The 72,089-nt window shown below is 39.1% G+C and overlaps 4 protein-coding genes and 1 long non-coding RNA gene across 9 annotated transcripts; 1 reads left to right on the forward strand and 4 right to left on the reverse strand.

Moving 5' to 3' along the window:
- Positions 1-6,850: 6,850 nt before the first annotated feature.
- On the reverse strand, positions 6,851-7,351 carry LOC131224813 (uncharacterized). The gene is made up of 2 exons (XR_009161187.1): positions 7,209-7,351; positions 6,851-7,048 (listed from the first exon to the last, which is right to left on the reverse strand). It is a non-coding gene; the product is annotated as an uncharacterized LOC131224813 (long non-coding RNA).
- Positions 7,352-17,219: 9,868 nt separating this feature from the next.
- Positions 17,220-20,368, forward strand: LOC131224666 (receptor-like protein EIX2). The gene has a single exon (XM_058219946.1). The coding sequence runs from the start codon at positions 17,280-17,282 to the stop codon at positions 20,304-20,306; it is 3,027 nt and encodes a 1,008-aa protein (XP_058075929.1). The 5' UTR covers positions 17,220-17,279; the 3' UTR covers positions 20,307-20,368.
- Positions 20,369-21,477: 1,109 nt separating this feature from the next.
- Positions 21,478-23,214, reverse strand: LOC131225652 (heavy metal-associated isoprenylated plant protein 31-like). Of its 2 annotated transcripts, none has more exons than XM_058221218.1 (3): positions 23,115-23,214; positions 22,943-23,021; positions 21,478-21,911 (listed from the first exon to the last, which is right to left on the reverse strand). In XM_058221218.1, the coding sequence occupies exons 1-3, from the start codon at positions 23,118-23,120 to the stop codon at positions 21,592-21,594; spliced, it is 405 nt and encodes a 134-aa protein (XP_058077201.1). In that variant the 5' UTR covers positions 23,121-23,214; the 3' UTR covers positions 21,478-21,591. The 2 variants fall into 2 exon arrangements, with proteins under 2 accessions (XP_058077201.1, XP_058077200.1); XM_058221217.1 differs by having other exon boundaries at positions 21,478-21,917.
- Positions 23,215-25,781: 2,567 nt separating this feature from the next.
- LOC131224667 (uncharacterized) lies at positions 25,782-30,463 on the reverse strand. 4 transcript variants are annotated; one of them, XM_058219948.1, is made up of 5 exons: positions 30,041-30,463; positions 29,888-29,971; positions 28,832-28,886; positions 28,013-28,691; positions 25,782-26,439 (listed from the first exon to the last, which is right to left on the reverse strand). In XM_058219948.1, the coding sequence occupies exons 1-4, from the start codon at positions 30,100-30,102 to the stop codon at positions 28,599-28,601; spliced, it is 294 nt and encodes a 97-aa protein (XP_058075931.1). In that variant the 5' UTR covers positions 30,103-30,463; the 3' UTR covers positions 25,782-26,439; positions 28,013-28,598. The 4 variants fall into 4 exon arrangements, 2 of the variants coding, with proteins under 2 accessions (XP_058075931.1, XP_058075930.1); XR_009161113.1 differs by having other exon boundaries at positions 25,782-26,285; positions 26,375-26,439; positions 28,832-30,452; XR_009161114.1 differs by lacking the exons at positions 28,013-28,691; positions 28,832-28,886; positions 29,888-29,971; positions 30,041-30,463 and adding exons at positions 26,675-26,876; positions 26,974-27,023 and having other exon boundaries at positions 25,782-26,285; positions 26,375-26,439.
- A 755-nt stretch (positions 30,464-31,218) lies between these two features.
- On the reverse strand, positions 31,219-31,959 carry LOC131225042 (DNA-directed RNA polymerase V subunit 1-like). The gene is made up of 2 exons (XM_058220467.1): positions 31,853-31,959; positions 31,219-31,738 (listed from the first exon to the last, which is right to left on the reverse strand). The coding sequence occupies exons 1-2, from the start codon at positions 31,957-31,959 to the stop codon at positions 31,219-31,221; spliced, it is 627 nt and encodes a 208-aa protein (XP_058076450.1).
- Between the last annotated feature and the right edge of the window lie 40,130 nt (positions 31,960-72,089).

The following is a 72,089-nucleotide window of genomic DNA, read 5'->3' on the forward strand; positions in this document are numbered from 1 at the left end:
TTGCACCCGATGTCGTTCCGCCATACGCTTGCCTGGACTCGTGCGGTCTAGTCTACTGTCTGGCCAACCACGATTGTTAACCCTGTTTGCTCACATTTGTATGGAACCTGGGACTCCCCACAACCATTGTAGCCCAACGACAACCCACTTGAAATCGGTCCACAGCCTCGTGAGCCGGGCATGGTGGAATGGGACACTGTGTCCGAGTTGTCGGCCTACGCTGGGGTACCGCGCCTCCCCGTAGTGACCGCGAGCGATTCCTTTCTCTTGGCACTCCTCATGTGCTTGAAGTCGGGGATGAGGAACCCGACGGGATCACGGACCGCGGGGCCTCGGCCTCCTGCATTGGGGGGTCTTGGTCTCGCAACCAGTTTAGGGCATTAATAGATGGGGTGTACCAGATTTCCCAATCTGCTGGATGAATGAACCTAACTAATAACTCGGCTAACACGACCGCATCGCATCGCATTAGTTAGGTTGGCGACTCGGCAGTCGAGGTCTCACTGAGGGAGTGTTGACACTGGCGATCGTTAGATGGCGTCGCACGAGGGAGTGTTGGGCGAGGGCCTACATCATATCATCCTGCATGCATGCGCATTAACAAGACTAGACAGATGCTAATGATTGATCGCTTTTCATTAAATTCTCATTACAATTGATGCTTGTTATAACTTATGGCTAATAGCACCCACTGAGTTGATCACTCACTCCCACTTTGGGACGGTGTTTTAAAACACCAACCAGACCCTTTTATAGATGCAGGTGACTCGGGACTGGAGGAGCCTGGAGAGCCGAGCCTAGACGAGGAGGTCGAGCTATCATACTTTCAGCTGATGGAGGGTTCGCCGCCTGCTTGAGGGGCGGGATTGGATGGCTGAGCAATGGGCTTAGTCTCATTCTTTTGGACGTTATATTCTTTTGTTGTTTTGTCTGGGCAACGCCTTGGTGCGACCCATTTATTTTTGGACTTATATATATATACACCGGCCTCTTTCATCTCAGCAGACTTGTGCGATCATGTTCCATGTTCAGAGTATTCCCGACTACGCAACCTAAACAGCTCAAATGCATGATAATGAAAAATCGGTAATAGTGACTCTCAGGAACTCGGGAGTTGAGCGGATACGCGACCCCCGAATTCCAGGGCGTTACAATGCATTACCATATATACATTTTTGTTGCAATTCACTTCTTGAACATCTCCTGGCAAATATTACTGCATTTCTCTTTGGATAGCACTTTGTAAAGAGGTCAGTTCCTCTGCATTTCTCTTGTCATCTAAACAATGATACTGTAGGTAGTGGTAAAGAGGCTGGTTCCTCTACAAGTCCTTGTGAAATAAGCTTATTCTACAAGTAATTCACATGGTGTAAAACATTAATATTCACCTACCTATGTGCAAATGATATTACAACCTGATTATCACGTACTTATTTATTTGTTTTTTCACCTGCTTATACACTATTGCTTATGTGGGTCCCACTGTCTTGATTTATATTGTTTGATCGATCTGACCACGGTTAGATGAACTCGAAACTTCACCCTTTATGGGTATCTTTGATTTGGTGTACTTTATGGAGCAAATCTACAGGGCAGTCTGGCTAACATAGTTTACATGACCTGGTTGTCGGATTGGCCATATGAACGATGTACATTTTGAAGCATTCTTTTGAGACTTCAAATTTCTGTGTTGACATATTGGATGGTAATCTGTGATGTTTCAAACCTTCCGAATGCTCCGGATTAAGGATTTGAACTCTTTATTATCGACTTCGGATCTACGCCATTACATATAATGGTTGTAAGGAACCTATGCCACTATTTGTGAATTCTTAACCATGCTTAAATGGTCAATATTTTTTAACTTAAGCTGGATTTAAAACCTGACAAATACAGTCAAAACATTATCTTAAACTAGTCTAGTTGGTTGTAGGTTGCCTCTCTCTCTCTCTCTCTCTCTCTCTCATTTGTGCCATTGCACTTACGCATGTGATGTCCATCCTATTGGGTTTTGGACCGCGGAATCACACAAAGATGGATCTAGGATAGCAATCCAAGATCACCAAGCAAACACAAGAGAACACATAGATTTAAAGTGGAAAATCCTTTCAGCAAAAAACCACGGCACAAAGCGACAGATCTTCACTATGAAAACAGGAATTACAAAGAGGAATAACTTACCAGACTTAGCAGTCCTCAAATCTCTCCCTTGCTCCACCCTCTTAGAAACCCTAGAACCTTTTAGAAAGCCTTAGAATCCCTTAGAATACCTCCCAATCCCGTTTACACCCATATATATAGTTTTAAAAAGAATCCCAAACAAATAGAATCTGATTAGATTTAAGACATCAAATACAACACATCCATGATGTGTCACTATTGTGTAGTCCAAATCTATCTTGAATCTGCCTCATTTTTTAGGCTTATATCCTAAAATGATACCAAAAAATGGATGTATGGTGCGGATAAGATCCATACATCACGGTGGCCACTCAAAGCTCCTGCCTGTTCCTAGCCGCAGACTGACGGGAGTAGGGCCAATCCGCACCCTCCTCGAATAAGTTGATGGATTAGAAAATTTCAGCTGATTCTTTCCCAGCCCTACACGTGTTAAGTTAATTGTGGCCTACTTGATACCCGGACTGACCTAATTTCTTGAGTTAGAAGAATCTATAGTCGTACCCGTTTGATGAACGGCGTGGATATTTGATCTGTCTGCCAGGCTGGCATATGGGTTGGTGTGGGCATTATCTGACTTGTACACTTAGCAAAGCTGTCTTATATTTTTTCAATAATTCTTTTCCCTTTTTTTTAATCTTTTCCCTGCTGCACTCAAAGACTTCAAATTTGTATTTTAGTTCTTAAGTTTTATTTTTTATTTCTTTAGAGTAGAAATATGACTTAGTATTCAAGGAATAAAGAAGCATTCCTTTTTCCTTTGGTTTGATATTTTATGGCAAGGAGTCTTTGTTCATTCAACTAAGGAGCCATCTGGATGGGTGAAAATAAGAAATTAATCAGGAAAAGAAAATCAACTTTTGCAAATGTAGTGGTTTTTGTCATTTCCAAAAGACGAGGACTTGAGAAATCATTTTTAATTTCCTGATGTCATTATGGAACATCTAACACGAAGGGTTACCACGCATCCATCAGCTGGTCTTGGTATTTTTGGGCAATGTGAAATGTTAGATTCCTGCTGTCCAACGATCATTAGTCACCATAGATAGATGTTTTATATCCCCACGGAGGATTTATAACATTTTCCCTGAACACAAAGCCTTCAAATTCGTATGTTAGTTCTTAGCTATTATTATTTATTTAGAGGGGAAAGATGACTTAGGACTGGAGTAATAAAGAAGCATTGCTTCTTCTTTGGTTTGATATTCTTATGGCACCAAGTCTTTGTTCACTTGCCACAATTTCTTTCCTTTTTCCTCTTCACCTTTCACTCCTTTTATTTTATTAGTTTCCAAGCTCCTCCTTAGGACCAAGTTGAGTCACCTAAGGAGCCATTTGGATGGGTGAAAATAAAGCATTAATTAGGAAAAGAAAATCAACTTCTGGTAGTGGTATTTGTCATTTCCAAAAGACGAGGACTTGAGAAATCAATCTTAATTTCCTAATGTTATTTTGGAACATCTAACATGAAAGGTCTACAAAATCACTCATGTGACCGTAAAAGTCACATGAGTGAACGGGCCAGCGGATGACCTGGCCCGGCTAGGCAACAAGACCCAGAGCAACAGGGTGTTCCACGCCACGAAGGACCTTCCCCATGAGATCTGTGGCTCGGTGGTGTTAGACAAAGTTGGTTTGGGTGTCATTAGGATGGTGGATCATGTATAGTTTTTTCCTTTACGATAGGTTGCCCCGAGGGTTTTATCTTGGCGCCCTTGGGACTTCCCGAAGTACAGTCCCTGTAATTACCTCATATGAAATGAAGATTTCTATTTCCTAAAAAAAAAAGTGACCATAAAAGTCATTCTAATTGGATGCTCATGACCATTAGACATTGGACACCTACAAAAATGGTTAGACCAATCGTATACCAATACCATGCATCCATAAGTTGGTCCTGGTATTTTTTGGCCGGCCATGTGAAATGTTAGATCCCTACCATCCAACGATCATTAGTCACCATAGATAGACATTTTATATCCTCACAGATGATTTATAACCTTTTCCCTGAACTCAAAGGCTTCAAATTCGTATGTTAGTTCTTAGGTATTATTATTATTTATTTATTTAGAGGGGAAAGATGACTTACGACTCAAGTAATAAAGAAGCATTATTTCTTCTTTGGTTTGATATTCTTATGGCACCAAGTCTTTGTTCACCTGACACAATTTCTTTCATTTTTCCTCTTCACCTTTCACACTTTTTATTTTATTAGTTTCCAAGCTCCTCCTTAGGACCAAGTTGAGTCACCTAAGGAGCCATTTGGATAGGTGAAAATAAAAAATTAATCAGGAAAAGAAAATCAACTTCTGAAAACATAGTGGTTTTTGTCGACGAGGACTTAAGAAATCAATTTTACTTTCCTAATGTTATTTTGGAACGTCTAACATGAAAGGTTTACAAAATCACTCATGTGACCGTAAAAGTCATTCTAATTGGATGCTCATGACCATTAGACATTGGACACCTAAAAAAATGGTTAGATCAATCATATACCAATACCATGCATCCATAAGTTGGTCTTGGTATTTTTGGGCCATGTGAAATGTTAGATCCCTGCCTTCCAACGATCATTGGTCACCATAGATAGACGATCTATACCCCCATAGACGATTTATAACCTTTTCCCTGAACTCAAAAGCTTCAAATTCGTATATTAGTTATTAGGTGTGTGTGTGTGTGTGTGTGTGTGTGTGTGTGTGTGTGTGTTCCCTTTATTTAGAGGGCAAAGATGACTTAGTACTCAACTAATAAAGAAGCACTATTTCTTCTTTGTTTTGATATTCTTATGGCAATGAGCCTTTGTTCACCTGTCACATTTTCTTTCATTTTTCCTCTTCTAATCTTATTAATTTCTAAGCTCCTCCTTGGGACCAAGTTGAGTCACCTAAGGAGCCATTTGGATGGATGAAAATAAAAAATTAATCAGGAATTGAAAATCAATTTCACAAATGTGTAGTGGTTTTTTGTCATTTCCAAAAGCCGAGGACTTGAGAAATCAATTTTAATTTCTTTATGTCATTGTGAAACATCTAACATGAAGGGTTTACAAAATCACTCACATGACTGTAAAAATCATCCTGATTGGATGCTAATGACCATTGGAGGTTGGACGGCTATATATAAAAAAAAAATGGTTAAACCAATCATATACCATTACCATGCATTCATATGCTGGTTTTGGTATTTTTGGGCCATGTGAGATGTTAGATCGCTGCCTTCCAATGATCATTAGTCACCATAGATAGACGATTTATTCCCCTACAAATGATTTATAACCTTTTCCCTGAACTCAAAGGCTTCAAATCTGTAAGTTAGTTATTAGGTTTTATTTTTTTATTTATTTAGAGGGGAAAGATGACTTAGTACTTAAGTAATAAAGAAGCATTATTTCTTCTTTGGTTTGATATTCTTATGGCAAAGAGTCTTTGTTCACCTGTCACAATTTCTTTAATTTTAACCCTTCTCCTTTCACACTTTTTATCTTATTAGTTTCCAGGCACCTCCTTGGGACCAAGTAGAGTCACCTAAGGAGCCATTTGGATGGGTAAAAATTAAAAAGTAATTAGGCAAAAGAAAATCGACTTCAGCAAATGTAGTGTGGTTTTGTCATTTCTTAAAGAAGAGGACTTGGGAAATCAATTTTAATTTCCTTATGTCATTGTGGAACATCTAACATGAAGGGTCTACAAAATCACTCACGTTGCTGTAAAAATCATCCTGATTGGATGCTAATGACCATTAGACATTGGACACCTAAAAAAAAGTAGTTAGACTAATCCCATACCGTTACCATGCATCCATAAGCTAGTCTTGGTATTTTTGGGCCATGTGAAATGATAGATCCCTGTCTTCCAATGATCAGTAGTCATCATATATAGATGATCTATACACACATAGACGATCTATATATAGATGATCTATACACACATAGACGATCGATAACCTTTAACCCTGAACTCAGAGGGTTTAAAATTGTATGTAACATCTTAGGTTTTATTTTTATTTTATTTATGTAGGGGGGAAAGATGAGTTAGTACCCAAGTAATAAAGAATCCTAAATGATTTCTTCTCTGGTTTGATATTCTTATATATGGCAACGCGTCTTTGATCACCTGTCACTATTTCTTTCATTTTTCCTATTCACCTTTCACACATCTTATCTTATTAGCTGAAATAACAAAATCTCTTCTAAAAACTAAAATTTTCAAAAATAAAAACGACAATCAAACCTTACAAGAGCATTCTTAGTATTATTATACGAAACTTCTAAAATGAAAGATAATTCTAAAACTACAAGAATAAGGATATACAATGGAAATAAACCTTACCAAAAGAAGTAAAAAAATTTCAAACCTCAATTTTGACATAGAAGACGTTCACTTTCTCACAAAACATACATTTTTGATTGGCATAGTGGGCGATTGATCCAGGATGCACCATTACATAAAGATCGAAAGGTCATGTGTTATGGTCCATACTTTGAACGATAATTTTTCCATATTCGGAATGAATCTTTTCAAACCAGACACGTGTAGGGCCAATTACATCATTCCTATGTACGACTAGGCTCAACTCTAACGGACTACTTCAGCTTTTTTTTTTTTCTTTTTTCTTTTTTTTTTTTTTGCTTTTTTTCCTTTTTTCTTTTTTTTTTTTAAAAATAAAATAAAATCCAGTTATGCAAATAATGCATCCGCAGCCTTCTCTACATCAATTTGAAAGGGGAATTGTTTGATATTTTGGCTACTGGCACATGATGCACAAGCACATACAAATGGTGTATGTGGCACACATCAACTCAAATTAAAATCATGGAACAGTTCCTCTAACTTCCAACTAAAACTCAAATTAGTTGAACAATCTTAACCTTTGATTTGTTGGGGGTTTACTCTTGCTCGGGTGGTAGACTCTCAGGAGTTTCAACTCCCGGTCAAGGGTTCAAGTACCCATAAGTGGTGAAATTCCACCAGCGTGAGTGTGTGGGGTGTGTGTGCGTGTGTAAAAAATAAAAAATAATTAAAAAAAACCTTTGATTTGTGGGCATTTATTTTTAAAAATAAGACATTGGACAAAATTTCATTTTTTAACCGTCCAGCAAATGTCCACAACCTAATAATTAGGTAAATAAACAGGAATTTGTTTATTCATTATACATCTAACTGGCACCTGAAATTTGAACTATTTAATTTGAATTACGTTGTGTATGCAATTTCTAAGTAAAATATAACTGCCGGCGCATCATTCATTACATTTTGACCGAGTATCACATTAGTTAACTCTATTTGAAAACCATACCAATCTTCTCCTTTCAAATACTCCAACCCATCTCAATCACCCGTTTTTTTTTCTTTTCTCTATCCGTCTCTCCTCACAACTGCAATCTCTTTTGACATTTCTTGCTTGGAAGCATTGCCATTGTTCCTTTACTTAAACTATATGCTCCAACTGTATTAATATTTCAACTAGAGAGAGAGACATTAATACTTTGCCGGAGTTTGATGGATTAATAGAAATTGCATGCAAGTTATTGGAAATAAACTGTCCAAATTATACTTCCCAGCTTAGATGCATCGTGAACTAAAAATTACACTCATTTGATCACCTGGCTATTGGATTGGTGAACATTTATTGCAGATTTAAAAATCAAATTTATTTAAAAGTCCTGTTTTTACAATCTAACATACAAGAATCAGAGGCTAGGATTGTTCAACCAGTATAATCTTGGGACTGCGAATTATCAACTGCATGTTTCACAATTTAGTCAGTTTAAATTTTGGTTAACGTGCACCCTTTCTATAATATCGGATTACATGCGCATCAAGTGTCATATACCGCCTGAGTATCATATAACTACTCTTTAGAAAAAGGTATCAACTCGTAAACGAAACACATGGCAGGGTTTTACAGCTGCCCATGCCGGCCAAATCTGTCCTGAATGTGGTGCACTGATAATTAATAGTAGCCATTTGAATTTTTTTCCTTGGATACACAATACATGTGAGCCCCACGACAGGTGTTTAACAGACCTGTGAGATTGGATGGCAAAGAAACATCACGGTGGCCAAGGAAGGTTTCAATGGTGGCTTTTCCACCCCCGCTGTTTCCTATGGTGTGGCGCACCTTAGATTTAAACCTTCCTCATTTTTGAGCTCACGTCCTAACAAAAGCTAGGGAAGCTGAATTGAAGGAGTGGATTTCACTTGGGCATCATGGTGGCCAGACGGAGCTTTTGGTTACCAACGGTCCCTGTAACAGGGCTAAGAAACTTGCGAGCCTTATATTAGCCTGGTCTGTCATGAGCTGGAGCGCACTCGCACATTGATTTCAGAACGTCGGTCAAATTTTCAACCGTCCATTTCTTTTGCATATGTGTGCCCTACCTGAATTGTCCTCTCCCAAACAGTGTAGACAAAACACTAAAAGCCAACTCCTGTAGTTGCTATTGTTTACACTTGTCTTAACACTGCGCACATCAATCAACAAAAAGCCTGCCATGTGTTGGGATACTACTACAAAAGATGAGAAAAAACATACTTTGCACTAGGGGAGACTGTCATCACCTACCTGTTATCCTACCAAAAGATTTGGATAATGGGAGTCTTATACATAACTGGACGGATAAAAAAGGTAATCTTTTCTCACATGTCACGTGACCAATGAACATAAGGTGTTGATTGATGCAGTTTTAAATCTGTAAGTTAACAGGTTTGTTAATGATAGGTTCGATGCCATTGAAGGCTGCTTGATGTCATTGTAAAAATTTGAAATTTATCATGTTAGTTGTTAGACACTTTAGGTTTTTTATTCGATGTTATCAAAGGTTGTTCGATGACATCGAATGTCTGCTCATTGACATCGGTAAAATCTGAAAAATTCACGTTTAGTTGTTGTAATGTTTTGGTCTTTAGTTCAATGACATCGAAGGGGGTTCGATGACATCGACAGTCTGTCAATACAATCAAAGTCCCTTCGAATATGCCATCGAACTATCGGGCAGAGTTGCATATCTGCGGGATTTGTTTTCGATTCTCGATTGTGATTCTCCTATAGGCTATAAATATTGGTATAATCAGTATCTAAGAGCTTTTTAATTCGTTCTTAGAGTTTTTAGGGGCTTGTAAGGGGAGATTTGTGGTTTGTTCGAATCAGATATTCTTTCTATATCTTGTAATTTCTTCTGTTATAGTGTTATCTGTCGCTTTGTGTCATGGTTTGTTCCTGAAAGAGTTTTTTCATGTTAAATTTGGAATTTTTATGATTAGGCTTGATTGTGTGATTGAAATGCTTTCCTTGATTCATCTCAGCGTGCTTTCGCAATCATCCAACAAGTGATATCAAAGCTAAACATCACGGTGTAGATTGAATCTGAAAGCATAGTATTAATGACTTCTAATCTTAAGTTAAATATTCAAAAATATTCTGAGAAAAATACTTTTGAACTTTGAAAGGTTAAGATGACTGGTCTCCTATTTAAAAAAGGATTGGATGATGAACTCCTTGAGAGTTATGATAAAAATAGAAATTATTTCTAATAAATATGAAATAAATTAATTGATGAATAAAAAGAAAAAAAAAGAAAAAGAAATTACAATCCTTTAAATAATGAGCTCCAACCTATGATGAACTTTTAGACTAAAACTCTCTAAAAACGTGGCTTACTATAAATAGTAAACTTACCATTTATAGATGGTCATGATTCCTACTAAACTTCATGGTTTTAAGCTAAAAATAATAATTAAGTGTCCAATTTGGCCTAACCATCTTGTTCTCTTAATTTTTCTAAGCCCTTTTCATGTTGGACAAACTCTTAAAACTAAAAGGATCAAAAGTTCTGAGAATACTAAAACTTATTGTTTATAGTAAAAATGAAAATAAAATAGACTTTTGACCATTGATATGATAGAATCTTGCAAATCCAGGCAACCAGGTGTAGTGGGCTGGTTGGCTAAAGTAGCTTCCCCTACCCCAAAATCATATATCATACGTCAAAAAACTCATTTAGGTTTACGAGATAAGACTGTTGTAAGGTTCTGACTGTCCTGATCACTTTCGCCGCCAATCAGGCCTTCTCTAGTCCATCTTTGCCATGAAAGTGTCCGCGACCCGCTCCACATCGCATATGGAGCTCTTCTGTAAAGTGAATGCAGATGCGCCTCTGCAAATAGCAATCCTTATGGTAGTGCTCACCATTAAGTGATTACTCAGTGATTAAGCCACTGAAATTATCTGTCCCACTGCAAGTGGCCCATGCACAAAAAATCACTAAGAACTTTTCCAGCCCCTTCAATACGTAGACAATTAAGGAAAAAAAATGCATATATTTCACACATGTCAATAAGTAGTCAAATTAAACTGTCCAAATTAGGGTATCCAATGTAGACGTACTCTTAACAAAAATTAAGCTTATTTGATTAAAAAAAAAATGATCAATAATTAAAAATAAAAAAGAATTTATCAATGTTATTAACTTCCACAAACAAGACTCCAGGAATCAGAGGTTAGGATGGTTCAACCAATATAATCTTGGGATTGTAACTTTGCTACAGTAGGCTGCATAATCCTGTTATTTTATTTGATTTAATGTATGCGCCACATTTACAATTTTTTAGTGCTTATGTATCAAGCTCAACCGCAGCCTGAGTTTCATGTAATTTCTCTTCTTCTAGACCGTACGTGGACAGCTGAGCCACACACATTTCGAAGCTTATAAAAAATGACCAATGATGCATCAGACTAATCAGGTACAGGAAAGGAACACCATTTGTGATACCCTACTGACTAGGGAAAATCTTTGACAGGAATTTCCTGCTACTGGGACGCTTGGTAGGGCCCACTGTGATTTCTGCGAGAGATCCATCATGTCCATCCATTTTTTTTTCAAATCATGTTAGGACATGGCAAAAAATGAGGTAGATCCAAGACTCAAGTGGGCCACATGACAGAAAACAATGAAGATTGAATTTCCACCATTAAAATATTCATGGTGCCACATAATTTTTAGACCAGGCTAATGTTTTCTGTGTTTTCAGTTCATCCTAGTAAGAATGACCTTATGAACAGTATGGATGCAACATAAACATCACAGTGGACCACAGTTGGGTTTCAATGGTAGGCATTTTCTTTTCCATTTCTTTACGTGTGCAGCCCACTTAAGTTGTGAACCTCCCTCATTTCAATGGTAGGCATCTGGAAAAATGAATTAGCAGGATGGATTTCTCACAAGCATAATATTTGGATCCCTTCATTGTGTGAATATGGTATTTCTGATTTCCATTCATCTAAAAGGTTCCGTGAGTTTAAACTGTTTGATTTTCTAAATACCCTAGTCAATCATAACAATTTCACCTGTTTGAAAATATGAGGGTATTCCTGCTTTCAAAAACGGTTCAAAATGATTGGCATAAATTTGTGGACCCCACCGTCATGTATATGACATATCCAAATCGTCCGCCCAATGTTGGATGGCAAATAAAAATTAGAGTATGAACCAGCAAGTTTTCAAAGGGTGACCGTACAATCCCCACTCTTTCAGCTTTGAATCTCCCCATTTTTTAGCTTATAAATGAGCTGGCAAAATGCATGTACGGTGGGGAGAAATCACAAACATCAAGGTGGGCCCACAAAGCTTTAACGCCAGCTAGTCCGCAAGCAGTGGAAACGGATTGGCTACTCCCCCAATGGCTGGTGGTCCATGTTATGTGGGCCTCACCATGATGTATGTGTTTCATCCATGCGGTCCATCTATTTTTACAGATCATTATACTATATGAAACCAAAAATGAGGTATATCCCAATCTCAAGTGGACCACATTGCAGGAAACAGTATTGAATGAGCATCGACCATTAAAAACATTTTGGGGGCCATAAAAGTTTTGGATCAAGCTGATTTTTTTTTTTTCCCTTCATCTGAGCCTGTATGACCTAATCAAAAGATTGGATGTCAAATAAACAGTACATTAGGCCTTAGGAGAATTTTAATGGTAGATACCCAATCGCTATTGTTTTTATGTGGTGTGGTCTACCTGATATTTATATCTCTCTCATTTTTGGTATCAAGCCCTAAAATGATCTAAAAATGGATGAACGGAATGGATGAAACAAATACATCATGATGGGGCCCATAGAGCACCGACCATCAGCCACGGGGCTGTTGTCAGGGGGAGTAGCCAATCTGTTTCCGCAAGCAGTGTGGAGACGGTGGGCCGTACCATGAAGATTAAAAAATAAAAAAATCAATCCCATCCACTAATTAGGAAGACATACCATTTAGATCAACGGTTTGGATCAAGAAGCATGGCCCCAGTTGTACAGACAAAGGCCAAAGCTATAAGTCCTCGTTTTGACTTAGAATTATCATAGACTTGACTTAGAATTATAAGTTGATTCATGTTGTACTCGGGCTTCAATGCAATACAAGGACTTGTCTGAAGAATGGGATAGGCAATAAAAGAGATGCGAATTGAGACTTTTATTCTCCAATGGCTATACTTTTCCACTTTTCATGGATGATAAATGAGTGGTTAGCATTTTGCTATTATTACTATAAAAGGACTTCTCCAAAGAATGGGATATGCAATAAAAAAGATGTTAAATAAGACTTTTCTTATCCAGTGACTATACCTCTTATGGATGTTAAAGAAGTGGTTATCATTTCGTAAGCTATTAGAATACAAGGACTTCTCTAAAGACCGAGACGGGCAATAAAATAGATGTTAAATGAGATTCTTTTTATTTGTTGACTATACTTTTTTACTTTATATTACCTGCAATAGATGCAAAATAAGTGATTCATATTTCTTGAGCTATTACAATTTAAAGACTTCTTTTAAAAATAAGATAGCCAATGAAAGAAATATGAAGTTTATATTTTCTTATCCAGTAATTATACTTCTATACTTTACTTTTAGTGGACCTTAAATGAATAATTATCATTTCTTAAGCTATGATTTTATTAGTGGCATATATATGATTGAGAATACACCAACAGTTTTTAAATGGTGTAGAACAAACAATAGAGTTCTAATCAAGTCACTTTTAAACATAAATTTCAAAAAATGGAAAGCTAGTGGGATGACAGCTCAGCCGTGTTGAGCAATTGCAATTTGAAGATAAGAAAAATGACCGTGTCAGAAATGATCGGATACATAAAGGTACCACAATTTATGGTATGGTGCCATCTCTCTGGTTGACAGCCACTTGAGCAAGACATCAATCTATCAAGAAAATCACATAAAATAAAAATCAGGCCCATCCATTCATTAGTGAGACATGCAGTTGGAATCAATTGGACTTGGTAGGATTGTTCAACCTTCACATTAGATTTATGGCTAGGATCTTCTAATGTGGGATATTTGGGGACATGGTCCATCCACAATCACAAATGTAGGTTGAATGGCTCGGAAATGCCCACCTCTAATTCTTGAATTGGAGGGAAATTTTATGCTAATGGTGCACATATATAATATAACATGTCCGGTAGATAGCATAAGAGGATGGTAATAATGATAATAGTAGTTGCTCAAGTGCGCTTTGAATGTGCAGCTGCCTCACTGGTGGAAAATGAGGCACATGAGTGTGGGATTGGAGCCGCTCAACTAGCAATCCAGCGACATAGATGCGAAGCCTATGAGATCATCAGATCAGATAGGCTATAACAGTAAAAATTAACTAAATGATTAAAAGATTGGAAATTTTGTATAATTCTGTCATGTGCATCTGACCTACTGATCATATTTGCCAGATTTTATGTGAAATAGCAATGATTGCCTGATGCCCAGGTCCTATCTTAAACAAGTGTACTAAATATACAACGTGTCAGTTGTGTGGGAATCAGAGCATTAATCAAGCATGTCACACTGTGAATATTGATTACCACAAAATTCAGCCCCCTCATTCGGTGGGCCAGTAGGAACATAATAAGAATTAGTTAGAATAGGATAGCCAACCGCTCACATTGATAGTCATATTGATGCAGAGAAGGACGTGATGAGGTTGACCACCGTCTGCCTCAGTGAATCACTACTCCAAATCCATGTAGTTCTCGACTCCTCATAGAGTTTCCTTGAATTCATGAGGGATAAAAATAGAAATTATTTCTAATAAGTTTAAAATAAATTAATTGATGAAAATATGAAATTTCAATCCTTTAAATAATGAGCTTGAACTTATGATGAACTTTTAGACTCAAACTCCCTAAAAACGTGGCTCACTATAAATTGTAAACTTACCATTTATAGAAAGGGCTGAAAGTCGGGGGGTTCAACCCGACCGACCCGTGACCGACCCGACATTGGGTTGGGCTCGGGCAAGATGTATCGGGTTTGGTCTTGAGCTTGGGCTATATAAACACCAACCCGATAAAGGTTGGGTCGGGCTTGGGTTGAGGTCTCGGGTTGCTCGACCCAACCCAACCCGAACCCGATCAATTTGTAAGTTATAAATTGTAATTGAGTGTGGATCATCTGTGTTGAAGGCATAGGAAATTCCAGTGCCATCGGGTGTCATTGGTCCACGCCATTTCCAATGATTCAAGCTAACAAGATATGCCAAATTTCTCTCTCTCAAATAGATTGCGTACTACATAACACAACCTTTAAAGGAGCAGTCCTAAATTTTAGCTTCTTTGTTTAGAAAAAATAAAGTTCTTTACCATATATATATAGTTAATAAAATCATAGGTACAAAAAATAAGAAGTGTATTGAAATATAATAGACTAATGTAATAATTAAATTATTAGCATGTATCCACCCGACCAATCCGCCCAACCCGACCGAGCCCGCTTGGGTTGGGCTTGGGTTGAGAATTTCCAACCTGAGGTTGGGTTAGGGTTGAGGTATAGGAACCTTGGATTGGGCTAGGGTTGAGCACCAACCCGACCCAACCCCTCCGACTTTCAGCCCTATTTATAGACAGTCATGATTCTTACTAGACTTCATGGTTTTCAGCAAAAAATAAAAATAGAAGTGTCCAATATAGAGTAACCATCTTGTTCTCTTAATTTTCTAAGCCCTTTTCATGTTGAGCAAACTCTTAAATCTCAAAGGATAAAAAGTTATGATCAAACTAAAACTTACTATTTATAGCATAAAGACGAAAATAAAATGGACTTTTCACGGCCAATTTGATGGAATCTTGCAAATCCGGCATAGGCAACCAGGTGTAGTGGGTTGGTTGGCTAAAGTAGCTTCTCCTGCCCGAGAATCATATATGATATGCCAAAAAACTCATTTAGGTTTGTCAGATACGACTGCTTTAAGGTTCTGACGGTCCTAATCACTTTTGCCTCTGACTAGGCCTTCTCTAGTCCATCTTCATCATGAAAGTGTCCACGACCTGCTCTACATTGCATGTGGAGCTCTTCTGTTAGGTGAATGCAGATGTGCCTCTGCAAATAGCAATCCTTATGGTGGTGCTCACCATTAAGTGATTACTCAATGATTAAGCCACTGAAATTATCTGTCCCACTGCAAGTGGCCCATGCACAAAAAAATCTCTAAGAACTTTTCCAGCCCCTTCAATACGTAAACAATTAAGGAAAGAAAATGCATACATTGCACACCTGGCATACAAGTAGTCAAATTAAGCTGTCCAAATTAGGGTATCCAATGTAGATGTACTCTTAACAAAAATTAAGCTTATTTGATTAAAAAAAAAATAAAAAAATTATCAATCTTATTAATTTTCACAAACGAACCTTCAGAATCAAAGGTTAGGATGGTTCAACCAATCTAATCTTGGGATTGTAACTTTGCTACAGTCGGCTGCATAATCTTGTTATTTTATTTGATTTAATATATGTCACATGTACAATTTTTGAGTGCAACCGCAGCCTGAGTTTCATGTAATTTCTCTTCTTCTAGACCGTTGAGACGGTGGGCCGTACCGTGATGATCACCTGGAAAAAAAAATCAACTCCATCCACTAATTAGGCAGACGTACCATTTTTATTTTATATATATATATATATATATATATATATATATATATATAGGGAAAAGGTACTATGCGCTCAACCTCGCGATTAGCTCCCCTAAGGTGGGCTATGCGCTCGACCTCACGTAATTTCTCTTCTTCTAGGCCGTTGAGACGGTGGGCCGTACCATGAAGAACACCCTGGAAAAAAAAAATCAATCCCATCCACTAATTAGGCAGAGGTACCATTTTTATTATATATATATATATATATATATATATATATATATATATATATATATATATATGGAAAAGGTAATATGCGCTCGACCTCACTATTAGCTCCCATGAGGTCGAGGTGTGTGGGCCCCACCGTGATGTGTTTCGACCATCAACACCGTGAATTTGATGGGTACCCTCTAAATTATAGCATATCCCAAAAATCAGCCGTATACGGAACTCAGGTGGGCCATACCATCTAAAATCATGTAAAACACCGTTAAAACATATAAAAGCACTTGGTGGGGCCCACATGAGTTTTGAATTCTTTTGAAACTTGGTCCGAACCCTCATGAAAGTGGGACACACATAATGGATGGGCTAGATTTTCAAACCACATCTCTGTGGGCCCAGAAAACTGATTATGAGTGTTTTAATGGTGCACGGCCCCTCTCCACTTCTGTATGTGGTGTGGCCCACAAAAGTCACGGATTGACTCGATTTTTGAGACCTATGCCCACGATGGAATGGTGCATCTGACTGATGGGTTAGATGTTTGAAACGCATCACTGTGGGGCCCACACAGCTCGACCTCATGGGACGAAGCGCATAGTACCTTTTCCCGTATATATATATATATATATATATATATATTAAAGGTGGAGACTCACCACCAAATATTATTAATCCCACAGGGCAAGAAGGCATGGCCCCAGTTGTACAGACAAAGGCGTAAGGAGACTCTGTATGTCCTCGTTTTAAGGACCAGACTGGCACTTCCCTCCAGAGACTTGCCTTGTCAAGAGCGGAAACGGATTGGTTAGGATTGCTTGATCAGTGTTAAGAGAAAATGGTGGTGAACTAGCAGGATTGATGGGTGCCGTCTTCAGATCTTATAAATTAAGGAGAGCGGAAGAAGAAATCAGTAAAGAATCAATTTTCCTTTTCTAAAGCAGAGAGAGAAGGAATGGAGAGTTGTTATTCTCAGCAGAGAAGATTTCTTATTTCTGTCTTTCTTTTAAATGTATTAATATATTGGGGAGGATATTGGAAGGTGAGTGGTTGCTTGGATTCCGAGAGAAAAGCTCTCACCACCATCCGGAAGGCTCTCAACGATCCCTCCAATCTTCTCTCTTCTTGGGATGATGCCTCTGACTGCTGCAATTGGAGAGGTATTACCTGCCACAACATTACTGGGTTTCTTCTTAAACTCGACCTCCACACAGTTTATAACCACAATTATTGGGCTGATGGAGGCCTGTTAGATCCAGCATTCAGTCTAAGTGGCAGAATTGATCCAGCTCTGATTCAACTGAAGCATCTTCAGTTCTTGGACTTGAGCTGGAATGCTTTTAATGGCGCACCAATTCCAGATTTCTTGGGTGGAATGAAGGAGTTGAGGCATTTGGACTTGTCATGGGCAGGATTCAGCGGGAGTATCCCTCATCAGCTTGGAAACCTCTCTAAACTCATTTCCCTGAAGCTTTCTTCATCTTCTTTGAGTGCCAAAAACCTTCGGTGGTTGACAACCCTACCTTCTCTCAAGTACCTCGACTTAACTTATGTGAACCTTTCCATGGCCAGCCATGATTGGGTGCACGTAATGAACATGTCTCCTTCCCTTGTTGAGCTGAGCTTACAAGATTGTGGTCTTTCATATATTTCTGCAACTCTTCCTTCTGTCAACTTCACATCTCTCCGTGTCCTTGATCTCAGTGATAACAACTTCAACTCTACCATTCCAAACTGGATAGCTAATATTAGTTGCCTTGTGTCCTTGGATCTCTCAGGTAACAACTTTCAGGGTGAGGTTCCTTATCAATTTTCACAACTACCTAACTTGGAAGAGTTGGGGTTGGGATCAACTGATGATAACCTGAGGGTTGATTGGTCAGAGTTCCTTGAAGGCAGCTGGAGGAAGCTGAAGAAACTTGATCTATCTTTCAGTCAGCTGCATGGAGGAATCCCGGACTCTATTTGGAATATGACATCACTTGAGTCTCTCTCTTTGTCATTCGGGGAGAATATAACAGGTAGCATTCCAAGAGCCATAACTAAGCTTATCAAGTTAGAGAGCCTGTCATTGTATAGATACCAAATGCATACGGCCATCCCTGATTTCTTATATGAGCTCAAAAATCTTAAACAACTTTCTCTCTCCCATTGCATGCTGACAGGCCCAATCCCTGCAGCTCGTCTTGGAGGATTGTCTTCCTTAGAAGAACTAGATCTCTCAAGGAATCAGTTGAATGGGACAATCCCAAGAACTTTAGGACAACTTTCTAACTTGTCTTTGCTTGACCTCTCTTACAACTTCTTGACAGGAAACGTGTCTGAAAGTCTTTTTGAAAAACTCAAAAAATTGAAGATCTTGATTTTGGTTTCCAATGCTTTGGTTTTTGATCCACACGCTGATTGGACCCCTCCATTTCAGCTTTCTGGCATTAACCTAGGATCATGTCATTTAGGTCCTCGATTTCCTCTCTGGCTACGAACACAAAAATATGTAGAAGACTTGTGTCTCTCTAACACAACCATCTCTGGCATCATCCCCACCTGGTTTTGGGATTTAACACCCCAACTTCTTTTACTAAACCTTTCAAATAACCAGATTTTTGGCCAATTGCCCAACCCTTTAAAAATGCATCCTCAGGCCTCCATTGATTTGAGTTTGAATCATTTCAATGGTCCCATACCCTGCATATTGAATGGAGCCAGAGTACTTGATCTCTCCAACAATCAATTTTCTGGGCCAATCCCACCCAATTTTACATCCACAATGCAACATTTAGATTTCTTTTCTGCCAAAGGTAACCAAATCAGTGGCATGATTCCCTCATCCATTGAAGGAATGAATTCCTTGACTGTCCTTGACCTTTCCCGAAACAATATTGGTGGTAACATTCCATTGAGTTTGGGTAATTGCATAGCCCTTGAGGCAGTTGATTTGAGCAACAACAGGTTATCAGGAGAAATACCCAAGTCCTTGGGTCAGTTGCGTCAACTCCGAACAATGCACTTGAGCAACAATAGCCTATCAGGAAAAATTCTTTTGTCCTTGAAAAAATGTGCTAGTTTGGAGACTCTGGACCTTGGATACAACAATTTCTCAGGTCGTATTCCCACTTGGATTAGCAAAAGCTTTCCAACTTTAAGAATTCTGCGCTTACGATCCAATATGTTTACTGGCAACATCCCACCACAACTATTAAACCTAACTTCTCTTCAGCTCCTTGATGTGGCACAAAATTGTTTATCTGGTTTAATTCCCTCAAGTCTTGAAAATCTCGTGGCCATGAAGAATGAGCAGAAGATAAACCATGTTCTTTCCTATGGAGGGGCGGGATCATCATATTACAAGGAAAACTTGCTTGTATCAGTGAAGGGGCAAATGCTTGAATACACAAGAACAATTTCACTGGTTACATGCATAGACCTTTCAAGAAATAACTTATCTGGAGAGATCCCTGAAGAACTCACAGGACTTTTGGGATTGCGTGTTTTAAACTTATCTGGAAATCATTTGATCGGAAAGATCCTAAACAAGATTGGTAAATTGGCATTGCTAGAGTCTCTTGATTTCTCTGAAAATCAGCTTTCAGGTAAAATTCCTCTAAGCATGTCAAATTTAACTTTTCTAAGTTACTTGAACTTGTCATTTAACAACTTATGGGGGGAAATTCCATCTGGAAATCAGCTCCAGACTTTCCAAGATCCTTCTATTTATATGGGCAACAACGGACTTTGTGGACCTCCTCTTCTAGATAAGTGTGTTGGCGATGAGACTCCTCCAAGTCCTAGTGGCATTGAAACAGATGAAGAAGAGAATGAGATGCGTTGGTTATACTCGGGGCTGACACCAGGATTTGCAGTTGGGTTTTGGACCTTATGTGGCATTTTAGTGCTCAATAGGTCTTGGAGGATTGTCTATTACCGCTTCTTTGATGAGATGAAAGATAGACTCTTTAGTAATTGTTATAGGATGTTATATTGAAGAAGTTTGATAGAAATCCAGGTAATGTGTAATGAATAATTGTTGTAATGTTGGATGCTTCATGGTGGTGGTTTTTTTTAAAAATAAAAATAAAAATTTTGAGTACTTTTAATGAGAGTTGTAATAGAAAGCTTTAGTGATGAATTTGGGGAGAGAATCGGTCAGTATAGCCCCCTCTAATGCATATAATAATTATCAATAAAATCACAATTGGTGTGCTCCCACATTTCTTTTTAAAAAAATTAAAAATAATAAATATTCCTACTTCGTATAAGCCAGTTGCTCTCCTCATGGCACGCCAATAAGAGAAACTGATGCGGATTGCCTGCGAAAGCCTTACTTTATATAGGCTAATGACATATTTCAATGGCTACCATGCAAATCTTAACCAGATCAAATGATTCTGGTCACACGATCAATCAACTAGAAAATGGACGGTAGGATGCCTCGTGCAAAAATAGGTCCATTCTACAATTTGGGCCATCTATTTTTTGGGATCCATTAGTGGAACAAAAGAAGTATTTCTATCAAATGATCCAAACCATCCAATCAAATGGCCCATGGCCCCGGAAATGGAAGGCTATAGAAAATGAAGGGAAACTTTTGGATGGATCTGATCATCTGATCTGTGTAATTTTTACAAGGTAGCTCACGCAAGCGTTTGAGTTAATGGTTGGTCAGGAGCATGGATAACTACAAGTGCTCTTAGTTGTGTTCGGACCCTCGGATAATTTGATTGCTCGATCTGTACCATTCATCAGGCCCATCACAAATTTTACGGGCTACCATAGAAAATTCACACTGTTCAGGCAATTCTAAGCATCCATCAACAGCTTACAAAATGGACAGCTACGATTGTTTACATAAGAATAGGTCTGATTGGATGGCTTGTGTTTCTAAACGATCACTATTATCAGTCAATCCTAACCATTGCACCAATGGCCTACAAACAGATGGATATAAATTGAAAAAAGGGTAAGTATGGATTGAATCATTCAACAAATGTGATTTTTTGCATTGTAGACCCTGAAATGAATACTGGACTAATGGACGGCATAGATTGATCGATCAGTCAGACTATCAAAGTCTCCCAATAGAACAAGGAGCACTGCAGCGTGAGTGTGTGGGGTGTGTGCGCGTGTGTAATAAATAAATAAAAAACAAGGAGCGCTGTAACTTATAATGATCTAAACCACTGGATCATTTCTCAATAACAAAACAATACAACCTTATCCGTTGAACATTTAATAAAAAACAAATAAAAAATAAATAAAAAACCACGTGATCACATGATGGTGGATGCATGTGGATTTTCATCGCTGAAAAGGGATGCCACAGCTTCATCAGATGCCACAGCCACTGAGTATGTTGCGGGAGTACGGAAGAAAGTGTGTACACTCGCCAGATCGTTGCTGGACAGTTCGTAGTAGTGGTTCGCTATATGGGCCGGGTATTTATAAAATGATGAGTAATGGGAGTAAGCTGGAAATGGCCATGGTTCGGCAGCTTTCCCAGTCCGACAGACGGTCTTGATTACCTTCTTCTCCTCCACTGCATGCCCTCTTACGGTAAACTTCTGTGTTTCCATTTCTATGTCTATTTCATCTACTCCTGCGGAGCATGGAAAGAATTAAATAAATTAACAAACTAGTTATTCATCTATGATTATTATGGGGTGGCACATGTGCCAATGTAGCATACATGTATTAAATATAGAACCATTGGTTTCATTCCTTTAAAAGGTCTATTTCTTTGTACATGTGTGGCCCACTTGATCAGCGGATGGATAGAAAATATTCAAGTGGGAAATAAGAATTTTATCAATTTCTGATCAGGCCGAGAAGAGTCTTGGGCAGGCTCGGGGAACTAATTCTGCCAGGCTTAAACCGGGCCTGTATGGTAGGCCCATGCAAGTTCAGGCCAGGATCTGGCTCTGGGTCTTAACTTTTGGGTCGACCAGGCCTAGCTTGGCCTGAAACAAGCCTCGTCCATTGCCACCTGTACTTGGGTAACATAAATTTTTGTAGGCCTGGGTCCATTCTCAAAGAAGGCCCATACCCTACTTCGAGGTCTTTTGTAGGCCCGATCTGGACCCATATCCGGCTTGGACCCCTGACCCAATGTGAGAAGCTAGAGAAGTAATTTGCATTTAGGAAGCTAGCAACTGAATCTGCTAACAGATGACAAGGCTTTGAATATTGAGTTTGTCTATGGTGCGTTTGGTTGCTCCAAATATCACGAAATTTCATGCTTTTTGCACCAAATTAGACTGACTAATCATGAAATATCATGGTATTTGGTGCAAACAAAAACGCCCTTAGCTAACACAAGAAGCATGCTTCGGATTAGAAAATGTGCATTACTGGATGGGGCCCATATAGCAGCATGGCTCAACAATCCAAACCATCCATCTGGTGGGCCCCATTCCGAATGAGTATGTTCTAATAACAACGTCCATTTATGTTAGACGATCAAGATGGACAGCTTGGAATTGCAAATCATATCATGTTGAAGCTAATCCAAACAAGCTGTGACCTGTGACTCTTAGGCCGTGTTTGGCTGTGCAATATCATGAATTTTTTTTATATTTAGTGCAACCCAACAAAGCCTTAATAAGAGATTGATCATGTATATACCTTCGAGCTTGAAGAGAGCTTTCCGAATCTTTGTGGCACAGCCCTCGCAGTCGAGGTTCGGGACCCTCACCTGTATCACCTGCAACCGGGCCGCAGCAGCGATCAGATGTTAGCATGTGATTAGTCACTAATTACAATATAATCACTACCAAAAACAAAAATGCATACTTACAGACATTCTTTTGTAGTTTAATATGATAGAACAAAATGTATGTGTGGAGGAGGATTCTTACGTAGAAATAGAAGTGTGTTTGGAAGCCTATTTATAGAGAAAGGCATTTGAAGGTTGGATCTCCAATGAAATGAACGGCTACAAGTATCCTATAAGGAAATTGTGGGGAGCCTTTTTGGAGCGTTGGATTTTGAAATTTTGGGAGAGAAGCGGGCCAAGGCGTGCAATGGTAAAAAGAAAGGAGACTTTTCAGCCCTACAAAAGCAATGAGAAAGCTGGTTTGGAAGGCTGGGAGATGTTGGTGCACTCCCGGACACATGTGCCAGTTTTACCCAAGCTGGTCACTAGGTGGGGCCCACCAAAATGAGTGGACCATTTTTTTCTTTTTTCTTTTTTGGAGGGTTTGGGGGACACATAGTGAGTGGCTTGGATCCCACAGATGGTAAGTGCGCTTGCCAAGCCCACCCTCCTGCGTGAGTGGAGAGCCATACAGTGATGATGGTTCACCACCATTTTAGATGGTGATTCAACCGATGCAGACATGGTTACATTATTGTAATCTAGACCGTCCAAACTATGATCCCCATTGTGGGTTGTGCATATGTTAAATAAATAAATAAATAAATCACACAGATCGAGTAATGCTAGCCATCTGATTTCACCCGTTGAATTTGGAAATCTGCCCATTCTAATTCTAACCATTCATCCCCCACTCGGGTGGTTAGGACTGGACGGCAGTGCGTTCCATCCACCAGGTGGATCACGGATTGGACGATCCTGATTACCATGCTTTTAGTTTATAGTTGATGAGTCACTTCCATTTTAAAAGTGGTGGTAAACTATCACCGTGAAAGGAAGGTCTGGGTGATGAAGCTTGGTGGGTCCCTTTGATCATGACCATTCACGTCATGCTTTTCATGAACATGGCCCATGACATTATTAACTTCCCACATATATCCGGTTAAGTGGAAATTACGCCATCTCCCAAACTCATAAGAACCTTGCTAAGGCCTAAGGCTAGTCGGTGCCACACGTGTACACGTGTGCAAAATGTAGGCCGTTCATCAGGTGGGTACCAAGCCCAAAAATCAGGACACGCGGTCACTGGGTAGCCGCAATCTACGCCCAATGTAGACGTTGGCCCACCCGATAATCTGACCATCCTTTATCTTATCCATCGCATACTCATGGGTTGGCCAAGATCATGAATAGTGAATGTCAATTTGCTGACATGGCACGTGGAAGCTCCATTCTGTTCATATGATCTAGGCTCCTCAGCTGATGGCCTATAGGCCTTGTGAGTGGGCCATGCATGAATTTGTAGGCCGAATAATCAATCTGGGTGGATCATATGATGTCCTGAGCTATACCAATCTACGGCTGTTTTCTGTGTGGTTGGCTAGTAGTTGATGTGGTGCAGGTTGTGAAAGAATTCACCGACGGTGAAGAAGTAGAGATTTTGGGCCAGAATGGCTAATTTAGAATTAAAATATAGCTAAAACACGGACTGCAACTTCCGATGATCATATCTATTCAACCAGTTATTGATATACATGTAGCTGTATGACAGGTCTTATGACATTTCAATGAGGGAGTTGGTTAGTCCCAGCGGATTTCTCGAAAAGGAAAGTTGTTTCCCAGTCAAAGGTCCATTTTACTTCCAAACTTATTATTATTAATAAGTTTTTTATTTGTTAATTTTCTTTTGTGTTAATGATTTTGATGCAAAATGACGCAATTAAAATCATCACTGACCACTTAATGTAATCACCACCCAAGCAACACATTACTAAAATCAAGCGCCTGTTCGATCATAATGGCACACCGAATACGTGACAATAGTGTGTAATAAATAAAAGGAACATGATAGAAAAAATTTTAAAACATAACCACACATACATGGTTCGCCACTTGAGATACCTTCACGGACAATTTGGCAAAAAAACAATCCACTATATTGAGGAGACATTTCAAAAAAACAAGAAACGAAGTAACTTCTTCAAGAATATAACAAAATCCCCTAAATTCAAAGGTCAAAAAGATAAACTCCCCACCATTGCAATGCTATTAATAAATCTTCAAGAATACAACAAAATCCTGTAAATTCAAGCCTTCAAAAAGAAAACTCGTCTTTTGAAACCCTCTTTGTAAGAAGAAATCCTCTATTCAAAATTCATAACTCTCGTTTAACCTTAATACAACTTACTTGGAAAGCACTATATTGACAAGCGAAATACGCGAAATATCCCTCCAACGGTCCACCAAAAGTTCCATCAAATATATATCTTCAATGCAACCAAACCAATCTGAACTGTTTTACTAATTGAGTCATTTTCCATTGATACAACACCACCCCCATGTGATTTCATACATATTAATGAGAACACATGAAGGGGCAAAGGCTACGGATAAAAACCGTAGCCAAAAAGCCTATGGCTATGGTTATCGTTCGTAGCACGACCATAGCCATAGTTCAAAGAGCTATCGCTACGGATTCTATCCGTAGCCATAGAAGCAATGGATATGGATTAAAACTGTACTCATAGCTTCTGTATCCTAAGTACTTATAGCTACGAATTATATCTGTAACTAAAAGTTGAGCAAGAACCGTAGCAATAGGCTTAATTTAACAACATCTATGGTTTTCAGATACAAGGCTACGGGTAATAGCCGTAGCTATTAAAACTATATGTATGGATTAAATTTGTAGCGATATTGTCTGTGGTTTTAAATTTATATACAGCTACGGATTGTATCTGTAGCGAAAAGTAGAATGCGAACCGTAGCAAAAGGCTAAAATTAGCAAGAGCTACGGTTTTCAACAAAGGGCTACGGTTAATAGCTGTAGCTAATGCCTATTGTTAATAAAAAATTTAATTAGTAATGACAGGTCTTACCATTGTAGTACACCCTGATAACTCATATAAGCTGATATAGATAAATACTTCATGGTTAAATCATTCATTCATTCAATTAAACACAATTATTTATTCATTCAATCAAACACAATCATTCATTCATTCAATCAAACACAATCATTCATTTCTAACTTCAGCCCTAATCTCAACACAATCATTCATTCTTTCAGCTCGAGCACCTCATCATTCATTCTTTTAGCTCGAGCACCTCATCATCTTCTTCTTCACTATCAACGATAGTCGGCATTTTCTACTGAAAGACCGAAACCAAAAAGGCAATGAGGAGTCCACAAAAACAAGGAGATACTTGGGAAATAAGAAGTTCAGGATTTGCAAGCACACCTTTCTAGTAGGAGCCTTCTTCGGAGCTCCCCTGCCTTTGGGTTTTGCCCCATCGGAAACATGTCCTATGGAGAGAAAAAGATAACATGCATTGAGATGAATGAAATCTTCAAGATGGGAAAAAAATGGTAACTGACAATCCACCCATTTTGGGTTTCAATTTCTGTGCTGCCGATTGGCGTGTACGTCCAAACATGTCGATCGGGTTTCAATTTCTGTGCTGCCAATTGGCGTGTATGTCCAAACACTAGCTTACTGACAAAGATGATTTTTTATTCATCAGAAAAGAATGATGCCTACCAGTTTTAGCTGTAGTACTAACTGATGCTACAGATTCAACAATAGTATCTGCTTCATTGGCTTTCTTGGTGTTGTTCTTTCTTTGGTTCTTTCCAACTTGTCTAGAAGCCTTAGTGAGAGGCTTGCCTGCCCTACCCTCCATTTGTCCTGTCACCTCCTCCAGCTAGGCTTCTTCCTTCTCAAGATTATCCAACATTACTTGCTACTTTCATTACTTTCTACATGAAAGTAGCAAGTCAATACTACCATCTTCTCAATTACCAAAAAGAAAAAAATGAGGGACCTAGATCAAAGCTCACCTTTCTCTTTACATAGAACTCAAGTCTTAAATGAAAGAATTCTTCAAGAACTACAAGAAAAGAAGGCACGGTGATGAGAAATCATATATAGATTTAAGAAATTCATAGCAAGTACATAGAATAAGCAAACTTACTTTGTTTGGGACTGTCATATTTCTTGATGACATCCTCGCGTCGAATGAGCATATCAATGATCTTCCCGAGACTAAACATGATGAGCATATCAATGATCTTACCGAGACTGAACATGATGAGCATATAAATGATCTTAGCGAGACTGAACATGGCCATCCCAAGACCTGCACTCGACAAAATCGTGACAGAATTCTCCATGATTTGAGGCTTCTTAACACCCCATCTACAGTAACAAAGATGTCAGAAGAAAATCAGATTCAAGAAAATCAGATTCGCATGGAAAGAGCAACACATCTAAAATTCAAATCTCTGTCGGAAAAAAAGAAAAATATAATTCCAAACACCCACTTCTAGTTTATGAAGAAAGACTAAAGATCACATCAAAATTAGTATAGTGGTGGTAGATGAATCATGAAAACAATGAGACACTGGACCCTCTTAAATTCCCAACTTCAGCCCTGATCTCAACTGAAGGGATCAAATGTTATTTTATTTTTGATCATTTTCATAAGCTCCCAAGTCCTGACTTTTAAGTTTTTTAAGCTCCCAAATCCCAACTTTTTAGGTTTTTTAAGTTCCCTCAGTCCACAACTTCAAAAAACAAGCAAATGTTTCACATGTTAAGACTGATCCAAATATATCCAAAAAAGCAGCAGGAAATCATCAAGACACAAACAAGAATCTTTCATCCATCAGGAGTTCAACAGCTTCATAGGGATCACACAACTAAAAAACAATAGAAGAATCACTCTTCTAAAGCTCAATCGCTGAGTTGAAATCCTAGAGCTTTTAGTGATCTTAACACATCTCTCAAATGTAGTTACAGTTCAGTAGAGAGATAAATCCCAGACAAAGGGGGAAATTTTACAATCAGCAGATGATGATAATTACAAGGAAATCTTACTGTTACTATCCTGGTGTAGGTTTTGTCCATTTTTGGGTCCTGTATAAATGCAAGCTTATTGCCTCTTGAGCTCTCTGGAATGCACTGTCTCATACCGGTCAATGATTTGAACAACCCGAAAGTGAAAACTACATATTTACAAGCAAGACATTGACTCATTTGCTTTACAGTGGACATGAATAACTTTCAAGCTTGTCATGGATCCCAAAAATATCACCCATTTTGACTTGGGCCATCCATAGAAAGCATATTGAAAAGATCAGTGGCATAATCACCCTTTGGAGGTGGGATATTGGGTGTAGGTTGCACTTTCTGTGTTGAATCAGCCTGCATTGGGACCGGCTCTACTTTTGAATTAGAAGAAACCTGTTTTGTCAGCTCAAGTCAGGCATCCTAACAAGTTAGTGAAATCCCATTTTACCATGAACAATTCAGGAAAACACAAAGCTTTATTTGATGCACAAGAAATCTCGTATTGCTAAGTGAAAGACATCCAATAAGACCAAGGTGTTTAGACCACAAACAAACAGATGTTACGTAGAAGATGGGTGCTAAGGTGATTCGCAGCACGTGTGATGGATCCAGGCTATTCATCAACTAGAGCCCACCAAAAGATTTCTGTCATAATTTGGAGGCAGTTCTGCTTCCCAATAGCTATTTGACTTCTCATTTCCCAATGCTGCATACAACCAAAAGAGTAAGACCAATATTAAAATCAAAATAAAGAAGGCTACGAAGTTGTCCTCATTGGTAGGCAGATTTGCGGCAATTAAAAAGCTCATAAGAAATGTAAGCCTGAGAAGTGTTCTGGATGCTTACTTTGAATAAATGCAACTTGTTCTGGAAGCCATGTGTCAAGTGTAGCAGATCGTACCTGCAGCACATAGCCAATACTTTCAGTCGGAGCAGAAGGCAAACAATAGCCGGGAAGATTATCTGAAGTCTGTGTCACATAATTAAAACACCATGTCTACTGCAATATTGAATCTGACTGTTGTAGAACACCTTGGCAAGTGTCCAGCCAGCAAAAGCAAACACCTTATGTCTACTGCAACAAGTTACGTTTGACTGATCCAAACCACCACCCCCGCTGCAATCTGTCAGATTTTTCGAGGAAATGGCATATTTTCATTTTCAGACCTAGCAGGGATACAAAGCTAACCAGTAAATAACCTTTCATGTGAGTCCATAACCTTTCATGCAACGAAACTGGGCTTAATCTACAGTAAACCTGCCATTAGAAGCTTATAAACAGGTTGAATGGCAAATAAACATCATAGTTGGCTTTAAGAAGATTTCAACAATGAGTATATTGTCCCATTGCTTTCTATGGTGCAGTCCACTTGAACTTTGGATTTGCCTCATTTTTGCACCCATGCCTTAAAATGTTTGGAAAAATGGATGGACAGTGTGGATATATCACATACATCACGGTGGGCCCAACAAAACTTGGGGACTCAACACCCCACCCACACACCAAGGAATCCTTTTACACTTGTTCGATGTCCTGTATAGTAGAATACGGAAGCGGCTTGGCTGGTGTACCACACACTATGGCCAGCTATATAGCTGGTGTGTCGTACATCGGTGATATACACCAGCTATCACCGATGTGTTTGGCACATCGGTGATATACATTTCCCAATTGTTTTCTTTTTACTGTTAGCCATCTTGCTAGTCTCCAAGCACTCTACACATGCTTGATATACATTAACCAATGTGATGTGGTCTCCCTCTAGGCTCGAAAAAACGCTTCCTCCCAGCTCTTGCTTGATCTCAAGGGAAAGTCATTATCACCAATTAAAAACTATCTACTTGTAGTAAACTCAAAAGCTATAACAGTTTGAGAAAATGGAAGAAAAGGACACGACTCACCATACGTGAGCAAATCTGCTAGCCCGAATGTACCTCTGAGAATTGTAAGGCCATACGCCAACATATGCGAGCAAATCTGCCAACCTGCAAGCAAAAATAAACTCAAAAATTATAACAGCTTCAAAAAATGGAAAAAAAAATGATAAAACTCACCTTGAAGCCCTTCTCCCTCCTCCTTCACCCGGGCTTAGGACCGGCAATGCAAGGAGTTGCATTGGCAGAATTAAAAAAGGGCTTAAGCTTCATTTGGTTTGAGATAAATTTACATTCATAAATACCAATGTGATGACCAAATGGAGCCTAAGACTATAAATATATTCAAATATATAGTGCAAAATTCATGCAGACTATAAATATCGATGAACTACAGAGTACCAAAAAAAAAAGAAGCCAAACATCATACAGAGTAACTAGAAAAAACATGCAGACTGGCAATATGTTGAACCATAGAGTACCAAATTAGTTCAGGATTATAAAAGGAACAAGCCAAATATCATGACATTTCTTGATTGTGCTTCCATTTTATAGCTGAGACTATTACATGAGAGTAAAATGTTCGCCTATTAGTTTTACCTCCAATTCCTGATTGTTGGTTTTTTTTTTTTGGCTATTTATTTTATCATCTTATATATCCTTATTTATTAAATTCAGCAGGGACCCACTTCAGTATATGTGTGTCATGGTAGGGCATGGAATTGAGTTCTCAAAAGTTTTAAACTTTTAATTTATTTTCCTCTTTGCAGGTTCTGATGAACCTAACAAATGAGAATCCTGATGGCTGTCAGCAAATTGCTGATTCCGGAGGACTGGACACAATGGTTGCCTTAATCATTGGTCACTTCCCATTGTTTGGCGCGTGCCTATCTACAAATAATCAATTGAAAGAGAGCAACTCATTCTCTAAAATTCAAAGCAATGATCCTGATAATCAGAATGGCAAACATCTCGCAGATCAAGAACTTCGGTCCGTTCATTAAAACTTGTTTTCAGTACTTAATACTGAAATAGGCCTTTTAAAGTGATTTTTCCTAATTCAGATGATTTGATAAATTAAATTTAAAAAAAAGAAAAAACTGTTTAAACATATGGAAGCCAATTGCTTAGCCATATGGCCAAACCGCTCCCAAATTGGGAGATGCATTCATCAGAGGGATGAGAAATATATACAGTAGTTAAAAGGGGCAAACGAGAGGTTAACCAGATTTGGGGAAGGGCAGATGGCAAAAAATATATACATATGACCAATGCGCAGTAAAAAACCCACTACACAAACGCATTGTTCTATCTTCCCAAGGGGGTTGGTGTGTTTACTGCTGGTTCATGCCCATTTGCTACTGGTTCATGCCCTCTGAGTGGCACTTTTTGAAATACTTTTGGTTGAAGGCTTCAGCACCATCAGGGTACTTCTGCTTGACATAGTTCTCCAGGCATTTGAGGTAAGAGAAATCCGCTCTAAAACCATTTGTGGAGACAACAAAAAAGCACCTGGTACCTTGGTATTTGTCGTGCTTACCAACCGTGACATAGTCAATCTTTTCACCCATTTTTGTTGCTTTGTCAGAATGGTGTTGAAAAACATTATTGAGTACCCAGGACTGATCTTCATCCGATAGCCGATCACCATCATTGTAGCTAGAATTATGCAGAATTCGTTTTGTCGACAGTGAAATTGGTTCAACATCATTAAGAATTTTCTCTTCCTCACATGTGAATAGATCCAAGCGTCTGCTAGTGGCAGTGAGAATCCCATTAGCATTCCGACCATCAGGCCCCACAGGTGTAGGTGACTGGGTAGAACGGCTTCTCTGGTTTCTTCGATCACCCGCACTCAAAGAACCCCATCCAGGAGCTCTGGTCGGTCAATTTGACCAATCGTGTGCTCTATTTTCTTTCCAACTGCTGTCATCTGAAGACTTCTCAATAGGGGAAGAACTCTAAATAGGAGATCTTGTTGGTTGATTCAACTTATCTTGTCCTCTGTCTTCATTCCAACCACCAATGTCTAAAGATCTCTCCGTATGGGTACCCTTTGGGCTCTGACTACCGCAGACAGAATTAGATTGACCATGCATCTTGTCCTTATCCCAAACATGTGGTTTGGCAGATGAATCATTTGGTTGGTTCCAACAATTTACATCTTGGGATTTAGCATCTTCAACCCTCTCATTTCCTGCATCATTTGATTTCTAACCTCCCCAGGGAGTAGATTGATCAAATTGAATGGGTTGCTTCTTTTGCACTTCCGTTCTATTCCAAGAATTAAATCCAGGACACTCCTCTGCTGTTGGTCTTTTAGATTCACATGCCTGTGTTTTCTTTTTATTACTATTCCAGCCACCCCATGCATTAAACTGATCTAACTGTGTCTGGTGCTTTTTCGCATCTCCCATACTATTACTGTCCCAGCACCGTGAGCATTAGGCTGATCTGCTTGCGTCTGGTGCATCTTTTCCACATCTCCCACACTATTACCGCCCCAGCCACCCCAGGCGTTAGACTGATCTGATTGCGTATGGTGCTTCTTTTTCGCATCTCCGATACTAGGTTATCACTGAAATTGTCTTTCAGGGTAAGCTTGATTTCAAGAAGTTTTTCTTGAACTCTATTTTTGGTGGGTTGAATATTATATATCTCACCACGTTCAGCTAGTGCGTAATGAACGCATTGGTGCTGAAGCCAAGGAAAGTCTATGGATAGACTTGGTTGTGGACTGGAAAGTAAGGAAATAATGTTATTCCCAATAGTAATGGTACTATTAGAAATTACCATTGTATGTCTACTTTGGTCAGTACAGAAATTGTTGCCGATAATAACATCATGCTTCATGACATTATGTTGCCAAAAATCATAAAAGTATTCCTTGTTTCCAAGGTGAAACTTTACATTTTGGGCGAACATAGATGTTTGACTTCAAGCATCGGCAAGTTCCTGTACAAATAGGAGAAACTAATGAAGTCGATTACAAGCTAAACACTCGAGATGGTCTCACCATAAGACTATTAAGGCCAAATAGCTTGAGAGCTGGACCTTCAAGAAGATTCTAGCAAGATCTTTTTGATGAAGATTTAAGTAATCCAAATCGAGAAGAAGAATGAAGCAATCTCATCAATTGAGAATGCAAGAATTACAGTTACCCCTTAAATGAAGATTTAAGGATAACAAAATCCAAACTTGAAAAAGATTGGGAAACATGTGACCATATAACTCAACTGTTAACATAGCAATTGCATATGTCACTAGTGTGCTAGAATATCCATTAGATTATGGATATGAAATACCTAGCATTGAAGATTCAATTGAATCAATTGAAGCTGAACTACCAGTTCCCAGTCAAAAAACTGAAGAACAAATGGTTGAAGCAATAACATATCATGGTCGACACCCTCCAAGAAACAGTTATAACAAAAGGAGACAACCATCCAAAGTGTTTGATAGCTATAGCAATAGTTATTGAAAAGAAAAACTTTGGGAAAGAAGAATGAAATCTCATCAAGATCATGAGCCCAATATAGGCAATATTGATCAAGAGATAAGACTAGATTCAGTTCAGACTAAACCATTCAATGACAAAGGAGTCTATCTTACATGCAACAAGCTAGCCACTGCAGTAGCAGAAATTTCTGCTTGGGAAAATGCAATGGACATAACAATTGGTTCGAATTACAATGAATGGGATAGTGATAGAAAACTATCTTATCTTGAAAGCAGCGTATTAGGGAATGCCAAAGTAGCCTGGCGAGTGTTTAAATTATCAACAAAATATGATCGTTTTGTTGCAGCATTTAAAGCGGCCAATGGTGGAGGATCCCTATTTGGAGCCTTTCTCAAGCAAGAGATTTGTGGTATCACAGATCAAGAAAGAGAAAAGGATAAAAACAAGCAAAAAGCATGGCAAATGCTACAAAAGCTTGAAATCTGTTCAATGTCGCAATTCAAAGAATATGCAGAGACATTTAGCAGATTATTCTGGATCTATGGAGATACTAAAAACCGGGAAATCCTGAGGTTGTTCTTCACTAAGCTCCGTGGAGCATGGGGTTAGTTCTGGTGGGCAATTATCCACATTATTTCCTCTTGAAAAAAATCAGCGAATCTGTCACTGGAATTCCTAAAGCTCCCTAAAGCTCCACTATGGCATGGGAATACGAAAGGGTTGTTAAACATTTCTAGAGAAGATTTTCTTGCCTACGTTAGAAAAGGAAAAAAAGACAAGAAAATCATATCGATGGGAAAAATTAAGGATTAAAGTGTAAAAGGGATAGATGAGTGTGACTGAGGGTTGATTGTGACCATATCCAAGCCTCAGAAAGTCCAAAAGTATTTGTGAAGAAATCGCTAGAGTTATTCAAGTGCTTGGCAACATTTTATCAGATACCACCAGGTTTTTCAAAAGTTGAGTCTTACCAAGTTGAGTTGAATTCTACTTGCAGAGTAGTTGAATGAGTGTAGACTTGTGATCAACATTCATTGGAAATTTCACTGTAGAAGTTCTAACAGTTTGGAGAAGAAACTTCAAAGAGTAAGAGAGCTCAATAATAATTCATAGATACAGATTTGTGAAGAAATCAAGTACAGTCCTAAACATCACCTTGTTCCTTCAAAAGCTGATTTCCTGGCATTTTCGTTTCTTTGACTGAATTGTGTAACTTTAACGATCGAAATCGAATTAAGCGTGAACATTATTTGTTGAATGGTCTCTTGCTAGCCATGTCTCAAAAATAATAAGAAAACCTTTAAATTAATTAGAAACATATTTAAATTGTTTGGGGAATTTTATAAAAAACTAAGAAAATATGATAATGTATTAATTTAAAGTTTCACTATCATTTTAGATGTTTTTCTTGAGTTTCACAGTCGTTTCGCTCATGTTTAACTTACTCTTGACAAACGTTTCACAAGAGGTTTGCTTATGTTGCCGATAAAGGAAAAAAAAAACGAAAAGAAAAAGAAGTCTGAAATGAGTTTCTCTTATGTTTTACAAATGCATCACAAGTGTTTCAAAGAAATTTTGAAGTGCAAAATTATTACTTTTTCAAAATTGCCTTTCACAAACGTTCCCCAAGGGAATGCATTTCAATTCTGACAGAACATTTGAAATGCAAATCTGCCTTTTCTGAAATGCATTTCAGATGGCCCTAGGGTGTTTCCAGCTACCATGGTCAAGATGAACTATTTCACATATGTAGGTTACAACTACCATCAAGAAACATGTTTTCCTGAATGGTGTGGATCTGTTACCGAAGAAATCAATCAAATACCTATCCACATTTCACACAGCCAATTGATATTTAGTGCATTTCAAGGTCACACATTAACTAGACTTTATCATAAAACTACCCCAGGTGCCATTTTTTAAATTCTATATATTTCTTTATTTTTCCTTCTATTTTGAGAAACATGGTGGTGACTCAGCTAAGTCACCCCAACTCCAGTACAACTCATCTCAAGACCAAATGAGTTGGTGCAAGTCTTAAAACCATGCAGACAATGGCTAACCGGCATAAGTCTGAGCCCAACCTCTCACTTATGGACCCATGAACACAGAGCCCCCGCTAAAGCCAATAGGTACAGATCTCTCACTCTCTACAAGCACATCTTCAGATTTCAACAATATAATGTACGGATCTATGGCATGTATACAAGTTCCACTAGAATCAAGCTAGGAAACCTAACTGTACGAATAGATGAACAGATCTAGAAACATACATGCTTCAACAACCTAGTTCCGATTCTACAGGTAGAGAAAGGATCTAATTGAGTCCAAAAGCATGAAAACCATATCAGACATCAATCAATCACCAAAAACATGCAGAATTACATAATCTGGGTTAAAAAAGAGAACAAAAACCATCCAGCATCCAAGATTGAGAGAGACAGGGGTGAGATCTGCTACCAATAGTGGGGATGGTGGTGACGATCTCTCCAAGCTTAAGCTTGTAAAGGATGGTTGTTTTACTGGCGGCATCAAGACCGACCATCAAAATCCTCATCTCCTTCTTTGCGAACAGACAGCTGAACAGCTTCGTAAACGTGAGCCCCATTTTCACCTACAATCCAAAGCTGAAAAAAGCAAAATATAGAGATGATCAGACCAAACAAAAGGAAAGAAAGAGATGGAAGACAATATCAGATCTGATTAGATCACTATAAATGAGAAGCAAACGAGAGAGAGAGAGAGAGAGAGAGAGAGAGAGAGAGAGAGAGAGAGAGGCGCGGGAGATCAAGAGAGAGGGATGTGGGAGGGAAGCGGGAGATCGAGAGAGAGAAAAAAGGGGCATGGGAGATCGAGAGAGAGAGGGAATGGGGTTTTTTTATGAGGAGTGGAGGGAAATGAAACATTTCGTGGGAGGGGGAAAAGAAAAAGGCAGCGCGGATTTCGCATTTTTACATGCTACGGTCATGCTACGATTTTAGACCGTAGCTAAAAACCCTATGGACCGTAGCTATTATACCATCCTTTGTAGCCCCCTCTGCGTTCGCACATTTGACGGTCCTAGACGGGCGGTCTTGTCAAGGGCTTTGTGGGGTCCATTGTGATGCATTTGATATATCCACTCCGGCCATTAATTTTGTAATTTTTTTATAAGGAATGACCCCAACATCTAGGCACATTGAAGGTTCAATTGAACCACACCATCAATCAATGGTAGGTATTAATCTCCACTGTTTCCTACCGTGTGGTCCACTTGAGCATTCGATCTACTTCATTTTTTAGACTCTTGCCCTGAAATTCTCTTTCAAAATAGATAGACATATTAGATGGAGCACACACATTTTAATGGGCCCCGTAGAGTCCCTTATGGGCCTATCACAGGCTAATTGAATGTTTAGAAGTGATCCCTTTTAGCTACGGTTTACGGATCTTTTAGCTACGGTTTTAACCCGTAGCAAATTAGCTACAATCTATGTCCATAGCTAAAAACTAGTATAGTCCGTAGCCTTTGATCATTTTTTTGGTAGTGACATGTGATGAGTGGTTCCACTATCAAGTATCTAATTTTGATAAAAAGCTAAGTTAGAGCCTATCATCAGCGCATCATCTTTAATCGACATCGATGTTAACACCTCTACTTGATTGGTTTCATTCTTGGATTTGGAAAGTTACCTGTCATTGCTCGAATCGAAATTGTTCAAATTTTTATTTTTCATTTTTCCAATAATCTTTCTTTAAGTGACCAGTCTTACTGCATACCTAGCAAGCAAATTTGTCACTCCTTGATGTTGATCAGCCCCAAGACTTGCTTCTTAAATAATTCTTTAGTTTACTACCATGGTTGTTCGACCTTCCTCTTGTCATGAGAGCTTCCACTTTCAAACCACTTAAACTTTCCGAAGATACCTTTTTTCAAAGTTCATCTACAAGTAATGCACTACAAGTCGTATCCCAACCAAGTAAATCTTCCTTGGTATAACTTAATGATGTAACCAAATTGTCAGAAGACTCCGATAACATACATAACAATGTCACCGCTTGTCTTCATCTTCCATTCTCACATCTATGCTTTCAAGCTGATAAATAATATTGTTAAATGTATTTAGATGGTTCGAAATTTTTGTACCATCCTTTATCCTTATGGCATATAATTTCTCTTCAAGAAAATCTAGTTCGTGGGGGACTTTGTTTGATACAAGGTTTCTAGCTTCTCCCATAGACTTGTTGTGATCTTCTCACCAATTATGTTAAATAAAATATGATTTGCTAAACATAAACAGAAAGTAGATAATGCCTTGACATCCATCTCATCCCAATCATCATCGGTCATATATTCTGATTTCTTTGCCTTATTGAAGCAATGCCTTGTGTTGCCCTTGTTAAATCAACAAATCTTAAACTTTTAATTTCTCAAGTTCAAAATTCTTTTGCCCATCAAAATTTTCAACCTCATATCTACTATTGCTATCTCTTCCAATGTACTATACAAACCCAAAAGCTTTGATACCACTTGAAGCATTTAAAACCACCGTCAACCATTTGATGCAACTAGAATCATCGCCCTAACACGCTATCAAAACCAAGCACCCATTTTATTCTAATGGCACACAAAATGTATGACAATTATCGGCAATAAATAGAAAAAATAATAGAGAAAAATTCAAAATCACAACCACACAAGAACATAAGATATATGTAGTCCACCACTTGAGTTATATCCACAAGCAATCCGGCAATGAAAAATTCACTATATCAATGAGAGATTAAAATGAAACATTAAACGGAGTACCTTCTTTTAAAATATAACAAAAATCCTTTGATTTCAAGCTTAAAAAGACAAATCATTCACCTAAACACAAGCTATATCTTTCAATATCATTAACTTGGCAACCTATTATTTATTGTATTGCATAAAATATAATTGGAAAGATATCAACGAGCTCTACACTATAACTAATTATTCATGGCCCTTGAATGGCTTTGTAGAATTCAATTATTTCATGAATCAAACTTAAGTTTGAAGTCAAAACTTACTATGTTTATTACGTTATTCCTCTCTCTCTCTCTCTCTCTCTCTCTCTCTCTCTCTCTCTTTAAGATTCCGATTGTAGTTCAAGTTTTTGTTTTGGTCATCAAAAAATCGTTTAAGAGCATGGATACTTTTAAATAATTTAATAAATTTTATTATTTTAAAAAAGTTTTCTAGTTCTTGTCAAATTCAAAGTCTAAAGTCTCTTTTGCTCGTAAAAGGCTATTAATAACAGCATAAACAATACTTTTCATCAATAATATCAATTTTATTTTTTATTTTTAAAACTTTTTATCTCTTTGTGAATTCAATAATCATCCTAGGAAGGAAGCAATGATTTGATCTCTTCTTTTTCATCCACGCACCGGCCGCTACATCAGATTTAAGAGCCCATTTTTGTCCTGGAGTACTTGTTTAGGTTAGCTATGTGTAGGTTACAAATTCGAGTTGTTTTCAGCATCTTTTGTAAGTTTTACGGAAAGTTGTATAATTTGAATACTCTAATCTTTATATAAGCGTCTCTATTTGATGAATGATGAATGGGTGGATAAGGAAATAGGGATATTATAAATTTGCTGTGGACCGGTCTGGTACAGGTTGGGCTGGACCTTGGCCTACTGTGATACGCCCATGATGGGCCTGTGCTGGTCTTAGACCTTGGGTCTTAAGTCTCAGCCAGGCCCCAGGTCTACCCTGGCCTGGTCCAAATTTGGTCCATTGGCACCCCTAAACAAGTATCAGCCTGGGCCAGGCCATTTACATAGGTCTAGTAAAATATTCAGATCGGATAAACAAATAGGCTGGGGCAGTTAACATGTTTAACGGCTTTGCTACTGCGAATTGTGGCCCAACAGAAGCAAAGAACAATGCCCGACGGGCCTAGCTTGTCTTGATTTTGAAACTAATGGGCCGGGCTTAGGATTTCATCTTGGCCAGCCCATCAACTACCTATGCTTACATTCTTGACTTGGGATGCTTGTGACGACGCTTTATTGGGCTGAAAATTAGGCTTGTAAGGTATCAAGGGGTGTCACATCACGTGGACCATTCAGATTATATGCCCATGACACACGTGCAAAGGTGCGTAACATTCCTATAGGGAGGAAGGCAGATCAAAGGAGGAAAATGTTTCCTTTTGCCATGGCCCACCAAAGTTTTGTATCATGCTGAAAGTTGGGTGTGTGAGGTTTTAAGGAGTGACTCATCATGTGGACGGTTCGGATTCCGTGCCCATGACATATGTGCAAAGGTGCTCATGGGTGCTCAGGTAAAAAGGTGGGTAGGTAAGCATTCCTATATATATATATATATAGAGAGAGAGAGAGAGAGAGAGAGAGAGAGAGAGAGAGAGAGAGAGAGAGAGAGGGGGGGCCACCAATGCAATTAGCAAAGGCCCAATGAGAGAGGGAAAGGCACACCATTATAAAGAAACAGCGCCCACCGATGCAATGAGAGAGAGAAGGCACACCAATGCAGCTAAAAAAGGCCAAAAGAGGGAGGGAGAGAAGACCCTTCAATGCAATTAACATAGTCCCAATGAGTGATATAGAAGGCCCTCCAATGCAATGAGAGAGAGAGAGAGGCCCACCAATTCAATTAAAGACAGTGCCTACGAATAGGGAGAGAAGTGGGAATGTTGGGAAGGAACGACACATAGCCATTGGATGATCCTACTTTCTTTTGTTTTTACCCTCTTCTATCATATCAGCACCCAATCACCCATAAACATATCCATCTCCCTAAATGATAGGGAACAATAATGCACCATCAAGAGAGAGGAATTATCGGGCCCTGATTTTAAGTGTCCTGATCAGGTGGGGGCCATAGCTCAATGGTCCAGATCATTGACTTGATGGGCCCAAGATGGATAGACTGGCCTGCATATCTTTAGTACTGGAAGATCCTACCCATTAATTATTTCACCTCTTTCCTAACATTGTAGATTGCTCATGACCTTCCAATCTATGGATGGATACTGCCCCAAAAAATCTCAGATCCAAAAATTCCAACCCTTGGATTTATAGAAAACACCACAATGGTCTCATGGGATGGATGGCATCATACAATCCAGACAACTTTCAAGGCATTATGCATTCCCTGTGGGTCCCAACATATCAATGGTCTGAATCATCAACACATGGTCCCTGTTATTAGAAAAGTCTTCATCGCCTTCGACTGGTCGTAGGGATTGCTCGACCGGTCGTGGGAGTTGCATGACCGGTCGTGGCCCGCTCGACTCAAAGTCTAGCGAGCTTAGTTTTTTGGTGTCCGGGATGCTCGACTGGTCGAGGGGATGTCACGACTGGTCAAGGGGGTCCCTCGACCAGTCGTGGCCATCCCTCGACTAGTCGTGGTTACACAAATTCGTTTCCGAATTTGATGCGGACTGCGGATTCTATGTCGCCTTTCGCAAGGGTGCGAAAGGGAAGTTTCCTAAACTATAAATAAGGGTCCCTAGGGCTATTCTAAATGATTCAAAAAAGCTTCCTAAAGGGTTTTAGGGTTATCAAAGGGTGTAGTAAGAGTGAGATTCGAGGTTGTTCGAATCGGGTAAGTCCTTTCTCTTGTAATTTCTATTTCATAGTGGATTTCTATCGCTTTATGCCACGGTTTTTTCCCGCAAGGGTTTTCCACTTTAAAAACAATGTGTTCTTCTGTGATTGTTTGTTACTATTGAATTGCTATCCTAGATCTAGATCTGTGTAATTCCACAACACAAATCCCCAACAAGTGGTATCAGAGCAATCTTGGGGCACAGATCTGAATCTGCAGGATTAGTAATAATGAGAAACGGGAAGTTTGATATTGAGAAGTATTAGGGCAAAAATAATTTTGAGTTATGGACGGTTAAGATGCTTAGCCTGTTAACCAAGCAAGGCGAGATTAAGGCTCTTGAGGAGCAGAAATCTACCATCAAAGATGATGAATGGGAAAACCTTGATAGTAATGCTTTAGCCTCTATCTGTTTATGTCTCATGGATGAGGTTCTCTATAATGTTTTGAGGGAGAAAACTACAGCTAGTTTGTGGGCGAAGTTAGAGAATATATATGTAAAGAAGTCCTCTGAAAATCGCCTACACTTGAAGCTACAGTGTTATACCTTCAAGATGGCAGAGGGTGGAGATCTAGAAGCCCATATCAGCAACTTTAATAAATTGATGTGCAAATTGCTGGATATGGAGGAAGTGGTCAAAGATGAGGAACAGGCATGTATATTGTTGAATTCTCTTCTTGCATTATATGAGTCTTTCAGGGACACGATGTGCACTGCAAATAAAACCCTAAGTATTGACACCGTTATCTCAGCCCTTCAATGGAAGGCTATGAGAAAGTTAAACGATGACATGGGGGCATCTTCTGATGCACTGATTACGAGGGGCACAGATTCTGAGAGGTACAGGATCCTCAAGGCCTAGATCAAAATCCAAGGGCAAGGGAAAAGGAAAATTAAAGTGTTGGAATTGTGGGTTGTCTAGACACATGAAGAAGTATTGTAGAAATCTTAAAACGAAGAAAGAAAATTCAGCGGCTTCTTCCAAGGAGGCCAATGTGGTCACATCTAATGAAAAATTAAGTGGTGGTGATGTTCTGTCTATTTCCATGATTGGTCACTTACACGACAATCATAAAGAAGAGTGGATACTTGACACAGGAGCGTCTTATCACATGACTCCTCATAGGAGTTGGTTTACCAGTTACAAGGAATGTGATGGTGGACAGGTTTTTATGGGCAATGGCAAAGCCTGTAATGTTGTGGCTATTGGCACGGTGAGCATCAAAATATTTGATGGGATGGAGCGTACCTTGACTGACATCAGGCACGTTCCTGATATGAAGAAAAGTCTAATTTCTCTCGGTGCACTCGAGGCTATATGGTGCAAGTTCACCGGTATTGATGGTGCCCTTAAAGTTTCAAAAGGGGCTCTCATGGTTATGAGAGAATAAAGGCACGGAAACCTTTACAAGCTGATTGGGAGCACTTCAGCAGGTGGAGTAGCAACGGCTATTACAAACTCCACGTCTCTACGTATGTGGCATGCTCGTCTGGGCCACATGAGTGAGCGAGGCACGAAGGTACTTTCTGATCGATGTTTGATTCCAGTTTTTAAAAATTCTGACTTAGATATATGTAAGCATTGTATATATGGTAAACAATCTAGACTGTCTTTTAAATCTAGAAAACATGTTTGTAAGGGAGTGCTTGATTATGTGTACTCTGACGTATGGGGACCATCGCCAGAAGTTTCCAATAGGGGGTCGTCATGGTTTGTTTCATTCATTGACGACTACTCCAGAAAAGTTTGGGTTTACTTCATGAAATGGAAATCCGAAGTTTTCACCATATTCAAGCAATGGAAGGCAATGGTGGAAAAATAGTTAAGGCGAAAAATAAAGATTTTAAGGACTAATAATAGGACTAATAATAGTGAAAAATTTCCTTTCACTGAATTTAATGATTATTGTAAGGACGAAAGGATCATCAAGCACAACGCAGTGCGTCACACGCCCGAGCAAAACGGTGTGGCTAAGCGAATGAATCGGACTCTCCTGGAGAGGGCCAGATGCATGTTAAGTAATGCTGCATTGGGCAAGGACCTATGGACTGAGGCTATTAACACAACTTTATATTTGGTGAACCGTTCTCCTTCAACGACAATTAAATGTAAAATCCCACAGGAAGTATGGAGTGGTCAGAAACTCAACTACGTAGATTTACGCATATTTGATTGTGAGGTTTACTCTCATGTACCATCAGATGAGAGAGATAAGCTAGACCATAGGGCCAAAAAGTATATCTTTGTTGGCTATGACATTAGTGTAAAAGGTTACAGGTTATTTAACAAAGTCACACGCAAGGTCATCACTAACCATTACGTCAGATTCGATAAAAGCTCTCTATTTCGCAAAAATAATTATAAGGAGCAAGAGGAACTAGAAAAGGTGATCGTAGATATCCAGATTAACACAGATGATACTCAGGCAGAGACAGATGCGAAGATAGAGGTACAGGATCAGGTGGAGCAGCCACCTGTGAGAAGGAATCCACCGCGTGATCACAGGTTACCGGCAATATATAGGGACGATTCCAATATTGCATATGCCCTCATTATAGATGAGGGTGACCCGTCTACTATTTAGGAGGCTCTTGACGAGCCTGATGTAGAAAAGTGGAAGGCGGCTATAGACGATGAGATGGACTCGTTACACAAAAATCACACATGGGAGCTGATGGAGCTTCCTGTGGGCCGAAAAGCGATCGGATGCAAGTGGTTATTTAAAAGAAAACAGGATAGATACAAAGCAAGGTTAGTAACGAAGGGTTATGCTCAGAGAGAAGGAATTGACTTCACAGGGATATTCACGCCGGTGGTTAAGCAGGTATCTATCAGATTCGTATTGGCACTGGTTGCCTAATACGATCTCTAGCTAGAACAGATGGATGTGAAGACTGCATTCTTGCACGGGAAATTGGAAGAGCAGATCTATATGAAGCAACCAGAGAGCTACGAAGTTAAAGGGGAAGAGAAAAATGTTTGTAGGTTAATGAGGTCATTATACGGCCTGAAACTGTCACCTAGGCAGTGGTATAAAAAATTTGATTCTTTCATAGTGAGTCAGAAATTTACTCGGAGTGAATACGATTACTGTGTCTATTATAAGACACTCAGTGATGAAAAATTCATCATTCTATTACTATATATTGATGATATGTTGATCGCCTTTCATGATATGTCTGAAATCAACGTTCTGAAGACTCAGTTATCAGGGACATTCGAGATGAAAGATCTGGGAGCTGCAAAGAGGGTTCTCGGCATAGATATTCATAAAGACAGGAAGAGGAGCAGGCTTTGGTTATCACAGGTAGAATACCTTGAAAAAGTATTGATCAAGTATGGGATAGATCAGGCAAAGCCGGTGAGCGTTCCCCACGTGGCTCACTTCAAGCTTTCCTCAGAGCAATGTCCTAAATCAAATGAGGAAAAGCAGGTTATGTCTCATGTGTCATATTCGAATGTGGTTGGTAGTTTAATATATGTCATGGTCCGTACGAGACTAGATATTTCACAAGCAGTCGGTGTTGTGAGCAGATACATGTCAAACCCCGGCAAGCAACATTAGGAGGCAGTGAAATGGCTACTTTGATATATTCGAGGTACGAAAGACTACGTCTTAACTTTTAAGAAAACATGGACAAAGTTGGTTGGGTATGTGGATTTCGACTACGCAAGCAGTATAGATTCCAGGAAGTCTACTTCAGGATACTCGTTTGTACTAGCGGGTGAAGCAATCAGTTAGATGTCGAAGCTTCAGTCCTTGGTGTTTCTTTCCACGACCGAAGCAGAATATATGGCAATGATAGAAGCATTTAAAGAAGGTGTTTGGCTCAGAGGCATGATAAATCAGTTGGGACTTCAGCAAGAAGCCGTTCCGGTTAACTGTGATAGCGAGAACGCTATAAATCTGGCTGAAAATTCTGTTTATCACTCAAGTACTAAACACATTGACATTTGTCACCACTTTATTCGACAGGTGCTTGAGGAAGGAGGCGTCACATTAGAAAAGATTCACACCAGCGTGAATCCAGCAGACATGATCACCAAGGTCGTTCCTACAGAGAAGTTCAAGTTCTATATAACATCTCTAGGCTTGGTGATGGTGTAAAAGAAGGACGGAGTGTGCACGAGAAGCATTGATTGAAGCTATGATGTGATGAAGAGATAAGATAAGAGATCAAAGAGCTACACGATTAAAGGTTGAAGACTTGGTGGAGATTGTTATTAGAAAAGTCTTCACTGCCTTCAACCGGTTGTAGGGATTACTCGACCAGTCGTGGGAGTTGCAAGACCGGTCGTGGCCCGCTCGATATAAAGTCTAGTGAACTTAGTTTTTTGGTGTCCAGGATGCTCGACCAGTCGAGGGGATGTCACGACCGATCGAGGGAGTCCCTCGACCAATCGTGGTTATGTAAATTCGTTTCTGAATTTGATACAGACTGCGGATTCTGTGTCGCCTTTCACAAGGGTGCGAAAGAGAAGTTTCCTAAACTATAAATAAGGGTCCCTAGGGCTATTCTAAATGATTTAAAAAAGTTTTCTAAAGGGTTCTAGGGTTATCAAAGGGTGTAGCATGGGTGAGATTCGAGGTTGTTCAAATCGGGTAAGTCCTTTCTCTTGTAATTTCTATTTCATAGTGGATTTCTGTCGCTTTGTGCCGTGGTTTTTTCCCACAAGGTTTTTCCACGTTAAAAACATTGTGTTCTTCTGTGATTGCTTGTTACTATTGAATTGCTATCCTAGATCTAGATCCGTGTGATTCTGCAGCACAAATCCCCAACAGTCCCCGCATGTAAAAAATGATCATGACCTGGTCTACTTTGACGGACAAGGACAAGGGATACAACATATGGTCCTAATCATGCATACATATAAAATTTCAATTAATGTATATATGTACAATGCATGGTTGGTTATGTATTTTTAGGAATAAACTCCCATGTTAGTTCTGCACAATTTAAAAAGTGATGGTGACTGGACTCCTCGCTCGTGGCACTAATTGTACAGCTATCCAGACCATCCAAACTGAGGGTCCCATCGTGGATGGATCATATCTCTAAAATATCATGGATCGAGCAATCCTAATCATCGAGTTGTGATGACTATCAAAGAACGGTTAAAATTAAAATAGTGAGTGGTCCAGATTAGAAGGGATAAATCAGATGGCTAATATTATCATCTCAGTTTTAGTTATGGCCCATCCTCTGGATTTCCTTACAACCATGCCATTTGTACGCTTGAAGTTTGGTTTAAAGAGTGGTGACCATTTTTTAGACGGTGGAGAACTAATACAGAAGTCTTAACTCATTTATTTTTATTTCCACCGTGCTGTTTGTTGCTACAACTGATTGGGTATGGAGACTTTTTGTTATTCATTAAAGGGAATGCATGTGATGGCATAGTAGTGTGATCTGGACCGTCCAAATTGTTGATCCGGTTGTGGATGGATTATAAATGACACCAAGCAGACTTACGGCCGTTTGATTTTTCTAGTTGAGTTTAACTAGTTTAATAATTCATTTGGTTGTCACAATTCGATGGCTAGGATTGCCAAAGCCATGATGTGAGATTCTTCATATGTGCTTCATCGGTAATGTGGGCCAGATTTGCATGGTCTGGATAGCCTTAAATGTGGACCCCATACGACGATGAGTTAAATCGGGTGGTGGATTACCGCTAGTATTTTCCGATGTTTTATCCAAAATTTCTGACTCTTTGATTTGGTATTGAGACATGGAGCCACGGTTTTCACGGCATACTCGGGTTTTAAGTCTCTGAAAGTGGGACTCATGGTTAAGTGATCTAAACCGTAGATATGATGGGGTCCAGCAGTTGTTGACAATTCACCGAAAGAGGAAAATGTTGCTGATTTGGCACATGTGGCATACAAGTTACATTTATTAAAACAAAACCTTTGGTATGGGTCATTCATCATGTGAGCCCACCTTTGATGTCAACCTTCCATCATGTGATCTTACCTTCAATAATGTTTATCATCCATCAAGTGGCTTCCACCTTTGATGTGGGTCATCCATCATATGAGGCCACAATTCGATGTCGGGCATCCATTATGTCAGACCCACCTTTAATGTACGTGATCATGCATTATTTGGGCTCACCTTGACGTAGACCATTTATCATGTTGAGCCTCACTTTCAATATGAATTATTCATCATGCAGGTCTTCCTTAAAGAGACAGTAAAGAGAAAAAGATGGTAAGATAAGAATTACTTGAACAATTTAATGATAAACTTTTCAAAAAATCAATTAAAAATTATTTACCCGCTTAAGTTAAATAAACTTTCAAAGAAAAAAATTAAAAATATAAGACTTATCTCTCTTCCACTTTTCTGTTGTACATTAGCTTAAAAACACTCGAAAAGAATAACCTCATCAAATGCCATAGAAACATTAGGAACAAGTCAAATGTCACAGAAATATCATGGTGGCACTCATTAAGAAGGTATTAATGTTGGGCTATTGTATCCCCATTATTTCCGTTGGTGTGTCTCATTTAAGTTTTAGATTTGCTGAAATAAAGTAGGATTACATGGGATTCCGCGTAATACAGGAAAGTCTTAAATAACTGATGGTGCCACGGGTGTAACTTGAATCAAATTTAGTTGAAGGCTATCATCTTAACCCGGACTTCAGTTCAAGCCCAGTTGAGATCTGGTTAGAAATCCTCAACTCTAACCTAAGTTGACTTCGGCTAGGGTTAAGTCCTTGTGCAGCTTGTTGGTAGAGTCATCATTCTACCATTCACCTACAAGTGTTGTTGGAAATTATACAGATTAATGTATTTCTATATAATGTGGAAACCGAAAAGTGCAAAATAATCAGAAATCAGGATAGGCTGAAGTACGTCTGAAACGTTGTCCTTAAAGCGTTATTTGCCCCTACTCAAGTGAATTGAGTATGCTGATAGGTTACAGGCAAATAGCTTCTAGGATACGACGAGCCTGGTGTGAGTCTGCGTTCAGCAAACACGAAGGCCCACCAAATGGAACTCAATTACACGCTTTCTAGCAGTATTACAGTATAAAGGAAAAAATCTCGAAAGAAGAAGAAAAGAAGAGAAAAAGAGTTTTGACTTCTGCACAGGTCAGTTCAAATCTTTAGCCACTGGTTCAGTTGAACCGTTCTACACCACACCGCTGGTCTGTTCTTCAAGCTAAGGTTTAAGCCTTGCTATGTTGCTGGAAACACTAGAATATATGAGTGGAGAGGGGCTGGCTGTCTCAGTTCGTATGAGTTTGCTGGAGTGAGTTGAGATGGTTTGGAAACCCATCCAGGTCTTCCTTTTATAGGCTATGGTGGCTATAGAGTTATGGTCCAGAGACTTAAATTCCATTAAGCCATTTCTGGCTGTTGGAAAACTAGCCGTTTTATGGCCGTTTTCTGACTGTTGTGCATGGGCCATTAAGCTGCTGCATGCTGACTGTTGTGAGACAACAGCTAGCCGTTTTCTAGCTGTTGGGCTAGCCATGCAGCAGTTACAGCTGGACCCTGCACTAATGGCTCAGCTGTTACAGTTTCTGCTGCAACAGCTCTTTTCAGTCCCTCTATTTATACTGAGAGATTTCTCTCTCAGTCCTTTAGTCTCTCTACTAACCAGCCACCCGCCATAGCCAATTAGTTGCACCGCGACTCGCACACGTATCGCTCCGGTTCGCTCAAGGTCGCGAAAGAGTGACCCTCTGCGATACGATGTGGACGTGCAAAGTGCAAAGTGCGCCACTAGCGCCTCTACAGCCACATTGCCTCAGATGCCCACGCCCTCGCACCGAGCCCGAGCCCGAGACCGAGCCCGTGCCCGAGCCTGAGCGCGAGCACGGGCACGCAAGGTCCATAGTCCACGGACTAGGTAGGTAAATATTATAATACTCCACATCCTTCATATAAACCACAGGTTTTTCTCTTCTCTTTTCCATGTGGGACTATTCCCAAAAACCCACAGAAAAGTATTTTTTCAAAACAACTTTTTATATTATATATTATTTTATTATTAAAATCAATATTTTTTGCAACAATCACCCACTTGATTTTATAAAATTATTTTCTCGGTTAAACAATACTGCCAGAATAATCAGCTTATATGCATAAAGAAAGATATCTTTCGATTTTAATATTTTCTTAGTGTAAGTATTTCAAAACTCTGTCGAAATGACTGGTAGCCATAACTTTGAACCAGTTATTCCTAGATAACAGAATTGAAAATACCACACACATATTCGCTATGTGTTTGTTAGAGCTCCCACAATCTTGCCCAGCACAATTAATGGCCATGTGCTTATCCTAATTCGTGAACGATCCCGAGAGAAAATTCCTAACTCTCATAAGAGACGGCACCATCTCTACGTTCATATAGGTGAAATTCTTCCAGTGTCTCTGTTACTATAAGATACTTGTCCTTATAGACTGGCTTTCATTAAGAGTTCTAAGACTCAACCCTTTATCGTAACGCTCAACACTTATCCATTATGGATGAGGTTTTATAATTTAGTGCTGAAAACTTTTCACATATCAGTGCTTGTTCTTACCCATTAAACCCAAAATTAGAGATTTTCTGACTTTAGGATGGGTTACCATCACTAGTGGAACTTTGGTTGAAAAGTTTCAATCCCATCCCTCTAGATGTAGCCTTTACTACCTCTCTTGTTAGAGGTTTAGTGAAAGGATCTACCAGGTTATTGCTTGATTTTACATAAGAAATAGCAATGATTCCATTTCAAATCAATTGTCTGACATAATCATGTCGAAGACTAATATATATAGACTTACCATTATAAGTGCCGCTATAGGCTCTAGCTAATGTGGCTTCACTATCACAATGTAGTGATACAGCCGATATAGGCTTTACACAGAAAGGAATTTCTAATATAAGATCCCTTAGCCACTCAGTCTCTTTACCTGTTGCAGCCAGGGCTATAAATTCAGACTCCATAGTCGAATGCGTTATGCAAGTTTGTTTCTTGGATCCCTAAGATACAGCTGTACCTCGTAGGGTGAATACCTACCCTGTAGTAGACTTGTTGTCCTCTACACTCGATATCCAGCTCGCATCGGTATATCCTTCCAATACAGCAGGAAACTCTGAATAAAATAGTTATAAGTCTTTGGTTGTTTTTAAGTAACCAATGAATATACTTATTGCATTTCAATGTTCAGTACTGGGGTTACTAGTAAACCTACTAAGTTTACTCACAGTATATGCGATATCAGGTCTAGTACATTGCATAACATACATAAGACTCCCTATGGCACTCGCATATTCTAATTGTACAACTATTCTTCTAGTATTTTCTTTTTGCTTGATACTTGGATCAAATGGGGTCTTTGCTTCTTTTATATTTAAATGGTTAAACTTGTTTAGTATCTTCTTAATATAATGAGATTGAAACAAAGCATAACCCCCACAATATTTTTTAACTTTGATACTAAGAATGGTATCAACTTGTCCAAGATCCTTCATTTTAAATACGGAAGATAGAAACTTTTTTGTTTCAGTTACACCTTCCATTTTATTACTTATTATTAACATATCATCAACATACAGACAAATAATAATGATGTAACTACCATCTACTTTAGAACATATGCACTTGTCAGCTACATTATGCATGAAACCATGAGAAAGTATTTTAGAACCAAACTTCTCATGCCACTGTTTTGGTGCTTGTTTTAATTCATACAATGATTTGACTAATCTACATACTTTGTTTTCATTTCCTGGTAGAACGAATCCTTAAAGTTGTTTTATATATACCTCCTCGTTGAGGTCACCATTCAGGAATGTAGTCTTTACATCCATTTGGTGGATGTGAAGATGATGAATTGAAGCTAGCGCAAATAATATCCTAATGGATGTTATCCTAGGTACAGGAGAGTATGTGTCAAAGTAGTCTATCCCTTCTTTTTGTCTAAAACCATTAGCTACTAGTCGAGCTTTAAAGATTTGGATAGTCCCATCAGTGGATATTCTTTCTAAATACCCACTTACAACATATGGGTCTAGAACCTGGAGGTAAGTTAACTAGTTCTCATGTTTGATTTGATAGTATGGATTCCATTTCATCATTTATAGCTTCTTTCCAGAAAGCTGAGTCTCTATAGGATATGACCTCTTTATATGTTTTAGGATCATCTTCTATAGTCATTACTATAGGTATTTTTCTTATAATATTTTCTCTATTTCCTTTTACAAGATGGAAAATGACACATTGTGAGTCTATATAGTCATCTCCTAGACTCTTCTCTGTTCTTATTCTTTGACTCTTACGAGGCTCAATAGGAGCTTCCACTATCTGTGGAGCTGTGCTATCTGGTTCTCTATTAGGAGTTTGGATTTCATTATCCTTTGACTTCAAGGATAGTGAGTTCTCAAAGAACTCAACATCTCTTGATTTTATTATTGTATTAGACTCTATGTCTAGAAGTCTATAGGCTTTACTTGTGCATACCCTACGAAGGCGCACTTAATAGCTCATGGTCCTAACTTAGTTCTTTTTGGATCAGGGGTTCTGCAGTATGCAAGACACCCCCACACTTTTAGATATCCTAGGTTAGGTTTTCTACCTCTCCATGTTTCATATGGAGATATTTTATATTTTTTTAGACGGAATTCTGTTTATTATATGGCATGCTGCAAGCAGTGCCTCTCCCCATAGACTTAGTGGCAACTTTACTCTTATCAACATTGAGTTGACCATTTCTACTAATGTTCTATTCTTCCTTTCAGCTATTCCGTTTTGTTGAGGTGTGTATGACGCTGTACATTGATGTATCAGTTCATGTTCTTCACAGAAGTTATCGAATTCATTAGAGAAGTATTCTCCTCCTCTATCGCTACGGAGAATTTTTATTTTCTTATTCAGTTGATTCTCTACTTCTGTTTTATATATTTTAAACATGTTTAATACTTTATCTTTGCTCTTTAATAGATACATATACACATACCTAGAGCAATCATCTGTAAAGGTTATGAAGTATCATTTACCTCCACGAGTAAGAATGTCGTTTAACTCACAGATATCACTGTGCATAAGATCCAATACTTGAAACGATCTTTCAACACTTGAAAAAGGATTCTTCGTCATTTTGGATCTTTTGCACACTTTAGATTTTCCGGTTTCATTATTTGTGTATAAGATTAAACCATTCTTAGCCATGAACTTCAAGATACTATACCCTATATGGGCTAGCCTATCATGCCATAGTCCAGCAGATTCAACCATATACGCAAAAGTGCTACTTTCATTTAGAGAAAACTTAACCATTCCGTTACAAGCATATCCCTTTCCGTCTAATTTTTCATTTTTGGACAAAATCAATTTACCTAACTCATACACCACCCATATGCCTGGTCTTGCCTGGTCTTCCCAGAAGATCCCCATAAACTAAGTTTCGCCTCATGTCTGGGATGTGCAGTACATTAGTTAAAATCACTTTCTTTCCAGAAGTGAATATCAGTTCGACAGTTCCTTTGCCAACGACCTTCGATCGGACTTCATTACCCATTTGGACTTCTTGACCATCGGTTAATTCCTCATAGGTTTTGAAAGCTGATTTTTCGTAGCACACATGTACAGTAGCGGCAGTTTCATACCACCAACCTGGAACTTTGCCTTGGATGGTATTCACCTCAGTGATCATAGTCACGATGTCGCCTTCTTCTACTGCACCTGCCTCTTTTTTAGATTTGCGATAGCGGCATACTCGAGCATAGTGCCCGGTTTTTACACAGACATGACAAGGGCCCTTGAACTTTCCGTTCTTCTTTTGAGTGTTCTTCTTGAATTTTCCTTTATTAGGTTTCAGGGAATCGTCCTTCTCGGGATGTTTGTTATTAGTATTTTCTACAGCATGTACCTTGGACGAGGTATTCCCGTTATCATTTTTTCTATCGCAGTTATGGGATTCTTCCTCAATCCTGAGGTGTTTTTGAATTTGTTCCAGTGTGTAGTCCTCGGTTTTATGTAGCAACTTCTTTCTATAGTCTTTCCACATTGGTGGTTATTTGGCGATTATAGCCCCGACTTGGAATGATTCAGGAAGATCAATTTTTATCGCTTTGATTTTGTTTACTATTAGCTGCAGTTCTTGGATTTGGGGCAGCAGTGGTTTATTACCTACCATGTTAAAGTTAAAATACCTGGCGATGAGAAACTTGTTGGTACCTTTTTCTTCAGCCTTGTATTTGAATTCCAGAGTGGCCCAGATCTCCTTTACTGATGACGTCTGTTGGTACAGATCGTACAAGTGGTCGGAGAGAGCGTTCAGAATGTGTCCTTGACACAAGAGTTCGTCTTCAGCTCTTTTGGTGCAAGCAGCTATTTGTTCAGGTGTGTCTTTGTTAGATGCTTCCGGTAGTGCTTGCAAGTTTAGATCTAATATGTAATAAATCTTCAGCGTCGTCAGGAGAAATTTCACATTAATCTGTATAATTTCCAACAATCTTAAAGTGTTATTTGCCCCTACTCAAGTGAATTGAGTATGCTGATAGGTTACAGGCAAATAACTTATAGGATACGACGAGCCTGGTGTGGGTCTGCGTTCAGCAAACACGAAGGCCCACAAAATGGAACTCAATTACACGCTTTCTAGCAGTATTACAGTATAAAGGAAAAAATCTCGAAAGAAGAAAAGAAAAGAAAAAGAGTTTTGACTTCTGCACAGGTCAGTTCAAATCTTTAGCCACTGGTTCAGTTGAACCGTTCTACACCACACCGCTGGTCTGTTCTTCAAGCTAAGGTTTAAGCCTTGCTATGTTGCTGGAAACACTAGAATATATGAGTGGAGAGGGGCTGGCTGTCTCAGTTCGTATGGGTTTGCTGGAGTGAGTTGAGATGGTTTGGAACCCCATCCAGGTCTTCCTTTTATATGCTATGGTGGCTAGGGAGTTATGGTCCAGAGACTTAAATTCCATTAAGTCATTTCTGGCTGTTGGAAAACTAGCCGTTTTATGGCGGTTTTCTGACTGTTGCGCATGGACCATTAAGCTGCTGCATGCTGACTGTTGTGAGACAATAGCTAGCTGTTTTCTAGCTGTTGGGCTAGCCATGCAGCAGTTACAGCTGGACCCTACACTAATGGCTCAGCTGTTACCGTTTCTGCTGCAACAACTCTTTTCAATCCCTCTATTTATACTGAGAGATTTCTCTCTCAGTCCTTTGGTCTCTCTGCTAATTAGCCACCCGCCATACCCACCTTTCTCAGTCCTTTAGTCTCTCTGCTAACCAGCCACCCGCCATAGCCACTTAGTCGCACCGCGACTTGCACACGTCTCGCTCCGGTTTGCTCAAGGTCGCGAAGGAGCGACCCTCTGTGACACAATGCGGACACTAGCGCCTCTACAGCCACACTGCCTCACATGCCCACGCCCTCACACCAAGCCCGAGCTCGTGCCCGTGCCCGAGACTGAGTTCGAGTCCGAGTCCGAGACCGAGACCGAGCCCGTGCCCGAGCCCAAGCGCGAGCGCGCGCGCGGGTGTTCCACGGACTAGGTAGGTAAATATTATAATACTCCACATCCTTCATATAAACCACAAGTTTTTCTCTTCTCTTTTCCATGTGAGACTATTCCCAAAAACCTGCAGAAAAGTATTTTTTCAAAACAACTTTTTATATTATATATTATTTTATTATTAAAATATTTTTTATTAAAATCAATATTTTTTGCAACAATCCCCCACTTGATTTTATAAAATTATTTTCTCGGTTAAACAATACTGCCAGAATAATCAGCTTATATGCATAAAGAAAAATAACTTTCGATTTTAATCTTTCCTTAGTGTAAATATTTTAAAACTCTGTCGAAATGACTGGTAGCCACAGCTTTGAACCAATTATTCCTAGATAACAGAATTGGAATTACCACACACATATTCTCTATGTGTTTGTTAGAGTTCCCACAATCTTGCTCAGCACAATTAATGGCCATATGCTTATCCTAATTCGTGAACGATCCCGAGAGAAAACTCCTAACTCTCATGAGAGACGGCACCATCTCTACGTTCATATAAGTGAAATCCTTCAGTGTCTCCATTACTATAAGATACTTGTCCTTATAGACTGGATTTCATTAAGAGTTCTAAGACTCAACCCTCTATCGTAACACTTAGCACTTATCTATTATGGATGAAGTTTTATAATTTAGTGTTAAAAACTTTCCACATATCAGTGACTTGTTCTTATCCATTAAACTCAAAACCTTTCCACATAACTTGTGCGCCACTAGCGCCTCTACAGCCACACATCCCCATGCCCTCGCACCGAGCCCGAGCCCGAGCTCGTGCCCGTGTGCGAGCGCGCACGCAGGTGTTCTAGTACTACGCACTGGAATACGCAAGGTCCATAGTCCACGGATTAAGTAGGTAAATATTATAATACTCCACATCCTTCATATAAACCATAGGTTTTTCTCTTCTCTTTTCCATGTGGGACTATTCTCAAAAATCCGCAGAAAAGTGTTTTTTCAAAACAACTTTTTATATATTATTTTATTATTAAAATATTTTTTATTAAAATCAATATTTTTTGCAACAAGTGTCACGTGTTCAATCATGACTGTCTATTTGCAAGAGATTGACGACATGTTTTAATAACTAAAGTTATTGGACAATCCCACTCATCACCTTTCCTGAACTTACACCATTTAATACGTGGCCACTAACCATTTCTACTTAGACTACTTTCTTTGTCTGTTCATTTCAGGCCCAGTATATGGAAGGACTGAACGCCTTGCAACATGGACCGTGGAGACATGGTTCTACTATAGTGATAGTTTTTGACCTGGTAAACGGTCCTGGCTCGTTCAATCTTGTACTGGCCTCAACTGAGTCTGAGTTGACTCAAACGAAGTCAGCAATACAAGTCCATGTTCAGGTTAGAGCCACTTGGATTTATCTGTGTATCATCTTTTATACACACATATTGTCCTTAAAGTTTGATGGAGTTAATTGATGCGATGTGCAAAGTGCATCATTGCAACCACGTTGTTCCAGCTCTAGCGTGCATACAACCTGAGCATCTCAACCTCTAATTTTATGATTAAAAATACTAAATGCACGTTCACATATAAAGTACAAAATTCCTTTCCACGGTTTTCTATTTGAAAGTTTCAATATCATTTTAACTGGAAAATAAAATTTACAAAATATCTAAATTCTTTTTAAAACCAAAATTTCAACATTGGACCATCTGATTAGTATGATTTTTTTTCGTGCATTGAATGAAGAGTGGACTGGGCTTAGTGGACGGTCTAGATACGTGATTTAAATGCCAACATGTCCAAGTGCAACTACGTGCATGGGAAGGTTAGCTACACTTTCTTTTTCTTTTTTTTTTTTGTCTTTTACACTTAGCTTAGTAGCCTAAATGCACTGCCAATAAGAACTTAGCCAATGACCCACATCCAACATATCACGGCCCACCCGATTATCAGACCAATATGTGGGACCCACTTTTAGGGATGGTAAGTGGCTAAGGTGGTCCGTTGGGTTTTTGGACCTGACCTTATACAAGCAGTTGAGATTGGACCTTAAATAGATGCCAATGCTTGGATATGAGGTTAGATTCGAAACCCAAATTGGGTCCTGCAGCATGGACTGCCCACTCGTCCCTCCCATTCCACCGACTCAGATGAGTCAAGTCGACTCTAGACCAAACGAGCCTTTGAGTCGAAACCATGTGGTACAGGCACATCTATCAAAGAATCAAAGACATCCAGTGAAGGTGGAGAGTGTTTGACCAGATTTATGTGGGGCCCACCGTGATTTATCTGTTTATCCACTCTGTCCATCCCTATTTTTCAGATCAGTTTAAGGTATGGCCCAAAATTGAGGCCAATCCAAGGCTCTAGTAGACCATACTATATATGACTTTGCATTTAATGCAACTACCGTTTAATAATTCATACATTTAATGTGGTTTTAATACAACCCAAGCTTACCATTTGGTGTGGTCTACTTAGAGTGTTAAATCTGCATCATTTTGAGCCTATAATTCAATATGATCTTAGAAAATGGATGGACAGCATGGATAAATAGACACACCATGGTAGCCCCTACACTGATCTGGTCGGACGCTTAATGGTCCCACCCCAATCCGCTTCCAACTATTTAAGGGTCAGAAAAGTCTTCTGATCTTGGGGATTTTTCTGCATGGTCTATTCATAGGTGAAACCCATAAAATCAACAGTTTGGATCGGTGAGCCATGGGCTCTGTTCATCCACGAGAAAATGACCACTGTAGACAAAACCTTTTATCCAGCGGTTTTTATGAAGGAATACAAACTTAAGTTACCAACTTAGACTAGCACGTGCGGACAGCGACTTTGGGGACGAAACTACCCCTCCTTTTCACTGCGAAGACGAGCGCTGACGCTCCTCCAACTGAGAGTTGTACCAACGGCTTAAAAGAGATCAAAGTGACATGGCCTCACAGCTATATGTTTATTATATCCACAACGTTCATCCATATTTCGAGATCATTTCGGAGCATTATCCAAAAATAAAAAATAAAAAATCATATCCAGTGATCAACTGGGCCACGCCACAAAGAGCAGCGGGGAAATTGATTTTCACCATTAAAAATTTGTAGGACCCACCATAACATTTATTTTCCATCCAATCTATTCATAAGGTCACAAAGGCCTGGATGAAGAGGAAAAACAAATTTCATAATGATCCAAAACTTCTGTAACCCCTAAAAGGGTTTCAATGGTAGACGTTCAATTCCCCACTGCCTTTTACAGTGTGGTCCACTTGATAGTTAGATCTGTCTTTTTTTTTAATCTCAAGTCTTAATATGAGCTCACCAAATAGATGGACGGTTTGGATATAACACAAACCTCATGGTGGAGCCCACAGAAGCAAAAAATTTCACAGAAAAAAAAAACAAAAAAAAAAACAGAATTGGCGATGAATCGCAGATTCCGCGATTCCACCGCGCCTCGCTGTAGGATTTGAGGATGGATCGCGGAATCCGCGATTGATCCCTGATTCAAAAAAAAGGCTATGGCTACGGATTATAACCATAACTATAGCCATATCCTATGTACTTTTCTTTTCTTTTTCTTTTTTATTCTTTTTTTATTCTTTTTTACATTTAGAATTTTATTCTACCAACACTTTTCTCTAGCACATATTTATATAAATATGTATATATAAGCATATAAATAAATAAATAAAAATTGTCTCCTTTTTTCATTTCTTTCTTTATTCTTATAACAAGAACATCTTCTAAACCAAAATTAGTTAGGTGCTTTTCTATCCAAAATGCCAGTCCTTCCAATGATCCTGAGATATCCTTATGAAAGATTTAGTTCGGCATGGGACATTATATCTGCGGTGAGAAGCCCTTGGTTTATTCATAGCTTCAACAAGATTTTACATTTAGGTGTGAAAGACTGGGATAATGAAGCTTATCTTTCATTACTCAATCTGCATGGCTTCTGAAGTTTCTTGGAAGCTTGTGAGTCCATCACTTAATGAGTTTCCTCACCAGAGGCTTCAAAGATTGTATTGAAATTTATCCTTGAAAGAAAAGATACGTATTTGAAGGGGGAGAGTCCAGTGCTAAAGCAAATCAATCTCTATGCACACAGTGTCCGTGTATGAGATGTGGGCCATTTATTTTGTTGGACCCACCAGTCAGATGATGCTAGCCAACATGTAGGGCACTTTTTTCCATTAAATGTTGACCATGGTCGTGCCGTTCTTACCTGCCCAATCGTAATCCTCAAAAGTTGTCTACAGTAGGGCCCATGGATGAACAGTCTGGATTTCTTACATTCACGCCACGTGCATGGAATTGAGTGCTTGATGACTAGCTTCAACATTTGTGTTTAGCACCAAATTCTCTATCTTCCAAAACTATGTCTGATTCCCTCGTCTTTGTTCAACTATCTACAGGGTCCAATATTTATACATATTTGCAGGTCCGCCATGTAATTTTGCTTCTTTGTCAATTTGTGAATTATATGGAGGTGACCTATTTGCTCATCTACTACCCTTTAGAGCAAGAGAAAGAAGACCTGAAACTCTATGTAAGTAATGTACGAAAGCTAATGGCTAGGAAGGTATGCATGTTGTGCTATGTTTGGAATGTTTGGATGCACAACTTGATTGGATTTTCAACAATCGAGTTTAATTAAGAGGAAATGACAAAAAATAATATGTTTCCTAGCATTCATAATGAGGAAGTACCCTCAAATTCCAATTGTGTTCCTTTCAAGTCTAACTTGAAAGTAACTAATTGCAGTTTGGAGACACCATCAATCTGAATGCTAAGGAGACTAAAGTTTCTATTTTTTCCACAGTTATAGAACTCAGTGAATCATCTAGAAACTCGACAGAATTGACTCGACTTGACGAGATTGCAAGCGAAGTCAGTGGGGAATTTGATTTCGAATGTGATTCAGTGTGACTCTTTGAGTCGACTCGTTGACTCACAACGTCTCAAACCAAGTCACTGGCCTAAGAATAATTCTTTTTCACAATAAGCATACAAAGAAATTTGAACTAGCAACCTCCTAGCCTAAGAACAATTCTTTTTCACAATAAGCATACAAAGAAATTTGAACTAGCAACCTCCCAAATTGCAGGATACATATACCACCAACACTTCATTGCTCGTGAACATATTTACTTTCTTGTATATATATTATGCAAAGATGACTATTTTACTGATTAAAACAGCTATTTATTTCATCAGCAACGTCTAAGACTTTTCCCAACTAATTGGGATTGGAGACATGAATCCTGTTCTGCCAGTCCACTCTAACAAGGGCTTTGGAATATCCTATTGTGCAGATTCGTGATGAAAATTATTGCAAACTCCCACCTCAAATCAAGCTTCGGAATCACGCTCTCACTCCCTCTTCCTAGCCATTTATACTTGCTAACATTTTGAAACAGACGCTTCCCGGCTTCCTCACCTGAATATATGCTACTTTGCTTCATGCAACCACACTCTGGTTGCCAACCTAATGCAACCCTCCTTTATCTAGGCATGGGACCGGCAAAGAGAGCACAAAAACTCCCACGGACACATGCAATAGAGTATTACATAGTTTGATTACAATCAACGAGTTAACAAAATTTTATTTATTTAATTAGTGGATATTGAGCCAAGTCATGTAAAGATTCATTTGAGTTTTTGAGTCAACTTGACCCATTTGTGTTGAATATGGGCCCTGGAGGCCCACTTGTGGGCAGCCACTAGTGGGTGGGTCCTACATGATTTTCCCATAGAATATCTCTAAGTAGATATCCTTTTAGCTATGTGCATGCCTCTCTCTCAAATTGGGATCTAATTGAGAGGAGATAAAGATGAGGTTGAATACAAAGACCTTATCCCTATTGTAAACCAACTCTTCCTAATTCTCTCGGATTCTCTTTATAAAAAGAAGAACTCTCTCAGTGTAGAGGCATCCCAAAACTACAGAGAGGAAAAACCAAGAGGAATACGAGAAAATACCCAATTGTCCATTAGGCTTCCATATGTTTTAAACCCTCGATATGCCACCATACAAACACCAACCGATAAAACTTGGAAACGGAATCGTTGGGATTGACCGTCAAATGCATGGAAATGACTACGAAGTGAAGGGAATTGACCATGAAGTACATCGAAATGACCGTGAATCTAAACGGAATCGTCGGAATTGACTGTGAAATGCATGAAAATGACCGTGAAGTGAAGCGAAGCGAATTGAACGTGAAATGCATGGAAATGACCGTGAAGTGAAGGGAATTGACCGTGAAGTGCATCGAAATGACTGTGAATCTAAACGAAATCGCTAGAAATGACCATTAAATGCGTGGAAATGACCATGAAGTTAAGTGAATTGGCTGTGAAATGCATGGAAATGACCGTGAAGTGAAGGGAATTTACTGGAAATTGAGCGAGACAAATTGAAAATTGAGCGAAACATACTGTAAATTGAGCGGGCCAAACTGAATTTTGTATTTTCTGGGCATTTTATATGGGGCCATTCCATGAAATTGGACGGGTCTGATTTGTTCAGAAATTTGTAAAATGGCAGATTCCTTGAAGGAGCCACCCTAATTGTACTTCTCGGGGCGTTTACCCTGCATTCGATGCACCTTAAGTAATCTTAAAATTTTAATTAAGTGGACCCCACTCTAGATGGCATGTAGAGCGAAAATCACCTTGATTGGACAGCCCAGTGGGACCCACAGCAGTTTACAAGACGGTATATGGTTCAGATAAATGGCTAGAAATGCACTTTCTACCAAGTCTATCAATTGGACAGACAGGATTGGCTGACAATTGAGCTTTGCAGCGAGGAGGGTTACCTGTAGTGGACCCTGCTGATCGAGTGGCTCCAATCACAGATGATGGCACCATATTCAGATCAGGCCCACGGCCTGCATTTTCAGATAGTTTCGAAGACTACTATTGGGTTGAAACCATACGCGTGTGGATCACGCCCCATCCGCACGCAGACACACTTGCCTATTTTTTAGATTGAACCCCGAAATGAAATAAAAAAAAATAAAATGAATGGACGGTGTAGGTAAAACCCATACATCACAGCGACACCTAAGGGCCCCTGTTCGTACCCAGCCAGGAACATGCGTGGTTGTACCCAATCCGCGTCCCACTGTGCTAATAGATGGTCTAGATCAGACTTTCCGGTAATGTGATTCAATGCCTGACAAGCAGACCATCCTGAATTTTGTACCAAGCGATCTTTATGGAACGGGATGTCCGAATATCAGAGGTTGGGAATTTAATACCCAGCTGTTTTTCTTTTGAACCGTTTATTTGAAGCTCAGTGATCAGATTGATAATATTATCAGATGTATGCCAATTTAGATAAAATATCCAGCCATATAAGAGATATCGACGGTCCTGATTGATACCGTGTCCTACCACGTTTACTATGTAGACATGGCGCTACCGTATTCTAGTTCTTCTTGTCGTATTGCGTAAACTCCAAGAGGGAATCCTTTTAAATTCACAGCTATTTACATCTGTTTTCTTCTATCTTAGGTCTTAATAAGCCCACACGCGTGCACAGTCAGCAGCACACACGCCACCCTATATGCCTGTGTGGAAAATAGATGAAAAATCCAAGCCATTCATATAGTGGAAATCACCTTTTAGATTTCTTTCAAAAAGATAAATTTGGTCCAGTAGCTTTATACGATGCCAGATTAGAAAACTTCAGCTACTTCTTCAAAACCGTTCCTTTTTTCAGTCCTCTGTGGCCCATATAACTTATGGAATGACATAATTATTATCATATGGAATAAATATGGTATTACCATTCTGATGGATGGCTTGGATATTTCACTTGTATGCCATGGGGCATACTTGGTGGCGTGTGCATTTGTTGATTTCTGCGCGCGCGTGGGGTTAGAAAAGCATCGAAGGCGATATTTTGAGGAGAAATAGATAAATCCGTCTCTCGCACCACCTCATGGGCAGCATCTAACATGCGCCTGCAAGACGGATTAAGTTTAAACTAATTATTATAGATTTTATTAACGCGGAGAACACTGTGATGGGCCAACCACCATTTTCCTAAGTTCCGGTGTCTCATGAACCATCCCCTTCCTCATGCTTGCACTTCAATCCAGACCGTCCAAACTGTAGTTCCCATTATGGATGGAGCATAGGCCAGAGTAGGTCCCCATTGTGGATGAACCATCCTAACCATTCAATTGGTTGCTATCAAATAGATGGTTCAAATTGAAATTGCAGTGAATCAAATTGAGTGAGCAAAAAATCGGATGGTTGATCTTCCTTGATCAGATTGATGAGATGTTTGGGCCATTCTACATAGGCATGGGACCACACGATTTGGCCCATTTATGTATTTAGCATATGGGACACCACAACTTAAAAATGGTGGTGAATTATCATTTCTTATGTGGAATTAGAAACCATGACCTATCTTGGCATGGTACGTTGGATCCCATACACATTCAGCAGTCCACGGTATGGATGGCTAGCACTTTTATATCTATCCAAAATGGCCAGAACATGGGCCCACCATAGATTGGGTATTAGAAGTCAAATTGATAATTAACATTCGATCTTATCTCTTGAGCTCATATTTTTTAATTCTTTCAATCATGATAAAGTAATGATCCAGTCATGGATATAGATGGTGCAGCTTTTCCATCCGAAGAGATCGTAGGGCTGTAAGTGGTTCTCTCTTGAGTGTTGCAAACGCACATTTTTATCTTGTCCGGTCATTGCTTGCGCTGGTTCGGACGCGGATATCCTGCATAAGCATTAGTAGAAAATTCCTGCGCTGGGAGCCTAGGTGGGGCCAACCGTGATGTTTTTTAGAAATCCATCCCATCCATCCTTTTTTCGAGATAAGTTTGCCAAAGCCAATAAAACCGAGATGGATCCAAGAATCAAGTGAGCCACATTAGAGGGAAAATTGAGGAAAGAAATTCCTACCGTTGAAAGCTTCCTGTCATCTACCTCGGTGTCTACATGAAATCCAAACTGTTTATAATGTCATTACCATTGGGATGAACTGGAAACACAAAAATCTTATTATGATACAAAAATTTTGTGGCCATAAGATTGTTTCAACGGTGGATGCTCATCCCCACTGTTTCCTCTCGTGTGGCCTATTTGAGTCTCGGATCTGGATCTTTTTTTTGTCCGGTGTTCTAAAATGATCTCTTAAAGCGGATGTATGGAGCAGATTTCTCATAAACATCACTGTGAACCCCACCAGGTTCCCAGGCAGGGCTTTCGCAGGAAATCCGCGTCTGGCAAGTTCCTACTCGGCCAATGTTACCATAAGGGCCATAACAACAACTCTCTTAAAAGCAATTACTTTGTTCAGAGAAAAAACATTGAACCTGTTTATGAGAATGAAGATCCATGCGCGTGCATGCATCCAATGACACGTGGCATTGATGTCCTCAATTCGAATTATCCCATCTTGGAACTGATGGGCATAACCAGATATTCCAATTGATCGTATGTTCTAATTTACGAGGAATAGACATTTTTTGCTGGGTTTTAATAAATTATTCGTTTTCATTCTAACCGTCCATTTGATGGCCGCCCATAGAGTAGCCGGGATATCTCCTTACTTATAATATTTTAATTATGCCCGGACCAAAATGGTTTCCTACGATTTGGATGGTTTGGATTGACTTTTGAGTTACATGTACATGCCACGTTGGCTATGCCTGCATATGGATCACCTTACTCATACGATGCATCAAATAACTCATCTTTCCTTACGAAGCTTGATTTAATACTCCACTCAAGTATCCAACAATCTAGTCCGTCCATCTCCTCTATACATGGTAAGCTAATATGATCTCCAGATGTTCTTGGGTGGGCCACAACTTAAAAATTATACGGGTTGGTCGATCCTCAGATTACCATGGATTTGCCTCTTGATGGTAGACTGCTGGCCGTTTTCTAACCGTACATTTGCACAGTTTTCTCGTGATTCATGGGTTGCAAGCTGTAACCCATTTATTTTTGGACTACTGGATAGAAGGCGAGGATTGGATATGTAGGTCCACCAGACTACGGGTTATACGTGTTCAGGTAATGTCAATCCATACCGTCCAAATCAGTGGCCATGTTGTGGATGGAACATGGACTGAAATTCATAATGAAAGGATGACACTGAACGTCCAGCGTTGGCCTTCAAATAAACTGTCAGAAACAAAACTGTTAGCCATCCAAATTCAACTGGGCAGAAACTAATGGTTAAGATCATCCAATTAATGTGATCTCATGATTCCTGTGTGGCCACGATTTGGACAGTCATGGATGGCTCAGATACAGGCCACTTGTAGGAGGCTCAACATAGAAAATAAGTATAAACGCACTATATTTGTTTGCCGCGAGCCCTTTTTCTCAGCATCCTCATTCCATGAATAGGTTCTTGATCCCACATTTCGTAAAAGTGGGATCTATGATTCGGACATCAAGACCGTCAATCACATGTGCCCCATTTGAATGGCGGACCCCGAAAGGTTTACAATAGGCTGCCTTTTCAATGGACACGGTTCAAATTTTTATTTACAGTGTATGTGGCCATGGACAGATAGAATAGTGATGCAGGAATGAACGTGATAAATCGATCACCTTCGGTCCAAATCCATGGAGCTTCTCTGGAATCTCACATAGATACCTCCGAATCCACAAAGAAAATTAAGAAAATATTAGGAATAAGCTTCATAATCAAACTCAAACTCTTAATTACACAAAATATTAAAATTCTAAATCTAATAAAAATTCTAATTTCAGTAAAAGTACTTTTATTAGAAGAATTCTAACATAATTACAAGTTTTTCTTAAAAAACTACTAATAAAATCTAAGGGCTTGTTTGTTAACGTTGAATTTTTGTACTCGTGGAATTTGGAAAATATTCTGTCTAGTGGTGTTTACTAACGCATAAGAAGGAAAGCCCTTGATTGAAATTTTTCCTTGTTGGGAGTTTAGCTTAATGTGGAATGAAGAATGCACTATATGATTATTATTTTTTTAATCCAAAATTATCCTTTACAAGAGATATTTTCTCCCTTCATCCATTCCATTCATCCATTTTTAAAGATCATTTTAGGGCTTGACACCAAAAATGAGAGGAATATAAATCTAAGTTGGACCACACCACAGGAAAACAATAGTGATTGGATATCCACCATTAAAATTCTCCCAAGGCCCAATATATTGTTTTTTTGACATCGAATCTGCTGATTAGGTCATATAGACCTAAATGAATTGAAAAAACAAAGATCAGCTTGATCCAAAACTTTTATTGCCCTTAAAAACTTTTAAATGGTTGACATTCATTCAACATTGTTTTCCTGTAATGTAGTCTACTTGAGATTGGGATATACTTCATTTTTGGTCTCATATCATAAAATGATCCAGAAACATAGATGGACGGCATGGATGAAACACATACATCATAGTGGGGCCCACATAGCACCACTACTAGCCATTGGCTGGTGGCAGGGGAGTAACCAGTTTGTTTCCGTGCGTACACGGATTAGCTATTAACAGGTTAAGTGCAACGCCCTGAAAATTGGGGGTCGCACATACACTCGACTCCCAAGTTTCCGGGTATCACTTATAATCAATTTTATAGTTTTATGATTAATCAGGTTTAAATGCGCAGTTTGGAATTACTTGAAACATGAATCACAAGTCACAACTAGTCTACTGTAATGAAAAAGTCTCAATATTTACAAGTTCAAAAAATATAACTATGGGTCACGCAAGGCATTGCCCAACAAAAGTTTTTTAAAAAATGGTATGTCCAAAAGAATGATTCGCCAAGCCCCTAGTTAGCGATCCAAGATAGGCTGCGAATTTATGGTGAACTGTCCATCAGCTGGAAGTAAGACAGTTCATCCTCCTCGTCGATGCCAGTACTGCTCGGCTCCTCGAACTCATCGCTACCTGCAGCTACTGAAGAGTCTGGTTGGTGTCTTAAAACACCGTCCCAGAGCGGGAGTGAGTGATCAACTCAGTGGGTGCTATTAGTCTTAAGTTACACAAACATCAATTATATTATGAATTTAATGAAAGACAATACATTCATAAAATCCTAACTAATCTTATTAATGCATATGCATGTATTATGATATAATGCATGCCCTCGCAACAACACTCCCTCGAGTGACTCGATCGAACGATCGCATATGACCAACCACCCTCATTGCGACCTCAACTGCCGAGTTGCTAACTTAACTAGTGCGATGCGGTCATGATCGTGTTAGCCGAGTTTTTAATTAAGTCTATTCAAACAGTAGATTGGGGAAACTAGTACACCCCACGATATCAATGTCATCAACTGGTTGCGAGGCCAAGGCTCCCCAACGTGTGAGGCCAAGACCCCGCGATCCTTGATCCCGTCGGGTTCCCCATCCCCGACTTCAAGCACATAGGGAGTGAAAGTGCCTTGGTTTGTCAATTAGCCTGAGTGTTAAGTCGGACAAACTGAAGAGCCTCATAGGAAGATCAATTCAAGCGTCTGTCTCAACCGGGATGTGTGCAAGCTCGCCTCAGGTAAATCTAAGCATCTCATCCCATGTCCCAAAACACCAGGTATATAAAACCCTTAAAACAAATTAGAACATTATAGGGTTTATTAGTGAGAAAAATTTTCAAAAATTAGAAAATCTTCAAGTTTTCTTGCTTTGTCGATTGTATCGATACACATCTCAATATGCTCGACCTGCGCTGTCGATGTCCTCGATGAATGAATCGATTCTACCGGAATGAAGACAAAATTGTCCAGCAACCACATACTTATCTGGACATAATTATCGATGTATCGATATCATTGATATTTGAATCTCGAGCCCATTGAAGGTGGTTCGATAATATTGACAGGCAGATATCCGGCCCCCCTGTTTTTACCTAAGAAAATCACATGTGCATCGATATATCGAAATCGTTCTCGATACCATCAAAGTTCAAATCTCGATGATATCAGAAGACTCTCGATGTTATCGGTCATGGGTGCCTAAGTTCTCCAGCAATTATTTCAGGATTGTTTATTTGCGATCGAGGGGCACTCGATAGAATTGATATTCAAATATCGATGATATCGGTATGGTTTTGATGGCATCGAACAGGGATAAAAACTGTCCAGTAAGCTTAAACGAAAATTCTTTGAATTTATCGATGCCTTGACAGTCTATCAATATCATCGACATTCAAATTCTGATGATCTCGAAGGTCCCTTGATCATTCTTGTAAACCTGAAATATTTCATAGCAAGTCTCTCTCATTTTCATGTATCGAGGAATCGATCCTAGTATCGATAATATCGGAGTTCGAAATACGATGACATCGACGCTTGTATCGATTCCCTCAACTAGCTGGCAAAAGGTTTCAAAAGCGTATGACATTTGGGTTTGGTTCATCAAGCGGCCAGTCGATGTTATTGAGAGTATATGCTCGATGATATCGACCCTGCTCGATGATATCAAACTCTGTCATAAATGCGACCGTTTTATATTCGTTGGAACCTTTTTGCCTATATAAAGAGAGCTTTTCTATTGTTGCTGGTAGAGAAAGAAGAGAGTGCTTTTGAGTATTATACCTTAGATCATATACCCAAAGCCCTTTCTCTTAAGGGAGTTCATCCTCCAATCCACCCTTATCATTGATATTCAATAGAGTAGATTGGGGAATGAACTTCCGCATTCAAAGATCCTCCAGCTACTACCTTAACGGCAAATCATTAAGTTGGGATGCCTTGAATGCATAACCGGAATCACTCTATCTTCCGTATAGGAAAACATTTTATAGAGTATGATTCCGTCTTAACCTTGACTCAACCTATCGCCATATATTGGTACATCATTTGAGTTGCGAATTAAGGAAGCAGAAGACTCTTCATCAACAAAGGAGGAGATCTTCATCAACGACCTGAATGAGACTCATCCACTTATCTGTAAGTAACTAGAGTCCAAAGGACCCTTTGATCATTCCTCTGTAGGATTGGGTCTAAGGTGTTTCTCACCCTTGCAAGCCCTTGAAGGAGGCCTCCGGCGGGAGTGTACGTAGTGAGTGCGTTGTGTGGACCCTTGCTCTGTGGATAATATAAACATGTGGTTAGGGGTGAACCAGTTAAAACCTTGGGTTTGAAGTAAACTGTGTAAAACCTCTGATAGGGTCTTATGGAAGATCCTTGGCCAGTGTGCCTAAAAGTGGGTGCGTCATTTTGACCCTTGCTTATGAGAGCATAAACAGTCAGCCTCAGTGTAGGTTGTAAAGGTTGAAGGTGAACCTAATTTAAAACCTTAGGTTTGAGGTGAACCGCTGTGAAACCTCCTTAGTAAAATCCGGTACACTAAAGGGTTGAGTACGGTTACCGGGAGTGGAGTAGACAAGTAATCGAACCATTATAAAAATGACTGTGTTTGAGATTGCTATTCTTTTGTTTGTGTGATTTGCTTTAATATTTTTATATCTTAATATCTGTGATCACACCTCACACACTCACACAGTCATATCCATCATAAACTAGTTTGAATATTGTTTACTTCTTAAATAGTTTGTGATTGGATCTTCTACAAGGCTTGGAAGCCAGTAGAGTTACTTTTAAGTAATCTTAACATGTGTCTTTTGTTAGGATTAGTGTAATAGGATTTTAAATAAATCATAAAACCTTAAAAAGTCCTATTCAGCCCCCTTTAGGACATATTAACATATTCCTACTTCGACTAAAGCGGTCTTCACCGTAATTTCAATTGATATCAGAGCGGGTCTCTCTTAAGGGCTTCACCGCCTAGAGAGTGATCTTGACTGAAGTTGGGAATATGGCCAAAGGAGAGGGTTCATCTGTATCTAGACCTTCTGTATATAATGGTTCAAATTATGCTTATTGGAAGGCTAGGATGCATTACTTTCTGAGATCTTTGGATCATGACGTCTGGGATATAGTTGAAAGTGGATATGTGCCACCATCCGAACAAATTATACTTGATAGTGGCACAACCATCACAAAACCCAAATCCAAAGAAAAGTGGATGACATTCGATAAAGAAAAACAGACTGCTGAAGCTAAAGCTATGAACGCCATCTACTATGTCGTGTCCCAAGATATATTTAATCAAATAAGTATGTGTGGGACATCCAAGGAAGCTTGGAATCTATTGGAAACAACCCATGAAGGCACAAGCACTATGAAGAGGTCCAAACTACAACTTTTGACTTCACAGTTCGAAAGTCTCAGAATGGAAGAGCGTGAGACGTTTATGAAGTTTTTCACAAAGTTGAATATCATTTGCAACTCCATGGGTGGATTGGGAGAAAAAAATTCCGGTACTGAAAATCTGTAGGAAAATTCTAAGATCCCTACGGAACGATTTAATCCCAAAGTTACAACTATTGAAGAGTGTAGGAATATATACGAGATGAATGTAGAAGAACTGGTAGGTTCCCCTACAAACTTTCGAACTACACTTCAAACAAACCAAAAATAAAAAAAAAAAAATCCAAAACAACTGTCCTCAAAACTACAAAGAACACAACAAATGAGGAAGTAAAAATAATGAGGATGAGGAAATGGCTCTCTTGGCTCAAAGGTTTAAAAGATTCTTCAACAAGAACCGTGGCCGATCTCTCAGAGGCAATCAGATGGAAAGCAAGCACAATATAGGTAAATCTGCTAAAAAGGCCAAAGAGCCTCAGTGCTACAATTGCAAAAAATTTGGACATTTGTCCACCGAATGCCCCAACCGGAAAACTAAAGGAAAAGCCATGACAACTACTTAAGATGACACTGAAGAATCAAACTTTGACTTTAGTGATTCAGAAAGTAAGGGAGACATTGAAAATACTCATGGCCTCCACATCCACAAACATCCCAGTATAAAATGAGAATATTGATAAACCTCAAATCAAAGAAGTTATTTCCATCTAATGATGAGAAAGAAGAAGAAAAAAATGAGAAGGATAAACTGCAGGATACCCATAATCAACCTTATAAACATAGCATTCATATTCTTAAAAACTTGGAATGAGCGAAAATGAGAATAAATTGTTGTAAGTAGATCTAGATAAAACACTGGAAATTAATACATATGTGATCAACAATATGCAACATTACCACTCTAAAAATGACAAGCTGGAAAGAAAGAACCTATCCCTAAAATCTGAATCCTTTGAAATTGATCAAACAGATTGAACTACTGATAGATGAAAACATACAGCTCAAAAATGAAAATCATACACTCAAATTTGATGCAAAACAATCTAGAAAATCTGTTGAGCTAAACTACAAATTTTCCCATAGTAGTGACAAATTAGAAAGACTTTTAGGGATGGGAAGACCTAGTAAAGACAAGAGTGGATTGGGATATGGAAAAGGCAAACCAAGTTTCAAAAATGCAGCACAAACACTTGAGACATTAGCTGCATCAAGAAGTAGAACTAGGGCCACTCCTGTTTGTCATTTATGTGGAGACTCAGGCCACTACAAATTTGAATGCATTACAATTGGAAGGACTTAATTAAATTCTAGCTTAAACCTTACTGGTAAATACAAACCAACCAGAAAAATAATGCAAAGAGTCCACCAAGATACATGGCAAGAGGTAAGATACATCCGTCTCCACCTAGAATGACAAAGAAAATGGAGGAGCTATTGAATCAAGTGGTCCAACTGAATCAGAAAACAAAGAAATTGATCGATTAAAGGAATGTGATTCAGTTACCAAATGTGCCCAGACAAACCCATAATAAAGTAAAAACAACGTCTTCAAGAAAAATTGTTACAAAATGGGTAGTGAAAAACAAAAGAAATTGCCTAGTGACTCACTCATTTTCAAAAACAGGCAATAGTGTTAGGAGGATCCTAGATAGCGGTTGCTCAAGACATGTAACGGGTGACAAATCCCTTCTCGCAAATTATTTAAATCTTAATGATGGGGTGGTCACATTTGGAGATAGAAGCATAGCTAAGGTAATGGGGTATGGGACTATTGTTGGATTAGAAGTGCTCAAAAATCAGAATGCCCTCCTGGTAGAAGTGTTGACACACAACCTTCCGAACATCTCTCAAATATGTGACAACAAGTATGAGGTTACATTCGACAAGCTAAAGTGCAAGATCCTGAACTTATCAGGAAAACCAGTTATGAAGGGTCTTCGCACCAGTAACCACTGCTATGTCATCAAAGGTAAGGGAAAGGATGATCCTTATGCCTAGAAATTCTGAGCATAGAAAAACAAGTCCAAGTCATACATCTAGACCTGGATATTTGCTGACATGATGCAATTTTTGCTGAGCTCTAAATGTTATATCTGAGGTTCCTCACCTTAATCTTTTGTATATAAACATCTTAATGTTTATAATTTTGATTTGTACAAATACTTGTACAAAATTTTGCTGTGTATACTGTTGATTCATAGATATACTAAAAGTATACATGAAGGGTTGTTTGAATGCTGAAAAATTGAAAAATATATACCTTCGATATGTCTGTCTATAGGTCACTATTAAACGATCAAGGACAATATCATCGACATCTCTTCTGAATTTGAGAATTTTCTCTAAGGTTCTCTTCCATGACTCTCATCGTAGATCAACCGCATGCTACTAAAGTGTTCGAACTTAGGAAATCTCTAACACATATTCCTGATTCCTCAAAGTATGCCTTATTGTGTTGAGATCCTCCCTTTTAGGAAATTTT

Source organism: Magnolia sinica, chromosome 14 (assembly GCF_029962835.1).
Source record: "Magnolia sinica isolate HGM2019 chromosome 14, MsV1, whole genome shotgun sequence".
NCBI lineage: Eukaryota > Viridiplantae > Streptophyta > Magnoliopsida > Magnoliales > Magnoliaceae > Magnolia > Magnolia sinica.

Coding starts and splice junctions, on each gene's coding strand:
- LOC131224666 (XM_058219946.1), top strand. CDS start 17,280: ATGGAGAGTTGTTATTCTCAGCAGAGAAGATTTCTTATTTCTGTCTTT.
- LOC131225042 (XM_058220467.1), bottom strand. CDS start 31,959: ATGCATGGTCAATCTAATTCTGTCTGCGGTAGTCAGAGCCCAAAGGGT. Junction 31,739..31,852: donor GAAGACAGAGGACAAGATAA/GTTGAATCAACC, acceptor TTGACCGACCAG/AGCTCCTGGATGGGGTTCTT.
- LOC131225652 (XM_058221217.1), bottom strand. Junction 21,918..22,942: donor AGCTCTCTTCAAGCTCGAAG/GTATATACATGA, acceptor CATGCTCCGCAG/GAGTAGATGAAATAGACATA.
- LOC131224667 (XM_058219947.1), bottom strand. CDS start 26,816: ATGGAGGGTAGGGCAGGCAAGCCTCTCACTAAGGCTTCTAGACAAGTT. Junction 26,440..26,674: donor TAGTACTACAGCTAAAACTG/GTAGGCATCATT, acceptor TTCTCTCCATAG/GACATGTTTCCGATGGGGCA.